At 49.0% G+C, this 71,816-nt stretch overlaps 1 protein-coding gene across 1 annotated transcript; it reads left to right on the top strand.

Annotated features, from left to right (window-relative positions):
* The first annotated feature begins 14,297 nt into the window (after window positions 1–14,297).
* Window positions 14,298–15,752, top strand: TMEM177 (transmembrane protein 177). Its single transcript, XM_040979176.1, has one exon. It carries the CDS (start codon window positions 14,311–14,313, stop codon window positions 15,244–15,246), a length of 936 nt encoding a protein of 311 aa, XP_040835110.1. The 5' UTR covers window positions 14,298–14,310; the 3' UTR covers window positions 15,247–15,752.
* The last annotated feature ends 56,064 nt before the right edge of the window (window positions 15,753–71,816 follow it).

Consider the following 71,816-nt stretch of genomic DNA (forward strand, 5'->3'; position numbering starts at 1 on the left):
TTTGTCTCCCCCAGTACAGAACAGGGGAAACTCAACTTTAGAACCCATTGGATGCATTTGAACACCAGTGCTGCTCCATCTCTATCTGCTTTCCATGGCTCATATTGTAACACAGACTCAGCTCTAAAGATATGAGGTCTATTTGGCTTCATGGTCTGGTCCAAGGTCAAGAGACTACATCTGATAGTGGCCTTTCTATTGGCTAAGCTAATAAGCCTGTCCAGATAACCCACTGACCCATTAATCCCTCCAACCATTCATGACAGCAAATGACTAATCCATCCATGGAGTTAGTCATAATTGCCTCCTACAAGGTCCACCTGTCCCTCCCTCTGAAAGACCCTGATGGGCACAAAATGTCAGCAAGCAGAACAAGTCTACTCAAGTCACAGCAAGTCCCTGCGGCCAGTTGGGCCTCTCACCTGCAGAGACAAGAGGCAGTCCCTGCTTTACAGCAAGCCATGAAGATTTGGTTAGGAAATATGCAAAGTCCAACTGGCAGAAAACAATGGTGCAAAACAAAAAAAAAAAAAAAAAAAGAAAAGAAAGAAAGAAAACAAAGAATCCCTCTGAAAACGCAAGGGTATGAGGCAGGATTTTGTCATTTAAAACTACTTTTACTTTGGAATAGTTTTAAACGGAAGAGCAACTTGCAAAAAGTAATGCAGAGCTCCCATGTATATTTCTCCCAGATTTTCTTAAAATGAAGATCTTCTGGGGAACGATTACAATTTGAAACACATGACTGAACTGGGTACAGGGCTATTGATTCATGCATCTCCTGTGCCTTCACTCTGCAACCATTTCACCAAGGATCTCTAGCGCCTTCCATTGGAGAATGAGGTTGAAAAAGCAAGAGCTGGGGCTGGCATTGTGGCACAGTTGGTTAAGCCACCACTTGGGACTCCAGCATCCCATATCTCAGTGCCAATTTAAGTCCCAGTTGCTTCCAATCCAACTTCCTGCTCATGCACCAGGGGAAGCAAAAGAGAATAACTCAAGTGCTTGGACTGCTGCCACTCTCTTAGGAGATCCAGAAGAAGCTCCTGACTCCTGGCTTCAGCCTGGTCCAGCCCTGGGCATTGCAGTCATTTGGGGAGTGAACCAGAAGATGGAAGCTCTTTCCCTGTGTGTGTCTTCTCTCTCCATAACACAGCTTTTCAAAATTTTTAAAAAAAATGAAAACACGGGAACTGAACAGTGGCTGTATGCCTAAGCCTTGCCAGTAGAGCTAGGAAATACAGGCATGAGTGTTTGTACTGATCCACACATGTACACACATGTGTGTTGTGTCAGTATCCAGGCAGGTGCAGGCACAGACATAAGCATCTATATAAGTCCGAGGCCATGAACTGATCCCAATACTTGGGTTCCATTCCAATGTTCTGGAGTCGATTCTGGCATTCTCTGGCCTTTTCTGTTGTGTAATTTTGTCACCCTTCCACCAGAGATGCTGCTGTCCCCATCTACAGCACATGGGTGGCCTTGCTCAGTCTCAGAGTGGCCATAACGCAGTCTCAGAGCTGTCCACTCACTCCTCTGTGAAAAATGCATGAGTTAGGGGCCTGTGCAGTGATCCAACAGGCTAATCCTTCACCTTGCAGCACCAGCATCCCGTCGGCTGATCCACTTCCTAATTGCTGGAAAAGCAGCAATGGATGGCTCAATTCCTTAGGCCTCTGCACCCATGTAAGAGACCTGGAAGGAACTCCTGGCTCCTGGCTTCGAATCAGCTCAACTCCAACCGTTGTGGTCATTTGGGGAGTGAACCAACCAACTTAAAACACACACACACACACACACACACACACACACACAAGCTAACAGGACTACTGTATTCATCTATTCGACTTGACTTTAACTCTGTAGAATTCAGGGAAAATACCTGCCTAGAGAAGCTGCTTTTTCCTTCCCTCCCCTCCTTTGCACTACTGCCATGTCTACACAGTAACTGTGTGTGTCCCCTTGGGATCCCACCGCATCCCAGCTGAGTTTAATGATATGTTTCTGCCTGGGCTGTCTGGAATATTACTGCTTGCAAGAGCCAAAGTTATGCACAAAGGCTTACTCAAGTAAGTCACATCTCTGCTGCCCCGTCTCCATCCTCCTTATCACACTGTTGGTTCCCCTCTCCCCATAGCTAAGCAGTCTCCTTAGTTTCCAGTTTGCCCCACTCCTGAGTAATTCTCAAGACTCCCTAGAGCTGAGACCCATGCCCCGCCTGCGTTCTCCCTCCACATGCAACTGCCTCTGCCCTACACTACCAGCAGATTCCTGAGCATGGCCCACCTGTTCATGTCCCTCCTCTGCCCCCGTGCCATTGCACCTGCTGTGCCAAGAGATTCTGCCTCCCTGTTTGGTGCCTTCTTAGCTCAGACTTTCTCAAGCTCTGCCAACTTGAACACCACTCAGTCCACATGGCTTTGTTCAGCAGCTGTACCCACCATTATTGAGTCCCTGGCTAACTTGATTATCTGCCCCAGCCCCCTCCCTGACTTCCTGGGTGCCCAGACTAGCAGAATCTCAAAGAACTTTCCTACTCAGGGTTGGTGACATGGCTTTCAGCCTGTTCTCACATCTCTGTATACGTTTATGTCCATTTCTGTTTTCCCACCCATCTACCAAGGCAATTTCTTTCTCTCCCTTCCTCCCATGGGCTGGTCTGAGACTGCCCCAGGGAGGTGATGTCCACTGTGCCCTGGTGCCACCTGGTGGATGCTAGAGGAAAGGTCTCTCCTGACTCCCAGCTTGTAACCCTGGTTCCAGCCAGGAACCAACCAAAATTACACTTGTCTTTGTCATCAGTGTGGTACTTCCTTTTACCCTGCCACCTCTAGAAGGAAAGGAGCAAGGAAAACTCACATGTGTTTTCTTCCACAACAAATCCCACAAAACAAGATTCCTTCAGGGACCAACACTGTGACGCAGTGAGTAAAGTCATTGCCTGTGGCACCAGTTCGAATCCCAGCGGCTCCACTGCCAATCTAGCTCCCTGCTGATGTGCCTGGGCAAAGAAACAGATAATGGTTCGAGTGCCTGGGTCCCTGCCGCCCATGTGGAAGACTCACAAGATGCTTTGGGCTCTTGGTTTTAGACCGGCCCAGCTCTGGCCATTGTGGCCATCTGAACAGTGAACCAGCACATAGAAGCTCTCTACCCTTCCACCACCTTTCTGTGTGTGTGTGTGTGTGTGTGTGTGTCCCCATCTCTGTGTCACTCTGCCTCTCAAATAAATAAATATATATTTTTAGAAAGGACAGATGGAAGGAAGGAAAGAAGGGATGGAGGGAGGGAGTGAGGAGGAAAGGGAGAGAGAAAAAGAAAAGAAAAAGGAAGGAAGGAGGGAAGGATAGAGGGAGGGAAGGAAGGAAGGAAGGAAGGAAGGAAGGAAGGAAGGAAGGAAGAAAGAAAGAAAGAAAGAAAGAAAGAAAGAAAGAAAGAAAGAAAGAAAGAAAGAAAGAAAGAAAGAAAGAAAGAAAGAAATCATCCAAGAAAATCCAAGGATTTCCTCCCTGAACACAAACATTTCAGAGCTTGTGGGGATCCTTTATCAAGGTTTCCCAAGGTTCCTGAAGCTAATCAGTTAAGGACTAACATGGGTTCACCAAGATTTCATGTTAAATGACTGTCAAACAGGACATCAGCTCTCTCCCATCTTGTATTTACTTGTATTATCTTGTCATTTGCTTTTTTTTTTTCTTTTAAAAATCTATTTACTTAAAGGTGGGTTTGCAGAGAGAGAAAGAGAGAGGTCTTGCATCTAGTGGATCACTCCCCAAATGGCTACAATGTTCAGGGCTGATCAGACCAAAGCCAGGAGCCAGGAGCTTCTTCCAGGTCTTCCACATAGGTGCAGAAGTCCCATCACTTGAGCCATCCTCCACTGCTTTCCCAGGTGCATTAGCAGAGAGCTGGATTGGAAGTGGAGCAGCCAGATTCAAACCAATGTTCATATGGGATGTTGGCTTTGTGGGTGGCAGCTTAACCTGTCACACTTCAGGGTTAGCCCCTCATCACTCCCCCTTTAAGGCCAAAGAAAGGTACAACCAGGGAAACTTGGGATGACTAACTACAGGTCCTTCATCTTAGATGTAATGATTAGTCCTTCCCTTTCTAGAAATTTCCACCCTTGAAGCATTTTCTTCATGGTCCTCACAACATTCAGTGACACAGAGGGAAACTGCTGGTGGAGTCCCTCTGATCTCAAATGATTAGGATCAGAGGAGTTTCTGGTGTTTGATTGTCTCCAGTTGTGCACGTTTGGTCAGAAAGAGGTGTCTCAAGGGTGGGACTTCCAAACATGAAATTCCCTTGCGTTTTGTAAATGCCCAATGCCCATACGCTGAAGGGAATCAGATACCGTGTTTGTGATACACTTGGTCTCCCTCACATGAGATTTGGTGTGGAATTTTCCTCTTGGAATGTCACTGGCACACAAAACATGTGAGGGTGGGGGAGCTGGAGCATTTCTGCTTTCTTATCTCCAGATTAGAGATTATCAACCCTTCTCAATTACTCCTGGCACTTAAAAACAGGAAAGCTGAGGCCCAGAAAGGCTCAAGGACGTGCCCAGTTAGCAGAAGAGACAAGCTTGGGCAGAACCCATTTCTCCTGGCACCAGTCCACTCCTCTCTGTACTACATGGAAAGGACCGAAAATGTTAGAATTTATTTTTTATTTGAGCTTTCGGTTTTGGGGGTATCTAAGCAAAAAAAGGTATTACACAACGATATAGTAGACCTAATTATTTAAAATGCATGATATGGAAAAATACCAATGAGCAAGTTTTCTACCTTTGAAAACATCAGATGGCATTGTTTGCCTTCCAGGGCACCTGTCCCATCCCACTTGTTCCTACATCGCCAGCACCCAGCAAGGTGTTTGGCATTGATGCAGGCTCTCAGCAAATGCTTGTTGAATCAGAAAAATGAACGAAACATGAAAATGATGTAGCCGGTGTAGCTCACATTCCAATGGACTTGTAGGCTCGTAGAGTGCATGTGCTGTAAGAAAAGTAAGATTCAAACCTCACTAAGGAATTTAGAACCCAGAGCACAAAAGACACAACGGCATGGGACAGCAACCAGCCCCATCCTGGCTTTGTTCACTGTTTGTCACTTTAACTAAAATATACTGGGGAGGAGTTTCTTGGGAAGCAGAAGGTTGAATTCAGCTCATGGGTGGGAGGTTATAGTTCAGGAGCCGGCGGCCGCAGAGTCTGCTATCTGCCGGTCATGGCAGGTGTACAGACACACTCACATGGTGTGATCCAGGAAGCCAGGAGAGCAGTGAGGCAGAACATGAGCCCAAATAATCTACCTCCACCCCATGTGAGCCGTCCTCACACACACACCGCATTCCCACCCCAATGACCTAAGCCCTTCCCACCAGACCCACCTCCCAAACACTCTCGTTAGATCCAGTCTCCACCCTTACATTAGGACATCAGAGTTTAAACATCTGGGTTAGTTCTAGAGAAACAAGTCCTGGAAGAGTTAGTGGTGAAAACAGGTGTTGGTGGGTTAACTTAGCAAGTTCCTGCAGCTTTCTTAAGTGGAGGTTTTATTTGATTAAGTTAATAGCAGTACGGACTGCACAGGATTACTGTGAGGTTAGCTAAAGCAGGACTGCCAGTGCACTGTACGGAAAGGACATGGTAAATATTAGCTAGTATTGGAACTTCAATGTCAATTGGGATGAGATTCTGTCCCTGCTTACCACCGCATCTTCAGTTACCTTCCATTCTCCGATAGCTAAGCTAGCACCTGGCATGAGAGAGAACTTTCCAGATTGGCAGAGGGAACGAAACACTGAAGAACACCAAGGTCCTTTGGCCAGAACCAACCATCTCCCAGTAATTCACCAAGAGAAAAGGAAGAGGTGCCCAATCCGTGTTCCGCAAGTCTTCTAGAACACATGGGTCCCACGCAGTCTCACAGCTAAAGTCCTCACTTTGCATGCTCTGGGATACCATATGGGTGCCTATTCATGTCCGGCAGCCCCACTTCCCATCCAGCTCCCCGCTTGTGGCCTGGGAAAGCAGTCGAGAACAGCTCAAAGTCTTGGAATCCTGCACCCGTGTGGGAGAGCTAGAAACGAATCGGCACAGCTCCGGCCAGTGCAACTGTTTGGGAAGTGAATCAACGGATAGAAGATCTTCCTCTCTGTCTCTCCTCTCTGTATACCTGACTTTCCAATAAAAATAAAATAAATCTTTAAAAAAAAAAACATGGACCTGCCCCTATGATTGGATAGAAACATCCTAGGAATAGGCATTCATTCCCTACATGTTTCCATGGCAACATGGGAGAGTCAGCCACATGACCCAGCATGCTGTTGGCATTGCTGGACACAGACAGTCTAGGGCAAGATCCTTGCTGGGAGAATTAACATATGTATTGCACATATTCAGCGCTCAAAGAGCTAGGATAGCTCAATGCACCGTGGGAAGGAAAATGATCTGAGAAAACAGGAAATCAGACAGAAAAGCACCTGGCTTTCCCAAGGCAGCCAGCGTGCTCCCCACAGAGCAGCCTGCTTGGCCAAAAACCATGAGAAGGAGCCATGGCCTATAGATGCATGGGATAGCCAGAGTAAAAAATGACTTCTGAACCTATAAATGAGCACTAAGTCTCTCTGTTCTGGCAGAGTTTCAGGAATGGATATTGGGTAAATGTGTAAGGAGTGGGGTTGGCCAGATAGAAGCCCCATGAGTGGGGGAGTGGGGGCAATTGGCCCAGGTTACCCCTGTCTCCCAGTGGTGTCAGAGACTTGGTCTCAGGTCTCTTGGTCCATAACCTACCCCTTTTAGACCCCAGGCCACCTGTCCTTCCCTCACTGGGGAAGAGTTTTGTCATGAAGGTGAGGGAACCTGCTTCTCCTAGGAGGCAGGTGGCAGGAAGTCCCTCTCCCAGGAGCTCTGAGGAAAGGGGTAGCCACTCATACTAGGCAGATGAAGAATGCACAGCAGCGCCCCCTTCCTCATCATGAGCAACTTCCCAGGATGAGAAAACTCCTCACTCCACAGGTATTGGTCAATGGTCTGTCTGCAGAGTAGATTTCCTTCACGAGTCCTCATCTGCAGGAAGTTTGCTAAAATGGTTGTGGAAAGACTTCAGAGGGACAACGCAAACACTAGACCTTGAAGTGTATTCAGAAGGCAGTGAGAAGATGCTTACTGCAGCAACCGACAGTGCCAGCTCATGCACACACATGCACACGGACGCACAAGCTGAGTGGTCCCAGATCCAACTCTAAGTATCTCAACATCCAGGGGGCCTTTGGCCATGTGCTTACGCCCCCTGGTGGTGGAGGTTAGCCTGGATTGGGGCTGAATCTATGACCAGGTCACTCGCCATTGTCCTCAATGCCTGAACTCCAAGTGACCACCCTAGGGTCACCAGTGGTTTTTCTTTTCCCTGTACCTCCCGCCTTCCCGAAGTTCCCTGCAGCCCTTCAGATTGATGCCCTCAGCTCTAGCCATCAGCCTGAGCCAACAATCAGGACTGAGCCTGCAGCTTCCAGCTGGCCACTATGGCTCTTACGTTCCTTACACACCTTTCCCCAGGTTCCATCTCTGCAGGACTTAGCCAGACTTATCTCATCTTGCCTGCTTCACTGCCATCAAGCAAGCTAGATCAGCAGAGAGGTTGACAGAGCAGGTCGTGGACTTGGCTGTCACATTAGGACCTGGGAACAAAGGAATGAGTGACAAAGCAAAACCGTCCCTCCCTCCACTTGCAAGCTAGAGGAGCGACATGTCCAGTCTGTGTAGCGGCACCTGTGAATGAGGCTCAGGATCAAAGACAGACAAGGAGGGTTCAGCACGCTGGCTCGACATGCTGATCCTCAACCCTGTGGCTTGGCATACTGTATGGATGCCAGTTTCTGTCCCAGTTGCTTCACTTTCGATCCAGCTCCCTGTTTATGGCCTGGGAAAGCAGTAGAGGATGACCCAAAATCTTGGGATCCTGCACCTGCATGGGAGACCTGGAAGAAGCTTCCAGCTCCTGGTTTTGGTTTGGCTCAGCTCCAGCTATTGTGTCCACTTGGGGAGTAAACCAGGGGACAAATCTTTCTGTCTCTCCTTCTATCTATAATAATACTTTCTAATAAGAATAAATCTTTTTTTTAAAAAAAAAAAAGATGGCAGGATCTCATGATATCTAAAAAACACACCCTTGCTGACTCTCCCTAAGGAGAACTATAATACCATCACCCACCGCCAGTGTCAAGTAGAATGATATATTTTTAAAAGATTTATTTATTTACATTGGAAAGGCAGATTTACAGAAACTAGGAGAAACAGAAAGATCTTCCATTTGCCGATTCACTCCCCAACTGGCCACAATGGCCAGAGCTAAGCCCATCCAAAACCAGGATCCAGGAGCTTCTTCTGGGTCTCCTACACAGGTGCAGGGTCCCAAGGATTTGGATCATTCTCTGCTGCCTTCCCAGGCCACAAGCAGGGAGCTGGATGGGAAGTGGATCAGCTAGAACTCAAACCGGTGTCCATATGGAATGCTGGTGCTTGCAGGTGGAGGATTAGCCAATTTAGCCATCATGGCAACCCCTACATCGACAAATGTTAAAAAGAAGATGGAAGAGTAAAGAGGAAAAGAAAAAAGAGGAGGAGGAGCTGGGACACAAACCAATGCCTGTATGAGGTGCAAAGGTTTAACCCACTATGCCACAATGCCAGCCTCTCATAGCACATTTCTTAAAAACTTATTTTTATCTAAAAAGCAGGTTTTTTACAGAGAGAGAAGACTCAGAGAGAGGGAGAGAGGTCTTCCATCCACTTATTTATGCCCCAAATAGCTGCGATGGCCAGAGCTGAGCTGATCCAAAATCAGGAGCTAAGAACCTCTTCTTGGTCTCCTATGTAGGTGCAGGGGCCCAAGGTCTTGAGCCATTGTCCACTGCTTTCCCAGGCCAGAGGCAGGGTCCTGGACCCAGAAGCAGAGCAGCCAGGACACAAACCAGTGCCCATATGGGATGCCAGCGCCACAGGATAAGGATTGGAGTGCTACACCACCATGCCAATCCCTCATGTTGCATTTTTTTTGCCCAAATCTCAAATAGGCACTCAACACTGCACAGGAATCCCCCAGTCCCTTATCCTGGCAGAGTATTGTCTCTTCTTGAAATGGAACAATTACACTTCTGCTTTCTTTACCACACTGTCCACTAAGAGCCTCAGGCCAGACCTCATTGAGAACTAAAAAAGAAGAAGAAACCATAGGAAAACCAGCTCATAGTTCTGCAACTCTGGGGACTGCAGCTGCCTCTTCAAAGACAAGCGCTCACAGGCGCTAGCTGCCTTCCCCACAGTGCCCCAGTCTCAGAGTACCACCTTACCTCCACCGCCCTTCTGGGACTCCCCACGCTTTGGCCTCTCTTCCCATCCTTCCCTTCACAGCTTTGTTTTCCCATTCTCCCTCCAACCAAGAGAGCATTCCTACTCACGTTCTCTCTATACACCAGGGGCCCACCATTGCAATGAAAGGAAAATGCATGACCTCTCTCCAGCCCATGAGATCAGGGACCATAGACTCATCTAGTAGTTTAAGCTGCAAGTTAGGCCACCCGTGTTCCACCGTGAAGTGCCTGTGATGTGCACCGCCCCTCCCCTCTGGCCCCTGCCTCCAGCTTCCCTAATACAGATCCTGAGAGTCAGCAGTGATAGCTCAAGTCATGGGGTCCCTGCCACCCATGTGAGGGGCCGGGATTGGGATCTCAGCTCCTTCTTGGGTCCCTCTCCCCGCCACTCCTCACCCCCATCTCAGCCTACTGCTGGCCACTGCAAGGATTTGGAGTGTGAAGCAACAGATGGGCTCGCTCTCTCTCTCTTTCTTGAGTGGAATGCATAATGAAGGGACATGTGAATAACAGAATTGCACACATCCGGAAGTGGCAAGGGTGAGGGTGGGGCTGTCGGGGCTGCCTGGACTCCCAAGCACCCAGTGTGGTATGGCCACATCCTCTTCTTTTTGGGAAGCCCAGCCCCGGAACACCTGCCTGGCCCATGGGGCTCTTGTTTTAATTCTTTGCATGTGTCAGCTTTGCATGATTTTACCATACCCAAGGAATGAAAAGGTAGATTTGTGCTTGTCGCTCAGAGGCTCACAGCCCAGGACTTCGGAGGCCCCGGGGTTCTGGCCTCTGGTGGAGCCTTGTGATGGCCCAACAGGTGCAAAGGGGCAGTCACATAATGGAGCCAGGATGCAGAGAGAAGCTCAGCCAAACTCAGCCTAGCCCACCCAACGTCTCGTGAGAACTGCCTCTGAGGACAAGTCCCCAGAGTTGTTGTTGTTGTTATTACTATTATTATTATTATTATTATTATTATTATTATTATTATTATTATGAAGAACTCTGATTAGCCAACTTATTTTTTTTTTTTATTGGAAAGTCAGATATACAGAGAGGAGGAGAGACAGAGAGGAAGATCTTCATCTGATGATTCACTCCCCAAGTGAGCCGCAACGGTCGATGCTATGCCGATCCGAAGCCAGGATCCAGGAACCTCTTCCGGGTCTTCCACGTGGGTGCAGGGTCCCAAAGCTTTGGGTCGTCCTTGACTGACTTCCCAGGCCACAGGCAGGGAGCTGGATGGGAAGTGGAGCTGCCGGGATTAGAACCGGCGCCCATATGGGATCCCGGGGCGTTCAAGGTGAGAACTTTAGCCGCTTAGGCCACGCTGCCAGGCCTGGCCAACTTATTTTTTTTTTTAAAGATTTATTTTTATTATTTTTTTATTGGAAAGGCGGATATACAGAGAGGAGAGACAGAGAGGAAGATCTTCCGTCCGATGATTCACTCCCCAAGTGAGCGCAACGGCCGATACTATGCCGGGCCCTGGCCAACTTATTTTTTAAAGCACTTTTTTTTTTAGCCAAAAGCATTTCATTATGTAAATTTCCCAACATATGTAAAAGTAGAGGACAAAATAAGAAAGACATTGGGGCCCGGCGCTGTGGCGCAAGTGGTTAAGGTCCTCGCCTTGCACGCCCGGGATCCCATATGGGCGCCGGTTCTAATCCTGGCAGCCCTGCTTCCCATCCAGCTCCCTGCCTGTGGCCCAGAAAAGCAGTCGAGGACGGCCCAAAGCTTTGGGACCCTGCACCCGCGTGGGAGACCCAGAAGAGGCTCCTGGCTTCAGACCGGCATAGCATCGGCCGTTGCGGCTCACTTGGGGAGTGAATCATCGGATGGAAGATCTTCCTCTCTGTCTCTCCTCCTCTCTGTATATCTGCCTTTCCAATAAAAATAAAATCTTAAAAAAAAAAAAAAAGACATTGACACCCCCCCTTCATAGCTCAGTAATAACTAACATTATTTGTTTTGTTTTCTGTTTATCATAATGATTTGAGTAAAATAGTATATTTGCATCATTTCACCTGTGAATACGGCATCATTTACAAGCAAACACCTGAGCGGCCAGAGTGCAGGTCTCAGACCCAGAACAGACCTTGATAATAAAGACCCAGGGCGGTGAAGCACAAACCGTGTCATGTGACCACCGCACTGTGCAACCCGAGGAGGGAGGGGCACAGATGAGCAACCCAGCCTGGAGAAGTCCCCACTGTGAGGGGCGGAGTCAGGATGGCACTTTTGAAGGCAGCAACTGAAAGAAGAGCCCAGGTCAGACCTGCTCTACTGGGGACAAGTAAGGAGAAGTGACCCTCCCTTGGTTACGCAAAGGAGCAACAACACGACCATTTTCCCAGGAGTATCGTGGAGTTCCTCCAGATACAATCCAGAGAGGCAAGCCCTCGCATCTGATTGCTTTCCCAGGTCTGCAGTCCCAGTCTTGCAGTCCCTCCCTCCTCTCTACCTCCTCTCTGCTTCATGCACTGAGTCCGGGATGAGCGCGTCTCAGCCAGGGCAGGGGGCAGACACACAGGGCCCTGTTCTCTCCTACTAATCCTGAGATGAGCCATGTTGACCCTGTGCAGGAAGTTCAGGAGCCACGGGGACCAGCTGCAGATGGAGCATGATCTGGCTGGCCAGTGGTCATCTGTGCCAGGTTAGGAGCCCAGCAGAGAGGGTCACATGGGAGGTCTGGCTGGAGAGCACACGAATTAGGAACACAAACATCTTAGCATTTGCATCTTTGCTGACTTGCCCAAGCAGTGGAGAGAGGGTAAGGAATACAGACATAGAGGAGCCATGCTTAGGGGCTACCTGTCCTCAGAAAGCCAGAGAGCAAGCAGGTACTGGGGAGGCTAAGAGTCAAGACAGAAACACAAAACCAAGAGAGAGCGGGGCCTCTCCATAACATGGGCCTTTATGGGGACTTGCGAGGGGGGGTGGCTATGCAACAACACAACACAGCCTTGCTCAGGTTCTAGGTGACGATAGGCAAGCGTCACAGGTGCGCAGAAAGGACCATGTAGGTGGGGGAGGTGTGCCTCCAGAACTTGTGACCCTGAACTAGCTGACCACAATACTGGAATGCAAGAGAAAGATCACCAACAGGTGGTTAAATTAGCAAAGGGGGCCAGAGGGAGCTCGTGTGGAAGCCGATGTGGTAACAGGAAATACTTAGACAGGAAGAAGATATCCTGCACATAGCAGGTGCAGAGGAGTTGAGTACCTTGCTCAAGCTCCATGACTCAGTTATTTCATCTGTGAAATGGGCATACTGTTTCCCTATCCCCCAGGCATGTTCCTGATCATAAATAGTTCAGACCCTGTGGACCAGATGGTTTCTGTCCTCACCTACTCTACTCGGCTCTTCTAGCGGAAAAGGAAGGGGTTGGGCTGTGTTCCAAAACAATTTTATTGCAAAACCAAGGGCCGAGTTGCCCCCGATGCCCAGTCTACGATGTGTCTCCCGAAGCGACTGGTAAGAAGTGACAGAAGTGATGCCACTCCAGGGACTGGACTGTGCAGCACTAGGGAAGGGCTGGGGGCCGCGGATGTGGTCCTAAGGTCAAGTTCACAGCCCCCTAGGCAGAAAAGAGCGCTCCCCGACCAGCAAGGACTGAGGCCTCACAGTCAGAGAAGGCACCTGCTCCCCTCAGGGCTGCGCCACAGGCCGCTCTGGGGCCCAGGTGGGGTTGCTCTTCTTTCCAGAGTGACCAGAGCGCCAGGCTGCGTGGCTGCGAGGCTCTCCCCGAGGCATCTTCAGCTCCGCGGGACCACCGATTCCACCCGCCCTTCATCCTCCGTGATCCGTCCAAGCCCCGCCCCTCGCCACGCCCAGCAGCTAGCCTTCCACAAGCCCCGCCCCTCAAACCGCCTATCTTGGGCTAGGCCCCGCCCCAGGCCACGCCTCCTGGGCTCCGACCTATAGGTAGCTGAATATCAGGGCTTGGCTCCGCCCTCTTCAGGTCCTGCTTCTGAAGTTCCCGCCCCAAGAGCCGGATCGACGCTCTTCGGCCTAGCCCCGCCCACTTTGGGCCCGTCCCTCAAATCCCCCAGAGCCGGAGGGGTGATGATCTTTGGCTCAGCCCCGCCCCTGCAGGACACGCCTCCTCAGCCCCGACCTATAGGCAGCTGTGCACTAAGGCTTGGCCCCGGCATCTTTAGGCCCCGCCCTCAGTCCCACAGCCCGTTGGCGGAGCTTGGGCCTGGCCCCGCCCCCTTAGGCCCCAGCCCCCGACGTCTCCGCCCCCAAGGCCCGGCCGGCGTGCTTTGCGGCCTTTCCTGCGTGCCCACGTGTGGCGGCGTCCTGGACTGCAGCGGAAGAGCGGGTGAGCAGTCTGAATGGCGGGCGTCCTTAGAGCAGGCCGGGGACGTGGCGGGGAGCCTAGGCAGCCCAGGACAGAAGCCTTGCCCGGCTGCCCCGCTGCTGGAGGCCCGCGGTCCTGGGGGCGGGGGCCGGGCGTTACCGCCATGGCCGGAACACCGCCTTTCTTCCTCATCACGGGACCCCGTGGGTTACGGGGCGGTGACTGTGCACGAAGTTCATGGAATTGTCGGACTCGGAACAAGTATCCAGTAGCAACTGGGGCTTCCTTTAAAATCGCGGCTCGTAGGGCCTCGCCTTGGGGCGGTTAATGGCAGTGGGTCCTTGGTCCTTCGGACTGAGTCCCAGTTCAGCTGTCTGCCGCTGTGGTCAGGCACACGTTCATTCATTCATTCATTCATTCGCTCATCACAGCCGAGCCACCGGCTCCTGCGTAGCCTGTGAGGCACAGGGACACCTGCCAGGCCGAGGTGGGCTGGGATCCGACCTGTTCCTATGTTGTCTGCTTCCCTGAGGACGCACGGGGTCCAGGAGGAGAGGGGTTGAGTCTGGGGGCTGCAGCGTCCGCTGATTTATTTTTTTTTCCTGCTAGGTGGTCTGCAGCCACCCAGATGGCTGGCCCCTTGTGGTGGGCCGCCGCTTTTGTCCAGCGACACAGGACGGGCCTCCTGCTGGGAGCCTGCACAGGCCTGTTTGGGGCTCAAGTCTCCTACCACCTCTTCCCAGACCCGGTGGTCCGCTGGCTCTACCAGTACTGGCCTGGGGATCAGCCGGCTCCACTCTCGCCTGAGCTGCAGAACCTCCTCCAGGAAGTACTGCATGACCTGGGTGTCCCGTCGGGACATCGCTACAAACCTTTCACCACCTTCACCTTCCAGCCCGTCAGCGCTGGCTCCCCAAGACTTCCTGCCGGGGCTGTGCTGGGAATCCCAGCCAGTTTCCTGGGAGTCCCAATGACCGATCCTGACCGTCCTGTGGTGGTCCACGGGCACAGAGTGGACTGGCAGAGCCCAGCGGGGGCCCGGCTAAGGGATGCTCTGACCCTGTCCCACGACGCCCGCAAGTTTGCCTTGGCCCGGGAGGTGATGTACTTGGAGAGCAGCTCAGCTGCCCTGCAGGCTGTACCCGCCCCTGCTTGCCTGGCGGGAACCTGGGCCCTGGGTGTGGGAGTCAAACATGCCCTAGGGCTCTACGGAGGTCCCCTGAATCTTCGAGCTGCCTTCAACTTGGTGGCCGCCGTGGCCGGCTTCGTGGTCTATGCCTTCTCAGCGGACTCTCTCACTCACGCCCTGGAAGGCTGGCTGGACCGCCGTACCGCCTCCCTGTCAGCAGCCTATGCCCGCGGTGGGGTGGAATTCTATGACAAGATCCTATCGGGTAACCTGGCCCTGCGCAGCCTCCTGGGCCGGCGCGGGGAGCAGCTATACACTCCCAGTGGGAATGTGGTCCCCAGACACTGGTTCCGCATTAAGCATTTACCCTACACTGCTCGCCGGGACTCAGTGCTGCAGCTGTGGAGGGGGACGCTGCACCCAGGCCAGTCATGAGTGCTGGCCTTACCCTGCACACTGCCCTGGGCTCTGCACCCACAGGCCCAGGTTAACAGCCCCCTAGGTGGTGTCCCATGAAGCCAAGCTCCACTGGGGAACACAGCAGCCTGTGAACCAGCTCCCAGGACAGAGGCTTGTGTGAGGTCTGGGACACAAACAGGGAGCTGGGCACACCTCTCCGCCCCTGGTGATAGCCACCACTGTGAACTGTCTGGCTTCCCAATGTGCCTGGAGCCTTAATCCCAGTGGTAGAGCTTAATAAAAGGTGCCAGAGGCCATGATGGGACACTGGTGCGTGGGCCTGAGGCTTCTGTAAGGTGGACCTTTAAGGGACTGTGTGAGTCAGAGTCTTGCAGATGTATGTGGGTACAAGGCTGGTGGGCACCAGGAGAGTGCCTGGACCTGACGGGATGTGGGTGAAGAGGCATTCTCAGCAACTGGCTGAGGGAAGAAGAAAAGCAGGCCAGAGATCCTGATACGATCTAGCCCTGGGGCAGGGAGGAGAGAGCAGGGCAGTGGCTGGCTGCTGCTGTCCTTGTCCTGCTTGCTCTGCACCCCCTGGGCATGGTTAGCACCGTGCAGAGCCTGCTGGCACCATGCCCTCAGACCTACACAACCATGAGCCAAATAAACATCTTTCCTCTACATGGTGGCCTGGGCCCAGGCATCCTGTTAGAACAGCAGTAAGCAGACTGATACAAAAAGGTAGAGGGGAGAAAGCTCCTGGCATGTCGGCTTTATGCCAGATCACACACTGTGCCTTGCTCACGGTGCAGCCATGCCTCCAGCAAGTGCAGACAGCCCCAGGAGCAAGGAGGAGATTCCTACCTGACCCTTGCTGGCCCCAGTGCCTCAGGTCCAACCAGTGTTCACAGGACCTGCTCAGCTGGGCTCCCTGGGGCCGCTGCCTCATGCAAAGCCTGACAAGGGCATATAGACTTTAATGTTTTAATTATTTTTTTATTTGAAAGGTAAATTTTACAGACAGGAAAACTGAGAAGATCTTCCATCTGCTGGTTCACTCTGCAAATGGCTATAATAGAGCTGACCCTCTTCTGGGTCTCTCATGTGGGTGCAGAGTCCCAAGGCTTTGGACCATCCTCTACTGTTTTCTCAGGCCATACACAGTGGATCAGAAGTGGAGCAGCCAGGACACAAACCAGCTTCTATGAGGGACCCTGGCACTACAGAACAGAGGATTAGCCTGTGGCACCATCACAGCAGCCCCTATTTTTAATTTTGTAAAAGGCAGACAAGTCAATCCTGTGCTAGCTCACTCCCCCAGATGCTTACCACGTTTAGGGCTGGGGCAGGCCCAAGCTAAAAACTGGAAACAGAAAATGGGGGCTTCCAGCAGAGTGACAGGGACCCAACTACTCAAGTCATCACCTGTTCCCTACGTGCCAGGGTGTGCCAAGGCTAAAACCCAAGCACTCCAGTGTGGGATGCAGTGTCCCATGTGGCATCTTAATTGTTAGATCTAGCACTTCTTTAAAAGATGATTGTTTTCTAAGTTCCAATGTTGGGAGTCGCTATTCAAACACCAGCAATTTCTGTGAGTCTCCAGAGCAGAGGATACAGTTAAAACAGTGCCTGTATCCCTGACCCGTGGGTGCTGTTGTGGGCTGATGATGGTTCAAAAATCCTGCACCTGCAAGTGCCAGCATCCCATATGGGTGCTGGTTCATGTCCTGGCTGCTCCACTCCAATCCAGCTCCCTGCTTATGGCCTGCAAAAACAGTAAAGGCTTAAAGCCTTGGTACCCTGCACTCGTGAGAGACCCAAAAGAGGCTCCTGGCATCAGATGGACTCAGCTGCACCCATTGCAGCCATTTGTTGGAGTGAGCAGCAGATAGATCTTTCTCTTTGTCTCTCCTCTCTGTAAATATGCTATTCCAATAAAGATAAACAGGTAAGAAAGGAAGGAAGGAAGAATGGAGGGATGCCAGGGCCAGTGCTGGGTTTCTTCTGTTTGCAGGTTTCCCAGGTCAAAATGTGTTCTAGCAGTCTAGAAAGCAGCCCAAATGGGCTATGCCATCGCCACATTGTTAGAAGCAGAGATGGATGAATCTTCCATCTGCTGGTTCGCTCCTCCAGTGGCAGCAATGTCCAGCCCTGGGCTAGGCCACATCTAGGAGCTTTATCCTGATTACTCATCTTCTGCCACTTTCCCAGATGTGTGACTCCGCACTGGCCAGTGCTGGATGTGGGCTCTGGCTCTGCCATCTGTGCTTACAATCACTGTCCCATTGAACCAGGTGAGCAAAAGGCAGCAAGGAGGCCGTTTGTGTGTCTTTGGGATGCAGCCAGGACTGGAAGCTCCCAGGAATTCGAATAGGGGTGCTGCTCTGTAAAGCATCACAATCACTGTTACAATTGGGGCCACTCTCAAGTCCATGGGCAACGGCCCCTCCCCCTGTCAGAGCTGAGCTCCCAACCTGACTCGGGCCCAGAGGTGCTGCATCTGCAGAACTTGCTGGAAACTGGCCTCTGGTTTAACAAGGAAAGCACCCACTTGAGGTGTCACAGCACCTGGACTTAGACACTGAGCTCCCTAAGAAGGTACTGGGACAACAGCCTCTGGAGAAAGGCCTCCCCAGCCACACTCAAGGAGACCAGGGCAGTGTCCCAGGCAAGGCGCTGGGCCGGCTAATGGGCCATGGCAAGCGCACAGCATGGTTGCAGTTACACTTGCTCCTGTGCAGCCCAATCAATGGTACTAGAAGAGTTTTTCAAAAGATTTGTGGGAGATGGCATGAAAAGATAAGTTTATTTTGGCACACACAAAATCCATGAATACGAAGGCTCTTCAGAAAGTTCCTAGGAGTGGGGGCAGGGATCTTTGCCTACAGTTAAGATGCTGGTTGAGACCCCCACATACCATATCAGAGGGTCAGGGTTTGGCTCCCGACTCCAGCTCCCCACCAGTGCAGACCCTTCGAGACAGCAGTAATGGCTCAAGTGAGGCCCTGCCACTCACGTGGGAATCCTGGATTGAGCTCCCAGCTTCAGCTTTGACCCAGTCCTAGCCGTTCAAGGTGAGAGCTCTCGGTGTTTTGTCTCTGCCTCTCCAATCCATAAAATTAAGCAAAGATGAAAAGCTCCTGGGAAATGCACGGGAACACGATGCATGTGGTTCACAACTTTTTTACGGGCAGACATCGTGACACAGCAGGTTAAGCTACTGGCTGGGTCACCTGCATCATGTGTCAGAATGCCGGTTCAAGTACCAGCTGCTCCACTTCCAATCCAAGGAGCGGAAGATGGCCCACATACTTGGGCCCCAGCCCACCCGTGGATGAAAACCAGATGGAGTTCCTGGCTCCCGGCTTCAGACTGGCTCAACTTCAGCTGCTGTGGCCATCTGGGGACTGAGCCAACAGATGGAAGAGCTCCCCCTCTCACTGTCTCTCTGCCTTTCAATAAATGAATCTTCAGAGGGCGGGGGATCTTTTTTGTCCCCAAATACTTATCTTCTAATTTTACTTTTCCAAAAACTTTTTTTCCTATTTTTTTTTTAAGACAATGAGAGATCTACCCACTGATTCACTCTCCAATGTGAACCGCAACTGGGACTGAGCCAGGTTGAAGCCCAGAACTTAGTTGCAGTCCCCCCATGAGTGGTAAGAAGCCGATTCTTAAGCCATCATCGACTGCCTCCCAGGGTGCACATTAACCAGAACCTGGATGTGAATGCAAAGCCAGACTCTGATACAGGATGCTAGCACCCAGGCAGTGTGCCATTGCTGTGTGCCCAATGCCATCCTTTAACAAACTTTCCAAAGCCCCCCATGTATTTGTTGGCACCCAGGTTGACTTTCCAAGCCCTCGAATTGGCAAAGGTGTCGAATTGTCCTTGACTTCAACGACAGGTATAAAGACCAAGATCACCTTTCACCACCAGCAGGGCCTGCCTCACTTTTGCAGGTCAGTGAGCTGGCCGATTGCCAGGCTAAACTCAGCGAGTCACGAGGGCCCACTCCGGTTCCAGGTCTTGCGAGCAGCTCTCTGGGTTGAACTCTGAATGTGCTAGATCATTTACTGAAACAGGAAAGGGCTGGAGGCAAGGTCCTGAGAGACCAGAGAATCAATTTGCAGGGGCCTCTCCCAGAAGCATTTGGCCTCCCTTCCACATCACCTGCCTTCTCTGCACCTTGGTTTTCCCACTATGTAAATGACAGTGATGACAAGACTCACCTCCTGGGATGGTTCTGCGGACTCAGTGAGTTCATATGTCAAAAGCACCTTGAACAAGCAAGTGCCCAGCATGGACTTGAAACCTGAGAAAGTCCAACCTCATTTGGATTCATCAGTCATGGCCCAAGGCTCACTTGTCAGGAAGTGACTTGACTCCAAGCCGGCTCAGCATGACCCTTTCTGGACCAGTCTCAGGTGACAGAGATGTGAGTCAGGGTTGGGAGCAGTGCCCAAAATAGCGTTCTTGAATGCCTGGCAGGGCCTTCATAGCGCTGGGACCCCAGTAAGAGACAAGGCCTCATCACTCCAGTCTTGTCCTCAGGACCTACTCCAGTTAGGGTGCCTAGTCGCAACTGGACAGCTGGAGGAGGGTCAGGCTCACTGATTGCTGTGTGCTTGTGCCTGGTTGGGTGAGAGGGGCAGGGGCTTGAGGGCTGCAGGAAGTGTGCACAGGGGCTCCTGGCTTAGAGGTGCCCTGCCCTGACCTGGACCCCCCTGCCAACCCTGGATGCCTGCCACTTCCTCCAGCTCCCAACTCCCATTTGACCTGTTTTGAATCCGGCCCCCAACCCCCCTGCCAGCCAGATGAATGTCAGGAGCCATCTGTTGTCTAAGCAGGTGGCACCGCCAGGAATGCACTTGCATGCACATGCCTCCTTTCTATGCTGCCTCAGTGAGCTCTGCAGTTGAGCAAAGGGGGAGAATTCAGCAGAGCTCAGATCAGCTGAAGGAAGGTGGAACTGACTGCCCAGGAGCAGGGCACGGGACAGAAGCTGAGTGCATCGCAGGAAGCCCAGGGAGCAGAAGTGCCTGGGGCCTGGGGAGGAAGCCAGGGATTCCAGCAACTCAAAATGGTACCAGGTCCACATCACCCAGGTGAGGCCAAGGCCCTTGCCACCCCTACACAGTGGCTTTGCCCCTTGGTTTGTTTTGCTCAGTCTCTTGTATCCATGGTGGTTGCATACTAGATTCCTACAGTAACCTTTAGATCATTATAATGTCATTATAATAGAATTACCATGGTTGGCACGCCCACTCCAACTATGCACCTGACCCGCTGCTCTCATCATGTACCTGAACCTGTCTCCCATCATGCACCTCATCCCCCCAGTACCGTCATGCACCTGACACATGACGCTTCAGAGATTTCCAACAAAAGGGACATGAAAATGGACAGTTAACTCCTGTATTTGTAAACTGCCACTCATTCTCTTCCAATCAAGCTTTTCACACTCATGCCTTGAGTGTGTACTTTTGCTTTACTCAGTCTTGCTTCCTCACTTATCTTTACTTACATCTCTGAATCCTTTCTTGCAGTGATGGGAGGGGGGTGGACAAAAACTTGGCACAGGCCCAGCCAGAGGCATTCCCACCATACCCCCACAACAGAATATCTGTGCAATTCCCTTCCCTGGGGTGGGGATGAGGGGTGCTGTTGTTTTCCGTTATTTCGTTTAATCCCCGTGGAACTCCTGAAGAGAAGGTGGGGAGGGTCCAAGTGGCAAATGGTCATTCAGAATGGTGAAGTCCTTCAACCACGGGCACAGAGGCTGTGGAAGGCAGCTAGGCTGGGGCCATGCCTCCCATGACCAAAGCTTCTTCTCTGTCTGGGCTGTGGCCAGCTGGGTGAGTGAAGAAGCACCCATCTTTAAAGCTGCTGCTATGATGCAGCGGATTCTGTCACCATGTTTAAGTCCTGGGTGCTCTACTTCCCATCCAGCCCCCTGCTAATGCATTTGAGAAAGCAGCGGCAGATGGTCCACGCTCTTGGGCCCCTGAAACAGCATAGGAGACCCTGAAAAGGAGCTATAGCAGCCATATGGGAGCAAATCTACAAATGGAGGATCTTTCCCTGTCTCACCCTCTCCCTCTGTAACTTTGCCTTTAAGATAAATAATCTTAAAAAAAAATCAGGTTCTTCACACAGTTTGTCCAAGGAGACGCAGATGGGAAGGGAAATTAGGTCAGCTTCCACAGAAGGCTCTGAGGCCGCTGGGCACTTGGTGAATGCACACTTCCAGGCTCACCCAAAGCTCCCCAGTTAGCCTAGAGAGCTGCTTGCCGGCACGTCTCTATGCAGCCAGCCGTGCGTGCCCTCACATCTGAGTGTCGCTGCTCTTGGGTGAGCTGGCACCTGGGTCAGTGTCCTCCCAACATCCAGGAGAGGAGCTACAGACCAGGCCCTGGTCATGCCCGAAGCAAGGGTCTCCTTAACCTCTGCCCAGCAGTTTGAGCCACAGAACACACACATGCACGCACACACACTGCACACTGTACATACCATACACCCACACAACCCTCCATAGTATTCACCATTCATGTTTCCCACATATCACATGCCATGCACCACACATATGCACACGTCATACACATATCTATCACACACGAATACACCCCCACATACATATCATATACCATACACACACACCTGCATACCATACAGACAGTGCCCCCTGCTGGGTGACACTGGGTGGTGCATCCTGTGAAAGGCCTTGTATCTTTTGGGATCCCATATGGATGCAAGTTCATATCCTGGCTGCTCAGCAGCCCCATCAGCAGCTCTTCTCCAGGGACCTGAAGGAGGCACCATGGCACTCTCACAGGGAGTAGGTGCCACAATGGCTGTGCCTTTTATTGCACAGGTAGATCAAGCCACTGCCAAGTCCTGTTCCCATCAACTTTCCAGCCCTTGGGAGGGGGCTGTGGTCTCATCACTGCCTGCCCTAATCCATGGGCATGCTCACAGAAGGGCTTTCCTGAGAGGGCCTCAGCGAGCAGAGGTCCATTCCCACCTTCCAGTCTTCCCTTTATCCCTGGCAAGATGGACTCCAGACAGAGGCCCCTAGTAAGGAGGGTGTGGGACAGAACCAAGTAAGAGACAGGTGTCATGGGAGTCAAGCGTGAAGCCCTGTGACCAGTGCTGCAGCTGGGGAGGTGGGAAGAGGTGTATTGGTTAGCATTGTTTTGTGGTCCGCAGTCTACCATGGTCCCACACACTGGGTAGCCCACGCAGAGATTCTACTTTAAAAAAAAAATTATGTATTTTTATTGGAAAGTCAGATATACAGAGAGGAGGAGAGACAGAGAGGAAGATCTTCCATCCGATGATTCATTCCCCAAGTGGCCACAGCGGCTGGTGCTGTGCCAATCTGAAGCCAGGAGCCAGGAACCTCCTCTAGGTCTTCCACATGGGTGCAGGATCCCACTGCTTTGGGCCATCCTCAACTGCTTTCCCAGGCCACAAGCAGGGAGCTGGATGGGAAGTGGAACTGCCAGGATTAGAACCGGCGCACATATGGGATCCTGGGCACATTCAAGGTGAGGACTTTGGCCGCTAGGCCACCATGCTGGGACCAAGAGACTCTACATTTCTATTGCACACTGTTCCCTAGGGCACTGGCCTAGCCACAGCATGCTTCATCAGCAGGTGGTGGGACGCATCCTGCAAAGTATGAGCCAAATCTGCAAAGCCCTGGACCACACAGGCTGGAGCCGCCAGAAACACCTTAAGCATGGTGTTCAAGGATGCCTGTGTCTCTCCCTGCTTTCTCTGCTCACAAAGCAACAGCTCAGCAAAGCTGACAGTCATGGGATATGAACAACAACAGCACCAGGGAAACGCTCGATCTGGATGCTCTTTGCGCCAGGTCTATGGAAAGCTGAAAGCAAGGCACACAGCTTAAAGGGGCTTGTGTTCCCTTTCCCCTGTTCCCACAGCAACCTGATACACACTGCCCCGCCCGCTTCATGCTTCATCTCATCAGCTCCCATGTCAGCCTTGCTCCCAACAGGACTGTGGGTGCCTCCTGGGCAGAACCAGCCCTCCCTCCTTATACCTTGAGTACCTGCTTCTCACAGCTGAGCCTCAGGGCTCAGAAGCTGCTGAGTGGACAAGGATGGGCACCTGAGCTGATGGAACAAGAACCCACAAAGCCTAAGACTTCTGGATCTGACAGCCACCCTATACAAAAGCTTTTCCTTTTAATTAATTTATTTGAAGGGTGGATTTATAAAGAGACAGAGAGAAAGATCTAACATCTGCTGGTTCATTCCCCAAGTGGCCACGATGGCTGGAACTGAGCCAATCTGAAGCCAGGAGCCCAGAGCTTCTTCCAGGTCTCCACACGGGTGCAGGGTCCCAAAGCTTTGGGCCGTCCTCTACTGTGGCTTTCCCAGGCCACAAGCAGGGAGCTGGGTTGCAAGTGGAGCAGCTGGGACTAGGACTAGTACCCATATGGGATGCCAGCATTGGCAGGTAGGGGTTGGCCTGTTGAGCCACAACACTAGCCCAGAAGCTTTTCTTTAAAGAAAAAACTGTTTTTAACTTTGAAAAACAGAGAAATCTCATGGTGTTGCTTCATTTCTAAAATGCCCACCACAGTTAGGGCCAAAACTAGGAGCTAGGAACTCAATCCTAGTCACTCACACTAGGGTGGCAGGGACCCAACTGCTTGAGGCATCACTGCTACTTCCCAGGGTTAGCAAGAGTAGAAAGCTGGAGCCAGGGATCAAAGCCAGACATGCTCAGGGAAGATGTGAACATCCTAATTGCTAGGCTCAGGGCCCAAAAGACCCCTAGAAGACCCTAGAAGCATTGCCTGAATAACTACTATATACAAGTCACACCGGAAATGCTGGGCTGGCAGGGGTTGGTCAGTTTACAAATACCATCATGTATTTTTTTGTTTGTTTCTTTGAAAGGTAGTGACAGAGAGAGCTGCAGAGACAGAGAGCTTCTATCTGCAGGTTCACTCCTCAGATACCCACAATTATTCAGGACAAGGTCAGGCTGCAAGCCAAGAGCCCTGAGCTCCGTGCGGGTGTGTACTTAAGCCATCACCCTCTGGCTTACTGGGTGTGTGAGCAGGAAGCTGGATCAGATGCCGAGGAACAGGGACTGGAGCCAGCACTCCTATATGGGATGGTGACATCGCCACTGGCAGCTCACGCCGCTGCCCCAAATATACACCCCCAACATGTGACTGTTTTCACCTGACAACACCCTACTAAATTGAACTGTGGCTCATTGATCCTGTCCCCACAGCGGGCTTAGAGAGGTTCCATGGGAAGAGCACAGGGGCCGCTCTGTGGTTTGGGCCCTGAGTCTGCTGGCCCCTAGCCATGCGGTCTTGGGAAGCCTCAGTTATCTGACTCTACAAAAGGTGGGGGTGGCTGAAGGCTAGCTCCGCTTACACTCTTGTTGACCAAGAGGTATTCAGAGGCAAGCTGGACCAGGGAGAGGTGCCACAAGGCAGGGCCACCTCATCCCTGTCCAAGAACATCCTGCATGGCCTGACCCAGGGGGAACATGATACATAAATGAATGTATGAGAATATACAGTGAGCTGGCATTGTGGGATAGTAGGTAAAGATGACACTTGCAGCGCCAGCACCTCGTATGGGCACCAGTTCGAGTCCTGGTTGCTCCACTTCCAGTCTAGCTCCCTGCTGAAGTGCACCCTGGGAGGCAGTAGGTGATAGCTCAAGTATTTTTGGAACACAGAGACATAGATGGAATTCCTGGCTCCTGGCTTTAGCCTGGCCCAGCTCTGGGCACTGTAGCATTTTCGGTTTGTGAACCAGCATCTAGAAGATCTCTCTCTCTCTCTCCGTAATTCTGCCCTTCAAATAAAAATAAACAAAACTTGAAAAGCACATACTCTTTAAAAAACAATTCTCTGGGGCCCAGTGTGGTAGCCTAGTGGCTAAAGTCCTTGCCTTGCGTGCCCGGGATTCCATATGGATGCCAGTTTGTGTCCTGGCCACTTCATTTTCCATCCAGCTCCCTGCTTGCTGCCTAGGAAAGCAGTCGAGGATGGCCCAAAGCTTTGGGACCCTGCACCTGTGTGGGAGACCTGGAAGAAGCTCCCGGCTCCTGGCTTCAAATTGGTTCAGTTCTGGCTGTTGCGGCCACTTGGAGAATGAACCAGCAGAGACAGATCTTTCTGTCTCTCCTCCTCTCTGTAATTCTGACTTCCCAATAAAAACAAATAAATCTTTATATAAAAAAAATGTCCCTGCCCTTGCAGTCTAGGGAGGGGTGCAGGCAATAGAAAGGTGTCTGTGATGGTGGTGAGGGCAGCTATGGGAGAAGGGACAGGAAGTGCTGGTTTGCAAGCAGATATTTCCCTACCTAGGGTGGCCAAAGACAACTTGACCTGAGAAGGTGGAAGCCTGGGGAGCAGGAAGGACAAGGTCAATGGGCCTAGGGCAGGTGCTTGTGAGGTTGGAGTCAGGGTGGGGGATTGGAGAGGGGACAGAGAGAGGGCACCGTCCTGAGATGGAAAGACCTAGATTTTTCCTGCCTTCATCTGGAAAGCTTTCTTTCATCGTCGCTTTGTGGTTGAGATGGGTCGTTCCTCTAAGCCAGCCTGTTGGCATTGGAAGCCGTACACCTGATAAAGAAGATTCTACCTTCTAGCCAGCACTGATGGGTCCTGCTTATCTTGGGCTTCCCCAGTCGCAGGGATAGGCCACACAGAATGGGACACTAAACTCAGTACTTCTGAAGGCTCAGAGTCGGCTCACGGGCTTCATTTCAGGAGGCCAGTTCAATGGACTGCCAAGGTGGAGAGCAGGCACTGAGCCTGGAGTCTAGGATGCCCATCTCCCCCATCCAGGGCACAAGTTCATGTCCTGGCTCCAGCTCCTGATCCCAGCTCCCTGCTGAGAGACAGTGGGAGGCTATGGTGCTGACCCGGGTGATGGCAGCCCTCATGGGAGGTCTCCACTGGGTTTGCAGCTGGGCCCCCTCTCTAGCCCTGGCCTTCCCAGGCACTGGAGGAATGATTCAGTCAATGGGAACTTTCACTTCTGCTTGCTCTCTGTCAAACAGATGTTTTCAATTTAAAAACAATAAGAACTAAAGAATATTCTTCCCCACCTCCACCGGCTGCACCTGCTGGTCCCACACCTGGCTTCATCAAGCAGGCTGCCTTTCTCTTTGCCTCCCCCTCTGTCCCGCCTGGGCTGCTGCAAGTCCCCTGAGCTTCTCCCATATCTGTTTTCTGTCTCTCTTTTCCTCCACAAGGGCAGGTGTCTGATCTGCTTCCTTCATTCCTGCAGGAGCACACAGCAGTGAGGGGCGGCAGCAGCACGAGACCCCAAGATGTCCAAAAGGAACAGCAGGATGCGCTGTGGGCTGCCTGCCACTACTGACCCCACGTGCTGATGGAGAAGCCCCCAGGGACATGGAAGTGAAACAAAAAGGGACAGGAGGCAGGGATGAGCAGGAAGTGGGACCCTGCCCCCTAAGAGATTTCACACTGTGGGGCAGATGTGGGGAGAAGGAAGGGTGTGGGAGAAGTGGCAAGGATGATGACTGCAGATGGGATGGTGCTGGGCAAGAGGTTGGCTTCTCATGATGTGTGGCGCAGTTGGGCTACTATGCTTGTTGACAACCAATCATGCATTTCCAAGTAACTGGCAGAGATGATTCTCAAGCTGAAACCATGGTGAGCGCCTGAAGTGATGGATGAGCCAGCTGCCCCGAGCTGATGTGTGCACAGGGAGCCAGTATTGGAAGGTCACACTGGGTTCTGTAAATAGATACAATTACTATGTGTATTGAAAGAGTTATATAGAGAGAGTTACTGTTCCACAGGCACTCATGCCCTGGCTTTTGTTTTCTAAAACTCCTGCTTGACCCTTAGGAGGAGGCATCACAGACCCTTGGGCTTGGATACAAGATCTGGGAGGAAACAGTGGGAGAGCAGAGGTGGCAGAGGTGGGGAGGAGGAGGGGGAAGGAAAGAATGCAGGAAGGAACGTCTGTGGCCCAGGCTGAGCATCCTCACGCTGGGTGAAGGGGACAAGTTGGAGCGGAGGAAGAGAGGCTCCAGGCCCTAGCATGAGGAAGGACCCCACGGGTTGGTGGGGTTTGATAGCATAGGGTGTCAGGCCTGGTTTCCTGTGGCGTCATCCAGCTAGGGCAGGTGGGAGGGAAGCTCAGCAGCTGTCTCCTTGCCCATTCTTAGGGAAAATCTGAGGTCTCTGGGCCATGACCGCCATCACACTGGAGGGTTCCTGCGAGTCCAAACGCCGCAGATACAGGAGTCCCTCCATCAGTCACGGCATGGGGGGAGTACTGTGAGTGTGGCGAGGGAGCCTCATTGGCTGATTGTCAGCAGTGCCCAGAGGGAGGCGATCAAGAGGGCTGGTGGAAGGTATCACCTGCATGGTCACAGTGACGTCCCTCCAGGATGTCATCCCAGAGAAAGGCCAGGGGAGCATTCCCCGAAATGACCGAGTCCAAGTTCCTAACACTCCTGGGTGCGTTCAGAGTTCCAGGTAGAAATGTAGCAATGAGAAGAACATCAGGCCATTTTTCTGGTCCTCCTTCTCCTCACCCCAGTGGGCTGTGAGACGTGCAGGGAGAAGAGGCAGCAATAAAGGGAGGCAGACAGAGTAGCTGCAGGGCGGAGATGCTGCCCTGTGGTATGACAAGGGACCACGAGAGCTGCCAACCCCTGTGGACCCCTCACTCAGGGATTGTGTTTCCCTCATGTTCTTGCCCTGGTACAAGATGAGAGTTCAAAGCATAAGCAGAATGCAACACTGGGAGCAGGATTTGTTTACTGAGAGATAAGAAGAGGGTGAGAGAGGAGGGAAAGAGAGAGAGCCCCCCCCCCCCCAGTGACACATGCAGGGCAGCCGGAAGACATTGACACTAGACTCAAATTTGGAAAGTGTTGGCTGGAGGAGTTCTCTGTGGGAAAAGTGTCAGGCTGACTGAGGGAAAGCAAAGAAGGGACCCCTGATGGATGAACCCAGCTTGTTGTTTTTAAGGGCAGAACATTTTAATTTCTAAGAACAAGGCTGCTGGGGCTGGTGCTGCGGTGTGTATGGCACAGCAGGTGTGGCCCACTTGTGACCTTGGCACCTGCCTCCAAGAGGCCTGCTGTGGTTTCAGCTTTGCAAGCAGATACCTGTTCCAGGACACCCATGGGTCCGGAGTGGCCTGTACCCAACCTGTACGTGTTCCGTGGCTCTCTAATGGGCTCCCCACAGCCTCAGTCTCCTACCACATCACTTGTCCTCTGCCACAGGGTCGTTAGGCTTTCCACGGTGGCCCCTGTGGCTTTGTCTTTGGGTTAGATCCTGACCCTGGCAAACCCTCAGTCACCCATGGTGTAAGTTCAGTCACAAACGGATCTACTGTGGCAAATCCTCAGTCACTCATCACTTAGGTCCAGCTCCGGCTCCCATTCTGCTGCCCTTGCTGCACCTGTTTTTGTGTCTGTGAGAAAGGATCCTAGGCAGCATGATGTTATGGATTTTGGCATCTGAAGAAGAAGGCCAGCTTCTTACCTAAGGAGCATATGAAGCCGCTCACACCATGGTCCCATAGCCACACGTGCTACACAGCTTGCAGCAGTGTGTCGCAGCAGCCAGCCCCCGACTCACAGATTCTTCCCATTGTTCCCCCAGGAGCCTACTGATTGGTAGCAGTCAGGATTCAGAGACATGCCCTGTTTGGACAAAAAGTTTCTTGCATGTCCCTTAATCTTCAATATTCCTCTCACCGGAAGTTGACATACACCACATCTCATACCATACTCACAACACACATGCCTACACACCACATATGCACATCACATTGCATATCACATGATCATATACAACACATGTATGTGTGAACCACATACCACATTACCTATCACACATGCAACATACATGCATATATACCACACACCACACACAATGTACATACATGAATAAATCTACTACGTGTTCTATCATGTGCCACAAACATGCAACAAAGAGATGTACATGGTATACACATCACATACCACACAAACACATCAAAATACAACACACAGGACCCAGCATGGTGGTGTAACGGTTAAAGTCCTCGCCTTGAACACAACAGGATCCCATATGGGTGCCAGTTCTAATCCCAGCAGTTCCACTTCCCATCCAGCTCCCTACTTGTGGCCTGGGAAAACAGCCCAAAGTCTTGGGACCCTGCACCCATGTGGGAGACCCAGAGGAGCTCCTGGCTTCTGGCTACAGATTGGTTCAGCTCCAGCCATTGCAGCCACTTGGGGAGTGAATCATCGGATGGAAATCCTTCCTCTCTGTCTCTGCTCCTCTCTGAATATCTGCCTTTCCAATGAAAATAAATAAATCTTAAAAAAAAAAAACAACACATAAACACTACTTAAATGCACCACTTAACACTACATCATGTACTACACACTACACATACAGTGCACATACCACACTCAAATCACATACATAGCACATATACAACACACACTGCATACATGCTTGCACATGCACACACACCATATGCACGCTTTACACACCCCACATAAACCCTCACACACCACGAAAAACAGGTTACACTTACACAACACACATACACACACACTCGCCTGACAATGCTATATATTCTGAGCCCTAACACAAGGGCTCATGTCCACATCTCATAGAGCTCCTGGGGGGTTCACAGCCTTCTCTACCAGGTACCAACTCCATTCCTTCCTTCTTGGCACCCCTGGAGACTCCAAGTCCAGGAGTCAGAGCACGGGCTTGACTCCTCTGAAGTGTGCTCCATTTGTTTGCTCCCTTCCTGGTACTTAAAATCCATAGCAAGGCGAACACAGAGCCTGCTAGTGGCTTCCAACCCCAAAAGGATCTTAGAGACTAGCTTGGCCCAGCCTTGAGGTTCCTATATTTCATTCATTCACTCATTCATTCATTCATTCCACCTGCCACACATCCTCCATGTCTAGCGCTTGACCAGACTGAAACCAGGAGCCAAGAACTCAATCCAGGCTGTGTGACTTAGGGGTGGCCCAAGTCCTTGAGCCATCCCTGTTGCATCCTAAGGTGTGTGTTAGCAAGGAGCTGGAGTTGGGAGTGGAGCTGAGGTTGGAGCGTAGGCACTACCATCTGGGATGTGGGCATCCCAAGCGCATCATCACTGCTACTGGTCCCTGATTTTTCTTTTTCATGGTTTAAAATGTTTGCCTCCTTTATACACCAGTATCCATGTGGTGGAGAATACTGAGGCTCAGGGAGGGTGAATGATGTGTCTGGAGGACGTACAGCCAAAGTTGGTACCAGAACAGGCATTCGCCATGGGGAGGATATTCTCTGGGCTGTGCAACCCCATCTTTGCTTCATTCTGTGGCTCCTGTACTGTGCTGTGAATATGAATGTGACCCGAAAGGAGGAAACATCAGTGTGCACCACCCCTGTGGCCCCATCAGGACAGAAACACCAGCCCGGGGCCAGAGTGGGATGGTGGGAATCATGGAGAGTGGACTGGGCAGCATTTGATTCTTAGGTACAATGGCTATGCTGAGAATGTTTTGTGCCTGGGGATTGGTGTGGTGGCAAAGCAAGCAAATCCTCTGCCTGTGGCACCATTATCCCATATGGGTATTAGTTCATGTCCTGACTGTTCCACTTCTCATCTAGCTCCTTGCTGATGGCCTGGGAAAGCAGCAAAGGATGGCCCAAGGACTTGGGTCCCCTGCACACCCTTGGGAGACCCAGAAGAAGCTCCTGGCTCCTGGCTTTGAACTGACTCAGCTGCAGCTTCAGCCATTTTGGGAGTGAACCAGCAGATGGAAGATCTCCCTTTGTATCACCTCTATGTAAAACTGCATTTCAAATAAAAATAAATCTTTTAAAAAAAGAAAGTGGAAGAGGAGGAGGTGGTGGAGAAGGAGGAGAAGGATAATAATAATAATAAGAAAATGCTTTATGCCCAGCCATCTCCCCAGAAGGCACACAGTTAAAGGTTTCCTACCAGCTCTAATCCCGTGGGGGAGGAGGAGAAAGCAGGGGAGAGGGGGGGTGACCTCCAAGCACAAGGACTCCAGCCGTCAGAGCCAGCAGAGGCAGAAGACAGGGCCCACAGTCCTTTCCCCATGGGAGGTGCTGCCCACCCAAAACTGCAAAAGCAACCCACAAAACCCACATAAAGGAGAGTTGATGGTCACTCATCCTCTTCTATCCCCACCTTCCCAACTATGTGATGAAGCAGGCTGGCCCTGGTTTGGGACATTGCCAGGGAGAGGGGGAGGGGGAGGAAGGTGCGGGGTAGTCCACGCACTTGGCTTTGAAAAGGCTCCAGACAGCCCTGGGTTGGTGTCTGTGCCCAACCCCTTCCCCAGCTCCCGTGCTAAGGAAGCAGCTTTAGCTCTTGATGAGGAGGACAAGGTCTTCTCACTGGCTGGACAGCTGGGGACAGGCAGTGGGAAAATACACAGGGAGCGGTTGACATGCACACAGTCACTAAGACACAAGAGGGAGTCGCAGCTTCCAGAAACCGCGTGACTCCTACAGGGCACAGAGAGTTGATGGTGTGGCACAAATGGCCAGGTTTTCTCCACCCTTGGGGACCTTCGCGGTATAGCTCCACTTTCATTCTCCCAAAGCAAGCTTCCTCAGCCGACTTGAAACCCACTTTGGTCTTGCCTGGGAAGCCCCCACTGGGTGAATCACCATACCCAGGGCAGCACCGACGAAAACAAGACCTAGGACATGCCAAGTACTAGGCAGCAACAAAGCAAGGACTCTTGATGGCTTTTTCTGCATGACAAAAAAGTCCAGTTCCTTCCCAATGTCAGCAGAACAGACTCCCTGAGAAGCCTAGAGAAGGAGCAACATGCAGGTGCATTAGCCAGAACCCAAATGTTCCAGGACCCTTGGCACCCATAAGCACTGGAGGCCCCAGAGGGGGAGCTTTGCCATGAAGCTCTGGGCCCACAGCCCTGGCCACAAGATTTTAGAGTGCTTTAATTCCTTGGTGAGATAGGGATCCTGGGAAAGGTTTCTTGGGGACTCCCCAACTGGACTGCTGGACTGAGCACCTGACCATAGGGAAAATCACACAAGATGTGTGGTCCAACCTTGCAATACATGTATCAGCACTAGGCCTCCTCAGTTGCCTGGTCAGTGGACAGAGTGCCCATAAGTACACAGGTGACATGACAGCCAGCTCATCTAGGCCAGCAGGGGACATTAACTACCCCTTCAGAGGATGGGAAGCACAACAGGTAGGACAATTCTGCTGGCCAAGCTCTGCAACATGTTCCTGGGTCTTTGGATGCACTAAGGTGGACTTTGTCAATCAACAGACCTTGGAAAGATTTCCTCAACCCTGGAACAATGAAGCCAACAATGTCTCAGGGCTATCAAAAATCACTCAGGTAACATCCTCTGAACACTCTTCGTCCACATCAGGGTCTCTAGGGCATCAACAAAGGACTGTCTCCCATCCCCGGGTGCTGATATGGTTTGACAGCAAGGAGCAGCCCTCTTTCCTTCCTCCATTCTGGACATAGGAGGAAAGAAAAAAAAAGCTTAAACATCTGTCCCACTCACTTGCTCTGACCCTTCCCACCATATCATGGACAAGCATCTCTCAACTACATAAACAATATTAAAAATAAAATGTGTGTGTGTGCGCACACATTCTGGGGACTGAGAAGGAGGGGGAAAAAATGGAGCAGGTGGGCCCAGGGAAGCAGACACCAAGATGTGGTCCCTGAGGCCTTGGCCTTGAGGCACCTGTATTCCTCAGGTGTCTGCTGCTTATCACTAAAGATCCTGCGAGAAGCTGACTTGGGAAGATAAAGGCTTCCTTCCACTCACAGTCTCTTTGGGGCTCACAGCCCCAGGCCACTGCTCCAGCATCTGATGAGGGTACTGGGTGGCACAGCCCATGTTGTGGGATCATCACAGCGAGCTGGGAAGCAGACAGAATGTCTGGGCTACAGGTGGCATCTGTACCTAACCCTCTCTCCAGGCGTCCCTGCAAGGATACTCTCCTGTTGGCCTTCAGGGATGTCATCATCCTATCAAGTCTCTATGCTAACCTGCCGGCCATCAGCATAAATCCATTCACCACACTTCAAATACGTGGGTCTTCTGGGGGACACACAAGTTAGCATCCGTGCTGTAGAAGCACCTCTTCCAAAGCTCGGGATCAGGAGCTTGCTTTGGGCTTCCCTTGTGGGTACAGGGGCCCAAGCTCCTGGGTCCTCCTCTGCTGCTTTCCCAGGCACTAAAGGCAGAGACTTAGCCTGCCACACCACAGAGCCAGCCACTATAGTTCTTCTTGAAATGGCCAATGTATTGACATTCAGTGCCAAGGGACAGTGCATGACTTTACCCTGTGAGCAGCAAGGGGTGCATTGTCCCTACAGAATGAGGTAAATGAAAAAAATAGCAAGGCCACTTGTTCTGGAATGAATGTGGCCTCCTCTGCCCCTCTCAATTCTTGTGTTGAAACTTAGACATTATGCTGATGCTTGGGGATGGGGCCTTTGGGTGGGGTAAGTTTATTTTTAGTCCTATTTTAAGATCTCTTTATTTTTATTTGAAAAGCAGAACGACACAAAGAAGGAGATACCATTGAAAGACAGCTCTTCCAGCCATTGATTCACTCCCAAAAAAGTTGGCAATGGCTAGAGTTGAGCCAGTCCAAAGCCAGAAGAAGCCAAGAGACTCCTCCAGGTCTCCCATGTGGGTGCAGAGTGCTAAGGACTTGGGCCATCCTCTACTGCTTTCCCAGACACATCTATAGGGAGCTGGGTCGGAAAAAAAGCAAGGGGGACATGAACAGGTGCCCATATGGGATGCAGGCACTACAGGCAAGCTTAGCCTACTATGCCACAGTATAGTCCCCCATGGTTATTGTTGTTGTTTTTGACCTTTATATTTCTTTGAAAGGCAGAGAGAGTTTCATGTTTCATTCACCGGTACATTCCCCCAAAGTGCCTATGGCAACTGGGGCTGGATCAGGAGGAAGCCAGAAACGTGGAGCTCAAGCCAGATCTCCCAGAAGGATCCAACTCCCCGAGCAGCTGCCTCCTAAGGGGTACACCTTAGCAGAAACTGGAATAGAAAGCAGAGCAGAGACCCGAACCAAGGCTCCCAGTGTGTGATGTGGGTGTCTCAAGTCGTGTTATCTTAACTGTTGTGACAAACGCCAGCTTTCATGGTTAAGTTTAAGTCTTTGGTGGGGTGGTGCGATGATGCCCTTCAAACAGATGCCAAGGTTGCAGATTCCCCTCCCTCTCATAGCAGGAAGGTAGCCATCTGCAAGCCAGGAAGACAGCCTCCCCAGAAACAGGATCTGCCTGTGCCTTGTCCTTGGGTTTGCAGCCTCCAGCACTCTGAGAAATGTCTCCCTGGCTGAAGCCATCATCTGCAGCGTTCGCTCACAGCAGCCTGAACCGCCAGAGACGTTCCAGGGAGCTTGTTAACACCAGCACGCGCCAGCGATTCCAGTCCAAGTCCTGCAGCCCCTCATCACTGATTGCTGCTTCCTGTTGGGACTGAGGCATGAAAGAGTGTGAGCAGCGTCAGCAGGAAAGGCAGGGTTAGCTGGCTGCATGTGCGATCAGAAGCCAGGGGCTGAATCTTACCGGGATATGTATTGTGAATCATCGCTTACAGGGTCTGAAAACACACACCAGGTAATAACCATGTATCATCTAATTCTATGGAGATATATAAACAAAGCACAAAGACTTTTCTAGATATAATAGGCACTGAATGGTTTTCTCTGTTGGAGGAACTACACAAGGCCCAAACATGTTTCTTTTAACATTTATCTATTATTATTATTGTTATTATTATTTGAAGGCAGATTTACAGAGAGAAGGAGAGACAGAGAGACCTTCCATGTGTTGGTTCACTCCCCAAATAGCCACAACAATTGGAGCTGAGCTGAGCTGAAGCCAGGAGCTCCTTCTGGGTCTCCTACATGCATAAAAGGGCCCAAGAACTTGGGTCATCCTTCCCAGGCCATAATCAGAGAACTGGACCAGAAATGGAGCAGCTGGGATTAGAACTGACATCCACATAGGATGTCAGCACTTGTGAGTAGAGGCTTACCCTACAATGCCATGGCATTGGCTCCACCTATTTCTCAAGCCAGGAGGTTCATTATGGTATAATATAATCATTGTAAGCCACATGGTTCATTATGTTATCATATAATTATTGTAAAACAAATTCCTCACACAGCAGTATTTTATTGAAAAAGCACACATCAGACCTGGCACAGTAACCTAGTGGCTAAAGTCCTCGCCTTGCACATGCCGGGATCCCAGATGAGAGCCGGTTTATATTCCAGTGGTCTCACTTCCCATCCCCATCCAGCTTCCTTCTTGTTGCCTGGGAAAGCAGCAGAGGATAGCCCAAAACCTTGGGATCCTGCACCTGTATGAGAGACCTGGAAGAAGCTCTGGGTTCCTGGTTTCAGATCAGCTCAGCTCCAGCCATCGCGGCCACTTGGGGAGTAAATCAGCAGAGGATTTTCCTCTCTTTCTCTCCTCCTCTCTGTGTAGCTGACTTTCCAATGAAAATAAACAGCTAAAAACAACAACAACAAAAACCCCTCACATCAATTCATCCAGGAGCCTGCTTTCCTGTTCACATGGAGCATGCCTATCACCCAAATAATTTTCCATTTCCTAGAAACTGGCTTCTCACCTTATTTGGAGGCAGAGCCTGGCCCAGTGCCTTCAGGAACAGCAGGTAGTTTGGACTGTCCAGGTGTCCTAGGGGACAGGGCAAGTGATGGGACTGAGCAGGTGTTGTGACTGAGCATGGAGGGCCTGCACATCCCGTTGGAGCATTTTGGTTTTGTGGGAAAAGAGGAATGATTAGGGCAGATCAGAGGCACAGAACACACTGGAGAGGCAGGGAAGGTGGGGTGCTTGGTCGTGGGAGGCAGGTGCAAAAATGGGACCTGGGCAGGAGGACAGATCTCCCCAGCCTGATGTCCCACCTAACCCCATCGCTGGTCTATTGGAGGAGGGTAGCCAGCTCCAACGGAAGATGGCGTTTTCCCCGGGTAAAAATGGAAGCAGCCAACGATTGCTATTTATAAAAATAACTACAAAGGCTCGACAACCCAGAGAGAATGCTGAAAAAGTAAATTGAGGGCTGTTGGGAAAAAGCTCAGTGAGTCTCATCTTCAAAGCATTTCTGAGACATGAGCTCATGTATCCTCCAAGAAACACAGAGAAGAAGGAGGGTGAGAAGGGAGATGGGGAAAGGGGAAAAAGCCCTTCCCCCACCCCAGCCCCAGCAAAAGCAGCAGAGAATGGCTGAGGGGCCATTACAGGTGGGTGCCACTCAGAGGTGTACCCTACAGCCAGCATGGCCAGGGTGTGACAGACACGGGGTGGGGTGGGACTGGAAGATCTTGCGGGCAACTGTGCTGGGTCACCGTGTCCCCCAGGGGGCAGCTGAGATCCAGATGCTCAGACAAGGAAAGGTGGGGGCAAGGGAAGTCTGGGCTGCAGGTCAGAGGTCAGGCCAGCAGCAGGGAAATGGAGGGGATCCCTCTGGGGCACAAGGGCACACAGAGACCCACTGTTAAGCCCTAACCAGAAGGAGAGCAGATAGAATATATGGGTCGTGTAGGGATGAGAAGGCCCCTGAGTTTTCACTGTTGCAAAGCCCATAAACCTAGAGCATGGAACTTCCTACCCCTTGTCCAAAGAGGAAATAGGGATGGGATGCAAACTGATGCTGCACCTGCCTCCTCTGGCAGCCTTCCAGGACTACCCCTGCAAGAGGGGACACGTTTTTGGTCTGGGTTTCCAGCAGCCAGAGCGGACTCTTGACGGCAGTCCGTGTACTGCTTTGTCAGGGGCTTATCACCTGTCAGCTTCTGGGGACCCTGGGCTTCCTTCTGCTTCCCTTGGCTCACTCCAAGACAGCAGCTGGCTGAGCACTCCTGGCAAAGCCCTCCCTTGTGTTGTAGGCCAGGAGCCTAAGAAGCATGGGTTAGTTGAGCAGTAAGGTAGCCCAACTCACAGTGCAGTGCCCCAAGGGTAAAGAAGGGCAAAGACACACTTACAGCAGGTGCATGATGCAGAGTAAGAGAAACATCAAGGAGCACACCTCTCCTGCAGTGACTGCCCAGGGGCACCTCCCAAGCCAGGTCAGACAGGGACTCTTGCATACCACCCCCCACTCTTCAGGGGCCACTCTGATTTGCTGTCCCCAAGTCCCCCCGTGTTCAGCGATGACAATAGCAGTGGGCTGCCTTCCATGAAAGCGGTACCAGACCTGAAATTGTCAATTCAACACCCTGGTCCTGCACGATCATTGCTTGCCGAGGTGGAAGCTGATTTCTTTGCTTTCAACAGAAGGCGTATTTGTATGTGTGTGCATATGCTTGAGGGAAATTTACTGAAAAGATGTGGGTACGAGACCAGCTGGCAGCACTTGGCATGCCAGCATCCTCTCTTAGCAATCTGTCCTCAAGTTCTTGTTCACAATGCTCCGGTTCCTGCCAGGCGAGACGGTGGATGGAAGGACCTCACAGGACCAGATCTATCCTGCCTGGGAAGCTCCCGGACCCCTCCAAGGCCCGGGGGGACCTGGCTGGGGAGAAAGGAAGGCAACGAATCCCTTCCAGGGAAACTTCAGGATCATTCATCCAAGCCAGAGCACGGACTCCATGGTTAGCAGTGAAAAAGCAATCTACAACTTTTCAGGGGTCTCTAGTCCAGTCTCTTCTTCCAGGGCCTTGGTAATTATATCTGCTTAATGGACATCATCCCTAACACCTTGTTATAAGCAACTATTTTATTCAGATTGGACAGTTTCTCTGAATAGATAAAGCATAGTAGTGCTACACAGAGGTGGAGGCAGTGACAGAAGTTTTGAAATGTGAAATTCAAACTTGATAGGACAACAGAGGTAAGGATGTGGTGCTGTGGCATAGCTCATTATGCCCCCATCCTGGCATCACATATGCCTGTCAGTTTGTGTCCTGCCTGCTCCACTTCTGACCCAGCTCCCTGCTTATGACCTGGGAATGCAGCTGAGGATGACCCAGGTTCATGGGCCCCTGCACCCATGTGGGAGACCCAGAGGAAACCCGTGACTTCAGACATGCTCAGCTCTGGCCATTGTGGCCATTTAGGGAGTGAACCAGCAGATAGAAGATACATCTTCCCTTTTTCTTTTTCTCCTCTCTCTGTAACTCCAATTTTCAAATAAATTCATCTTTAATAATAATAATAATAATAATGAAAACCAGGAGAGTCTAAGAGCACATCTTCTTCCTTTGCATCTCTCTCCATTTCTCCTCTTCCTATTTCATCAGTTTATCTTTGTGACAAGAAAGCAGCTTTTTAAATTCCTTTTTAAAATTTTTATTGGAAAACCAGATTTACAGAGAGAAAGGGACACAGAAAGATCTTCCATCTGCTGATCACTCCCCAAGTGGCCACAAAGGCCAGAGCTCAGCTGATCCGAAGCCAGGATCCAGGATCTTCTTCTGGGTATCCCACGGGGGTGCAGGGTCCCAAGGCTTTGGGTCATCCTTGACTGCTTTCCCAGGCCACAAGCAGGAAGCTGGATGGGAAGTAGAGTGGCTAGACAGGAACTGGCACCCATACGAGATCCTGGCATAGGCAAGGTGAGGACTTTAGCCACTAGGTTACTGTGCCTGGCCCTTACTGTTTTTTTTTTTAAAAAGCTCAAGGACAAAGTAAGTTGACTCCCTAGATTAGGGAAGGAAGGAAAGAGGTAGGATGCTTGAGGCAAAAAGCTGACTTCTGCCCACCTGCAGGCATTACCAACTGTGGGGACAGACTAGAGTCTGCTTCTCTGTAAAAAAGAAGATGATCTTGGACTTATCTTAGCGTAGTTAAGCCTCCTCATGTAGTGCCAATGTATCCATAGGGTGCTGGTTTGAGTTCCAGCGATTCCTTTTCCAATTCAGCTTCCTTTTTTGTTTGTTTGTTTCATGATACAGATTTTCCATGAAATTTTTGAAGATTTTCTCAGATGCATGGATGTCAAAATCCATTGTACCAAACTATAGCTATCTTTCTTTGAAAATGCACAGGTGGAGGCCAGTGTGGTGGCTCACAGGCTTAAGCCCGTACTTGTAAGTGCTGGCATTCCACATGGTCACGGGATTGTGTCCTGCCTGCTCCAATTCTAATCCAGCTCTCTGCTGACAGCCTGGGAAGGCAGCAGAAGATGGTTCAAGTTCTTGGGCCCTGTGCTCATGTGGGAGACCCAGAAGAAGCTCTTTGCTCCTAGCTTAGGATCAGCTCAGCTCCAGTGGTTGGGACCATCTGGGGTGTCAATCAGCAGATGGAAAATCTCTCTCTCTCTAATTCTGCCTTTCAAATAAAAAGAATTAAGTGAATCTTAAACAAAAAATAAATCAGTAAAAAGAGATGATCCTGTTCACTTGACATGGGTGTTAAACACAAATGCTTAGTGCCTGAAATAACTGGGGCATAATCATCTGTATCATGTCTGACACACAGTGGGTACGTGGTTAGATGCATAGTGCCTGTCACATGATAGGTACATCACTAAATGCAAAATGTGACACACAGTAGGAACACACATTCTTGCCTTCTTCCTCATAAGGACAGAGGGCAGCACCTTCCTATTGGGTGCCTAGCACATGACCAGCATTTACTAGATTGCCTACGACATGAATGGACACGAGAACATTCCTCCGGCACCCTTGCCTTCTCCCTAATTCTGAGAATTATGCAATGCACCACGTTGCCCGTGCTTGCTTTTGAGGCTAGGAAAATCTCAGTTGGCTAAACTGTGAGTTTCAGCCATCACAACTATTTGGCCCTCACACTCAACACTTTGAACTGGACCTGGGTTTTTCCATTCCTATTTTCTTTGGGCCTGCTTCTCTGCCTCATGTTTTGGTTTTGCTGGCATCGCGTGGCTCTCAGTGTTCTAGCTGTGGGCTGCCTCGGGGGAGGGAGATGGGGCAAAAGCCGAGCAGTAGACAGATCACATCCAAGTTACAAGCTGTACAAAAGGCGCTGGAGACAAGCTAGGCCTTCCTGCTGTTGTGAAAGGGTGGGCTTTCTCCCAGGCTGGAGAGAGGAGCACCCGGTCTTCGTAACAGGCTTCACTCCAAGAGGCCAGGCTCCAAGGGGACACAGTGGCCCCAGGGATGCCCAAGCAAAAAAGGCTTCTTTTAGACTTGAGCCCATGTTACTCAGTTGGCAATGCTAAGCTGACCATTCTCCCTGCTTCCGGTGGTCGGGGAGGGGTGCTTGTGTGTGCGGGCAATGAAAGCTATTCCCTACATGGCTTCCCTTTCAAACACTTACAGCTGGAAGGACCCTAGAGCCAAGTTCTGCCCCTTTCAATGCAAGTTGTCACTCGCACACCAGGATCTGCTGACAGATGGGGACTAGACATCCAATGTAAGAAAAAGTCCTGTCATACCACTCTCTGCTTACCCATCACTAGATGCTCCATTTCACCCCCAAAGAATCTGACTGCTTTTCCTCTCTTCTGCTGTAGCTCAAAGAGAACACCATCACTGAGAGATTAAAGGAAAAGTGACCAAGGGAAATAAAAGAAAGAAATGCAACTTTGGAGCAGGCCTCTCGTGTGTACAGGGAGATCTTCGTAGTGCACAGCATTGGAGAGCCAGAAGGAAACTTTAATTTTCCCTAGAGTGGCCAGCTTTGCTTCATTTGAAAGAGAAAGAGAGAGAGAGTCAGGGGAGACTCTGTCTTCCATCTGCTGGTTCACTCTCCAAAGGCCTGCAGCACCAAGGCTCCACTGTGGTCTCCCACAAGGGTAACAGGAACCCAAATTCCTGGCCCATTGTCTGCTACCTCCTAGGCACACTGAAGGAGCTGGATCCAAAGCAGAGAAGCCAGGACTCCAAGCAGGATGTCTGCATCCCAAGTGGAGGCTTAATGCACTGTACCACTACACTTGACCTGATTTTACAGATTAACAAATAGATGCTCTGGGGGCTGGGAGGGGCCGGGGGGTTGGCTGATGTAATGGCTCAATTGGCTCATCCTCTGCCTGAAAGCACCAGCATTCCAGTTGGGTGCCAGTTTATGTCATGGCTACTCTACTTTCAATCCAGCTCTCTGGGTATACCCTGGGAAAGCAGCAGAGGATGGCCCAAAGCTTTGGAACCCTGTACCCTTGTGGGAGACCCAGAAACAGCTATTGGTTCAGCTCAGCTCCATCCATTGCAACCTTCAGGGAGTGAACCAGAAGGTGAGAAACCTGCCTTTCCAATAAAAATAAGTATTTTTTAAACATGAAATAAATAGGGCTCGGCAAGTAGCCTAGTGCCTGGAATTCTCACTTTGCACATGCCTGAATCCCATATGGGCGCAGGTTCTAATCCCAGTGGCCCCACTTCCCATCCATCCCCCTGCTTGTGGCCTGGGAGGCAGTCGAGGACAGCCCGAAGCCTTGGGACCCTGCACCCGCATGGGAGACCCAGAAGGGGCTCTGGGTGTCTGGCTTCTGATCGGCACAGCTCCGGTTGTTGTGGCCACTTGGGGAATGGATCATCAGATGGGGGATCTTCCTCTCTGTCTCTCCTCCTCTCTGTATGTCTGAATTTCAAATAAAAATAATAAAAATAAATTTTAAAAAAAGAAAGAAATAGGTAGGTGCCCAGAGAGGAAAATGATTCACCCCAGGTCACATTCCTTGCGTCAGGGCAAAGACAGTTCTAGACCTACATCACCTGAACCAAAGACATTCGCTCTTCAGCAGGGTATAATTCCACCACACCACATGCCCTTTCTGCATTGTAGACGACATCACATGAGCCCTGCTCCGCTTGCTAAGCCATTGTAGACCTTGCCATTTAGGAGGGCATGTCAACAAGCCCACAGGAAAACAGAGTGGAAAATAGCATGTGCATTTCCTGCAGGTCCTTCAAAGTTGCCCAGTGTTTATTCACAAACTCTCAGAGGACATGCAATGATTAAACTGCACGATGCCCTTGAAGAAGGGCACACTGCTGACCAGCCTCATTGCCTTCATGTTATTTTTTAAGCCAGGAATCCAACTCACATAATGAAAGGGCCCACATTGTTCCACCAGCATTTCCTAACTCACAGATAAACTGTGCCCTAACAGTGCGGTTGGAATTTGCTATTTCGAACCAGGACGTTTTTGGCTCCATCCCAGTCCTCAACCCCGAGGTTAGGGAGAGGGGGAGGGAAGTCACATGATCAGCATGGGTAGAACCCCAAGTCAGGTCCCCAAAGCTGATTTAACTGATAAGCAATCATAGTAGAGTCCCTGTAACCCTTCCACATACTGTGTCAGTAAAAACATACAGTCTAAATTTGGGGGTGGGAAGAGCCCGAGGCCTCAGTGGGAAGCTGTCCCTCCCAGTTGCCTAGTGGAGGGTACGTCAGGCAAAAGCTAAAAGTCTGTGCAGAATCAAGAACTGAGGATGGGCTCTGGATGAAGATGTAACTGGACACGCTTCTTAACCTCTCCTAGTCTGAAAGACCAAAAAGGGCCAAGGTCAGAAAAGCACCATGTACAAAAAAGTTAATGAAAAAATTTTTTTAGATTAACCCACTGCCTTATTTTTTTTTTAAGATTTATTCATTTTTTTATTACAAAGGCGGATATACAGAGAGGGGAGAGATAGAGAGGAAGATCTTCCGTCTGATGATTCACTCCCCAAGTGACCGCAACGGCTGGTGCTGCGCCGATCCGAAGCCAGGAACCAGGAACTTCTTCCGGGGCTCCCACACAGGTGCAGGGTCCCAAAGCTTTGGGCCATCCTTGACTGCTTTCCCAGGCCACAAGCAGGGAGCTGGATGGGAAGTGGAGCTGCTGGGATTAGAACCGGCACCCAGCACCCATATGGGATCCAGGTGTGGTCAAAGTGAGGACTTTAGCTGCTAGGCCACGGCGCCAGGCCCAGTTAATGAAATTCTAAGATAAACTTTTGATGTATTTGAGAGGCAAAGAAACAAACACATGGACGGAAGAGTATTCAGAGCTGAGCCAGTGTGATGGTTCCATGGCTAAATCTTTACCTTGCAAGGATCCCATATGGGCACCAGTTCGTGTCCCTAGAGCACTGCTTCCTATCTAGCTTCCTGCTTGTGGCCTGGGAAGCAGTGAAAGATGGCTCAAAGCCTTGGGACCCTGCACCACGTGGGAAACCTGCAAGAAGCTCCTGGTTTCGGATCAGCTGAGCTCTGGCCATTGTGGCTATTTGGGGAGTGAACCAGTAAATGGAAGCCCTTTCTCTCTGCCTCTCTTTTTCTCTGTAAATCTCTTTCCGATAAAAATAAATAATTTTTTTTTAAAGAAAAGAAAAAGAAAAACATGTTTGCATCAAAAGTGTATCTGTTAAGTTTTGCATAGGTCAATGAGTTCTCACTGATTGTTGTCACTGCTTGGCAGGAGGGAGGGGGCAGGTGAATGGGTCTAGGGGCTGGGTTGCTCTCTCTGAAGACTGAGAATCTGAGCAGGGTTGGGGAGACAGCTCTTGCCACAGGCGGATGGGCAGGGGACCAAGAGAACTGTGGGTTCCTAGCCTCTGTGCCCTTGGGCAGTAGAACTTGCCAGGGAGCAGCTGTGGCTTCACCCCTGGCTGAGAGTAGGCGGAGGCCACCACAGCCAGTGCCTGCACACTGTGCCAGAAAGGGTTGGATTCTGCAACATACAATTGCCAGCTGTTTCAACCTTCCCATTGCCCTCTGGGATTGCCTCTCCCCATCCCTGGGGACCTCCCTGTCAGCTCCCAGAATGCTCCCAGGCCCTGGCAAGTCCCATTTCAGGGGCTGACATATCCAAGCTGGTGTCATAATCACGCTGCCAGTTTTGCTGGATAGCAAGCTGCTGTCCTCACCTTATGCACTGCATTGCAGAGCCTCTGCCCCCAACTGAGGCTGGATCCACAGGGAGAAGGCATGGGGGAAAGTAGAGCACAGCAGCATGGGGCATCTGACACACAGAATCAGGGGTCTCTCATCCCTCTAGTTCGGGAGTGGTCCCCAGGGGGCCACTGCCACTTGTCTTGAGATGAGAAAGGAAGCTCCAGAATATCATTTGCAGCTGTCCCAGTTTACCTAGAACTCACCGGCTGCTCCCAGCATGCAAGACCTCCAGCACTGTGGCCAAGGTGGTCCCGGGTACAACAGGAGTTGCCTCTGACCTGGAAAGGGGGTGTGCAATGCCCTGCTACACAGTTATCTTAAGACCCCCCCCCCCTTTCCATGGCTCTTCAGCCTGGAGGTACTGGGGGCTGGAGCAAGCAGGCCATGCTTATACTCTCATAGCAAGTGTTGCATAGATGGTCTAATTCGCTCTCCATTATAAGCCCTCGGGCATCTTCTAGATGGTTCTCTTTGGAGCCTTGGCCTAAACAGAGACTTATCCTCAGCCAGGGCCTGCAGACATTTCTGCTTCTGAGCTTAAGAATATCTCAGAAGGACACTCAACATACACCTGGAGAGTTGGGGTACAGTTAGCTAGGTTTTCTGGGGCACTTTCCTTATTTGTGTTATCTTCAGCAGCTTACCTGGCATTTCCACGTCTCAATCTGCTCACACTGTTAAAAAAAAAAATCACAGTGCCTACTAGATACAGTTATTTGAAGTCTTGCAAGTACTAACAAAACACATGGTCTGGAATGTGTTAACTGTGCAACAAATGCTAACTGCAAGCAACATGCTCATAGTAAGCTGGGATTTGTGACATAAAAGCTTTAAAAAGTTGTCAATGTGTTGCGGGCATATTTTTCAATTTCAAAGCAATTTGATGAGTTGTTAGTAGCAAAGACACCAGAGAAAGGACACACATTCCTACAACAGTTGGTAGGAGTGAAACTCTATAGTCTCTCTGGAAGGTTATGTAGCAATAAATTTCAGAAGACTAGAAAAAAAAAAAAAAAACCTCTGGACGCAGCAAGTCCACTTCTAGGAATTTAGCCTTAGGGATATTTAGAGAACTGGCTAAAGAGTAATATGTAAGGCTGTTCACTAAAGTGATCTGAAATAGGAATGGGCTAGAGGCGATCTAAATGGCTTAGCATTGGAAATAGGCTGGATTCTGCATCATTCATGCAATGGAATGCCAGACAACTACTGGAAATGGTGTCCTAGATCTGTATTCATGGGCATGGGAAAATGTTAAACATAGTGCATGTGAGTATTGAGTAAAGATGTAGTTACTTATTGGAAAGGCAGAACTGTAGAAGCGAGGGAGGGAGGGAAAGAGAGAAAGAGAGAGAGAATCTTCTATTTGCTGGTTCACTCCTCAAACAGCTGTAATGGCCTGATCTGTGCTGATCCGAAGCCAGGAGCCAGTAACTTCCTCCAGGTCTCCCACATGGGGCCCAATGACTTGGACCATTTTCCACTGCTTTCCCAGGTGTATTAGCAGGGAGTTGGATCAGAAGTGGGACAGCTGAGACTCGAACTGGCACCCATATGGGATGCCTCACATGCTTTTTCACAGTGGCGGAGCCCCTGTGTTATACATTTTAAAGTAATGTATAGCTTAGGATTTTTTTTTATCATGGGAATTACTATAGTCTAGCTGAGCTCAAAATGTATGTAACATTTTATATCTTCATTTTTTAACATTGTACTTAAACCATTTTGCAGCATATAACAAGGCTTCTAAAAAATTCAATAGTATTAACATCCATCGAGTTGATGTTTCTTCTCAGTACAATGCACTTCATTTTAAAAATGTGGAGGCTAGCCCGGCGCGGTGGCGCAAGTGGTTAAAGGTCCTCGCCTTGCACGCCCAGGATCCCATATGGGTGCCGGTTCTAATCCCGGCAGCCCTGCTTCCCTTCCAGCTCCCTGCCTGTGGCCTGGGATAGCAGTCGAGGACGGCCCAAAGCTTTGGGAACCTGCACCCACGTGGGAGACCCGGAAGAGGCTCCTGGCTTCGGATCGGCATAGTATCGGCCCGTTGCGCTCATTTGGGGAGTGAATCATCGGACGGAAGATCTTCCTCTCTGTCTCTCCTCTCTGTATATCCGCCTTTCCAATGAAAAAATAATAATAAAAAAATAAATCTTTAAAAAAAATGTGGAGGCTAAAGAATAGATTATTAACTTTTTAGTGTGTGACACTCATATTTTTCAGCTTCAAGACTGTTTTGCTCATGTTAGCATTTCAAGCTTCACACAGTGGCCGTATCACAGTCAATCTGAGGTGTGAATGTATGAAAACTTGTCCCAATATTAACATCCCAAAGTCAAACCACTATAATAAAAATGTGTTTATAGAGAGACAAATATTTTAAGACTTGCAATACATATTAGAATCCTTCAACATGTTCATGGGAAATGGAATTAAGAGTTTATTTTGACACAAAACAATTTTGTTTGAAATCCATGCAGTTTTCCATAATATACATTTTTCATAAACTTTTGGAAAACTTTTTATATGCCTTCATTTCAAAGTTTGGGGGCAGGTAAGCAGCAGTATATGACAAGATAGGCAATCAATTGGGATCCCTACCATACCATGTTAGAGCTCTGGTTTGAGTTCTGGCTACTCTGTTTCTGATCTAGCTTCCTGTTAAGGCATGCTTGGAGGCAGCAGATGATGGTTCAGGTGCTTGAGTCCTTGACACCCATGTAGGAGACCCAGATGAAACTCTCCTGGCTCGTTGTCGCAGCCTGGCGCAATCCTTGTCATTGTGGCCATTTGGGGATTGAGGGAGGCTGTCATGGATGTAAGATCTCACATTTTCCCTCCCTACCTCCCTCCATCTCATGCCCCACCTTTTTTTCTCTCACACTCTGCCTTTCTTTTTTTTTTTCTTTCTTTTTTTTTTTAAAGATTTATTTTATTTTTATTGGAAAGGCAGATACATAGAGAGGAGAGACAGAGAGGAAGATCTTCTGTCCGATGATTCACTCCCCAAGTGAGCACAACGGCCGATGCTATGCTGATCCGAAGCCAGGAGCCTCTTCCACATCTCCCACGCGGGTGCAGGGTTTTCCCAGGCCACAGGCAGGGAGCTGGATGGGAAGCGGGGCTGCCGGGATTAGAACCAGTGCTCACATGGGATCCCGGGCGTGCAAGGCGAGGACCTTAACCACTTGCGCCACAGCGCCGGGCCCACACTCTGCCTTTCAAGTATGTGAAAATATATGATTTAATCAAGAAGTCAACTTTTACACCAAAATAAACATCTCTAAATATCTTTTTTATTAGTTTTATTTATCTGTTTATAGGAAAGGTAGACACTTGGGGCAACACCTGCTGCCTCCCACGTGTATTAGCAGGAAGCTGGATCAGAAGCAGAGGTGGGACTCAATCCCAGGCTGTCGCTTAACCACTGTGCCACCAACCCTAGATATATATTTTGATTCCACTCTCTGTGAATTTTTATGCATTTACTTTATTTGAAAGGTAGAGAGGGCCTGGTGCAATGGCCTAGCGGCTAAAGTCCTCGCCTTGAACACCCCGGGATCCCATATGCGCGCCGGTTCTAATCCCAGCAGCTCCACTGCCCATCCAGCTCCCTGCTTGTAGCCTGGGAGAGCAGTCGAGGACAGCCCAAAGCTTTGGGACTCTGCACCTGTGTGGGAGACCCGGAAGAAGTTCCTGGCTCCTGGTTTTGGATCTGCATAGCATCGGCCGTTGCGGTCACTTGGGGAGTGAATCATCAGACGGAAGATCTTCCTCTCTGTCTCTCCTCCTCTCTGTATATCTCACTTTCCAATAAATAAATAAATCTTTTTTAAAGAAAAAAAGGTGGAGAGAGAGAGAAACAGAAGCAGAGACAGACAGAAATGGTCCTTATCTTCTGATTCACTCTTTAAGAGCCCACCACAGCTAGGGACTGGCGAGGTGGAAGCCAGGCTCTCAGAATTCCCTGCATTGCCTCATAGGTATTAGGAACCCAAGTACCTGCTACCTCCCTGCATTACACAAGCAGGAAGCTAGACTCGGGAGTAGAGCTCGGATGTCAACCCAGGTACTCCAAAGCCAGAGAGGACAGTCCAGTGGTGCTCTAACTGCTGCTCCAAATATTCATCTCTTCCACAAACATTTTAGAAATGATTAATTTATTTTCAAGGTATAGTGACAGAGATGGATAGAGAGAGAGAGAGAAATGGAGAGATCTTCCATTTCCAAATGGGGCTGGTCTGGGCTGAAGCCAAGGAGTCAGGAATTCCATCCAGAACTTCCAAGCGGGTGTTAAGGGTCCAAGTACTTGGATCATCATCTGCTGCCCCTCAGTAGATTAGCAGGAATCTGGATCAGCAGTGCCGTAGCCAAGACTCCAACCAGCAATCACTCCGTTAGGGATGCCAGTGCTGCATCACAACACCATGCCCCGTTCCTGAATTTCTTGGGGTACCTTCCTGCCATGTGAGGGACTCATCACAGATTCTCAGTTGGAAAAAAAAAGTGGGTAGATTCACAGAGGTCTTATCATTCCACTTGCAAACGTTAACAAGGCAGCTAGTGTGCATGCCAGAGACAGGGACAGGGCTGAGGGGGAAATCAGCATTGAGAGAAAAAGATGCAAACAGCCAATCAGCCACTCATAACCACTCAGCTGGGCCAGGCAGACAGCAGCCTTATGCACTGTCTTTTATTTATCTATTTATTTGTTCATTTGTTTATTTATTTATTTTGAAATGTTCCTCCATTGACCCGGCCTGGAACAAAAGCAAGGTTCCAAGAACTTATCTAATTGTTTGAGCCACCAGTGCTACTTCCTGGGATCTGGATCAGCGAGAAGCTGTCATTAGAGGCCAGAGGTAGGTGGCAAGCCCAGGCCCTCCAAGATAAGCAAGGGTGTCTTAACGGAAGAGGCTCAATGCCCACTCCACTCACTGTGTTATCAACTTGACCCTAGAGTCTGCTTCTTTTCCAAGCTGGCATGACCTCTTAGCCAGGTGTCTTAGGTCTCTGGAAGTCACCTGAGCTGTAGCTCTGGTCCAGGCAATATTTGAAATGTCAACTTCATTTGAAGTTCAAATGTTTTGTTCTCTGGCTTAGACACTGGAGGTGGTGGCCGTGGTCAACCCCTGCTGCCACACTTCTTGCTCCCTCCCACCCCCTCGCTAGCTGGATGACCAAGGAGGGATGGGGTGCACAGCCAGTGGAAAGGATGAGAATCATAGTTGATCATTTCAGTCATGACTTCATACTGGGGTTCAACAGCTAACTCCTCTTTGGAGATGCTCCTGTGGTTTCCTTAGAAAGACCCCTAGAATTTTCATAGCGATACTCCCAACTTGGGGTTGCCAAACAAAGCACAGAATGCACAACCCAATTTTAAGTTCATATCAGAAATGATTCTTTTTTTAAAAAAATATAAATATGCTCCAAATAATGCATGTGACATGCACAAAAAATTAGGAATCTGAAATTCAAATTTAAATGAATAGATGTCTTGTGTTTGTATACACAAAGTATGGCAACTCTTTTCCAATTACAGTTTCTTTATTATCCATTGGGGTGGAAGTATGCAGGGGCAGCAGTGGCCTTCCAGTGTCTGGGTTTCCACTGCTCATGCCTTCCTGGGCTCTTTTGCCTCTCAAGTGTGTCACTCGGTTAGGATCCCCTTGGGAGGCCCCAGATGATCTCTTTGCCTCCTGACCAGCATCTGGCACCCAGGAAATGTACTCCCCTCCAGCTCACTGCCCTCTGGGCACGGGTAGTCCTGGACCAAGGCTGACCAGACTTCTGAGAACAATCTTCTGATCCCCCTAACCCTCAGAGTGCAAGGAAAGCTGCCACCCATCCCTCCCCTGCATCTTCTCACTTCCTTGATGTCAGAGGTGCCACTTGCTCCCCCTCCACCACTCCAGCAGCCCAGAGCTGCCCGAACTATGCCACCCTTGTAAATTCTCGGGGCTGTGTGAATAAGTGGACTGAGCTTCAATGGGTCTGGGGTAGGACCTGAGAAGCAGCATTCCCCACAGCTCTCAGGGTGGGTGATATGCTCAGATTCACTGCAAGCATAGAGGGGCTCCATCCTCAGGGGAGGGCTTGTCTTGTCCAGCCCTTGGTGAGAGGAGAAGGATATGGTCAAGGGAATAGCCAGTGTGAATGCAGAGGAAGAGTTCAAAGTGCATAAACACTGCCTTCCGAGTTCAGTCTAAGGATCAGAGGTTGGGAAAGGCCAAGCAGACAGGGAAGCGGGGGTGAAGCTCTCCCAGATACCCAGCTACACCTACGAAAGCTGGAACAGGAAAAGCAAGCTGAGTGGGTTCCATTGGTGTCTGAGCTTGTAAAAAAAATTTTTTTTAAGCTTTCCAGTCGAGCCTATATAATTGCATGCCACAAAAGCCAGGTGAGCATTAATTACCTAGTGCCTCTGATAGCTTTGCCACCAAGCTCAAGGGAGGAACACATTCGAACCTGCTTGTGCACCTTGTGCCTGGCTCATGTGACTGTGCCAGCTGATACAGGTGTTGTCTATCACCTGAAAGAGCTGCACTATCTCTGAGGAACAACCAGAGGCTGTTGAACGACCTTGTTCTGTAAGTGAACAGCCTACAGCACTTTCCTTGAAGACTGTCACTTCCTAACACCCAGAGCCCTAGATGCGGGACCTGAGGCAGCGCAAGGGGCCTTGCAGGTGTGATCTCCCAAGGAACTTTGAGATCATTCTGAACCGTGTTGAGTGCGCCCTGCTGCATCACCCAGGAAGACCCCAAGAGGTGAACAAACTTGGCAGCTGTGGCCAGAGGCACAGATGTGCCAACACAAGAAAGGTCAAAGGTTACCACAGGCAAAAGCAGCACTGCTCTGGAACTTGAGGGGCTGTGAAAAGGATTCCTTCTTTTCCTCCTTCCCCCCCCCTCAGTATGCAAAAGGAAACTATACCCTGAGGCTAGGTATCTGCCCCCACAGACCCAGTTGATCCTCATTCTGTTTGACATTTGCTAAACTGGTAGGAATTTATGACAGCAAACCCTCCAACATCCACAACCTGCCTGGCCCCCAGTCTGCTGGAGGACTGTCTGGTGTGGTCCGCTGCAAGCTGGCTTTTCCGAGCTGTCACACCCATTGGTTGAACGCTCCCCAGAAGCAGATGCTATTTTCTGAGAACAATAAGCCTCTTGTGAGCCAGAGAACAGGAAGAAAGAGCCACTTTAGGAGCAGCCATGCGTCTCCCGGGGCATGGTGGTAGATGGCAGGTTGTTCTCTGAATATTTATTTTTCTGCCCCACCCCAGCCACCCTGTGCCTCTCCATCTGGCTCATTTGACTTTCTAAACCTTATAGTCCAGAAGGCCATCTCAACCCTCCCTGTGGGAGAGTCGCGTGGCTGCCTGCTCCTTTGTGGAGTTGCCACCTGCTTCCCAGAAGTCTCTGGATCCACCTGCACCAGACTCATGGGACAATCAGAACTGGAAGGCATTAGGGAGTCAGTGTCACCCAGCCTGTCTTATTTCACAAGGCACAAGGGGAAGAAAAAGGGAACTGAGATAAACCCTCTTCCAGAGCCTGGCCAACAGGATCCCAAGAGATAGCATGACCTTGAAATTGAGAAAGCAAGAAAGGAAAAGTTGAGAGCTCAAGGAAACCGGGCCCAGTGGGCCAAGAGGGCATCCCTGCTGGCTAACAGCCACCAGAGCTGGATTCCCAAGGGGCCTGAGATTCAGGTGCCCCAAGAGTTCAACATCCAGCAAAGGGAAGGCTAGCACTGAGGTTGCAGTTCTGCTCTTTGTGGTGCAGAACTCAGGAGGGGAAGAGGGGGTAAAAGGGATACCGGGACCAGGCAACTATGGTCAACAAAGCTACCCGGACTTGCCACAGAAACCATGACCTTGTACTAAACCGCCAAAACTTTCCATGAATTTTCTAAGCATTTATTCTAAGCTGCTAAAAGCACACACTCTTTCTACACATGCAGATTGTTTTCTAAATGGTAATAGGTGAAACAAATCCGAGAAGGTTATCATGTCTTCCAAGCAAATTCAACTCTGTCCCATCTCTCTGTCTCCATCTAAAACATGCTTCTCTCTAGCCTGTTAATGAGTAGAAACATCAGAGCCTCATCAAGCAGTTGCCTATTTTTTCTATTTCTGGCTGACAAGTGAAGCCTCACCAACATACCCTCATCCCAAAGGCATTGATGCACTTTGTGGAACACCCCCGCCTCTTCCCACTCCATGCCACAATGAAACAGTGCTGGCTGTTCCATCTTGCAAGAGAGGCCTTGCCAATAGATCTTCCAGCCCTCGGCTGCTTTCTGCGGTCCCCATTAGGAGTTGTCCCTACCCTCCGAAAAGATGAGCCTTGGTTACTGAATCCTGGATTGCTGAATCATCAATTCCATTCACAAATACTAGCAGATCATCTCCCCTCTCCTAGGCACCTAGGAGACAGGCTCTATATCTTAGTCCTGACCCCCCTCCTTGGTCTGCTAACATTGCCCCTGCACCTTTGATTCTGTTGCAATCTCCCATCCTGATGCAGGAACATGCCTCTCCCAGCCTCTGGTCCCTTCTTTTTTCCAGGGTCTATTTTTGTTCCTTATCAATTCAGTAAATACAAGCAGAATTCCAGACAAGACATGCAGGTAACAGCCATGGCTGTTGCAGCCCCAGGGTCAGGGACAAGATGGGAATCCTGGCCTGGTCACAATGCACTCAGGGCCTCTGTTCAGACTCACAGGGGTGGCGATGGTACAGACGGTGCTCACCCCGGGTGACCGAGCACAAACACCTGCTCCCCAACTCCACAGGCCCTGGAATACCTCCGCACCCTCCCTCCCCAGTCTTTACGTCCCTAGGAGTGTCTCCTGAAGGCCAGCACAGACTGCCTGTCTTCCCTGAAGTCCACTCCAGAGCACACACCACCCAAGCCCCCAGGCAAGCTAGCTTCTGCTGCTCCCTGGCAATGAATGCCCAAGTGAGACACTCTTTCTCCTTTGTGACATGCCTTTTTCATGCCATGTGTTCAGAGAAAGGGTTCAGCCATCTGTGGTGGACCTGAGCGGAAATGTGAGGAAGTGACCGAGTGTTTATTTATGGCATCCATTGTTAGCTAAGAATACCCAGGTGTTCTAAATAACAGAGGTACTGGGAAAGGAAGAAGGGCTGGGGGTTGGAAGGACGCTGGGCTCAGGGTAAGGACAAGCCCACAGCTTCAGCTGAATGACCTGGGCTCAGTTTTTTGCCTCTAATAGGAAAGGATAGTCATCACAGTGCTTGCTCTGCAGACCTAAAAGGGGTCTGAAGTCCTAAAGAGGGACAGACATGACCTCTTCAAGAAGTTCATGCAAATACATATAATGATAAAACAATGCACAGATTAAAAAAATTTTTTTGCACCTAAAAACCTTAATTTTTCATTGCATGCCCCACCAACTTTTCCAAGCACTCTTGCAAGTTCTCATAGCCCAGCTGCTAGAGGGACAAAAGAATCAGATGTCACTGGCCCATGTCATCAGCTAGGTTGTCCAGCAACTGCTCCAACTGAGTTTCACCAGAGCTATTCTGGGGGTGGCATTTCCTAGGAGTGACTCAGTTTGTGCAATAATTAAAAGAAAAAAAAAGATTCATTTTATTTGAATGGCAGATACAACAGAGAAAGAAGGAGAATCAGAAAAAGATAAATCTTCCATCCACTGGCTCATTCCCCAAATGGCCACAATGGCCAGAGCTGGGCAGATCTGAAGCTAGGAGCCAGGAGATTCTTTAGGGTCTCCCATGTGGGTGCAGGGGCCCCAAGCACTTGGGCCATCCTTTGCTGCTTCCCTAAATACATTAGCAGGGAGCTGGGGCAGAAGTGAAGGAGCTGGGACTTGAACTGGTACCCATTTGGGATGCTGACACAGCAGGCAGAGGCCCAACCTACCACTTCACAGAACCTACTTCCAGGACCCCCAATCTTCTCTCTCAAGGCCTGACCTGAGAAGGCCTCTCCACAGCAACACATGTTCCCCTGAGGATTGATCTCAGAGCTCTCAAAGATGCAAAAACCAAGAAGCATCAAAATGATCAGGCCCCTCCCAGACCTAGAGGGTGAGACATGCCCAGGAAGCCAAACCGCAGGGGAGAGAGGGGAAAGAACAGATGGAACCCTGCGTTTATTACTCAATGCATGTTCCCACCATATCCAACCAGCTACCTCAAGGGTCTCTTTGGATTGAGGACTCAAGACTAGGAGAAGATACTGGAACCATATGTGCAGCAGCTGCCTTTTGAGTTGTGTAAGGAAAATGCAATCAGAAGATCCATTTGGATGGATGCTTGGTCTAATGATTGAGCCGCTGGTTGGGTTGCCCATATCCTACATGGGAGTGCTGAGTTCAAGCTTCCAATTCCAGTTTCCCCTGAGAGAACATCCTAGAAAATAGCTTGAGGTCTGGAGTCCTTGTCACCCATGCAGGAGAGCTGAGCTGACTTCCCAGCTCCTGGGAATGGCCTGACTGAGGCCTGAGTGGTACAGGCCTTTGGAGGAGGAAGCAGTAAATGAGAGTTTGCCCTTGCTCTCTCTCTCTTTCCCCCAACTCTCCCATCCCTTTTCTTCCCCCCTCTCAAATAAATAAATATGATACATTTATTCTGGTGCAAAAAAGATTTTTGAAATCCAGGCATAGTTTTTCTATATAGAATATACATTTCCAGGAATTTCTTGAAGATTTCTCATATATACTAATTTTATATTCTCTTCTAGAAATTGTGCAGCTTTCAATCTTATATTCAGCCATCTGGTACAACTTGAGTTTTTGTGTATGATATCAGATAGGAATCAGCTTTTTTTTCCTTCTTTGTATACGGATATCCAGTTGTGGATGTACTTCTTACTGGAGAGGACCATCAAAACAAGTGAAAGAAAATTTCCTCTGCTCATTGTAGAAACCTAAGCCAAAGGGGAAAAATTCCTCATCCCTCTTTGGAGTTACTTTAACCCTCTAAGTAGACCCAGCCAGAGAACAAGGTCACTTGGGGATTGTTTGAGGTGGCCATCAAGTGGAGGGCCAAGTGGTGGCTTCCTGAATGGTTCCTGAGGCAATCTTTGGCCTCATCTTTGTATGTAACTTGGCAAATTTTTGTGAATTAACCATTGACTTGCACATCTCCTGAGGTTCTCCAGAAATGGTTTCAATGCGCAACCAAATCCCCAGGAGCTAGAAGACAGAATTCCAACACAGGAATCACATGCTGAGAAGTGCAGGTGTTACTCCGTGTATAGTCAGCTCTAGGGCACATAGGCACAAGTATCACTGCAGCATATCCAACTGGACAATGTGTAGGAGAAGATAAGTGATGGGATGGTGGCAGTCATAGAAGGAAGAAAGCCCAAACCGTCAAGGTCAGATTCTGTCCATCTACAGACTTGGAGAAAGCTTTGGAAGGAGATGAGATTTGCAAGTCATGGACATGGCAGTTTAAACAAGAAGCATGCAGCTGGGTGAAGAGATTGTACCACCCATTTACAAAGGATCAGATCTGGTTGTGATTGTGGGGAAAAAAATAGGGAAAAATGCTATGTGGTTTGTGGATGATCAGAGTCATGGAACCCAGAATTTTAAAGCCGAGTCACTTCAAAGTCATTGAACTCACTGGCTTCATAGCACAGATAAGGGGGCAGGTGCCTACTTAGGGCAAAACAGTGATGTCACACGGCAAGACAGTGACAGAGGCAGGACAATAATGATGCTTGACACTTGCTGCACAGGAAGGCATGCCCCCCAAATAGCCAAACAAGTCAAAGAGGGACCCCTCTCTCCCAATGGGATGCTAGACATCAGTTGGGCTAGGAAATCCAATTGTGAACTCACTCCACTCTCGCTGTTTTTGTGAAGTCACAAACTCCTCATAACCACTCACCTGGAGCCAATGTGGTGGCTCAACAAGCTAATCACCCACCTTCAAATGCCAGAATCCCACATGGGCTGTGTCCCAGCTGTTCTACTTCCTATTCAGCTCCTCACTCATATTCTGGAAAAGCAGTGGAGGATAGCCCAAAGCCTTGGGACCCTGTACCTGTGAGGGAGACCCAGAGGAACCTCCTGGTTTCTGGTTTCAGATAAACTCAGCTCCCGCTGTAGTGGCCATTTAGGGAGTGAGCCAGCAGATGAAAGAGCTTTCTTTCTGTCTCTCCTCCTCTCTGCAAATTTACCTTTCTAATTAAAAATAAATAAATATTTGAAAACAAAAGGAGATGACTCAAGAGTGAGAGGTGAAATATTCCTAACTATGGTTTAAAAACAAAAACAAAAAGCACCTGATACCTGGGATGTGTTCCCCTGAGGGATGATCTAGGCTGACCTCACATCCCAAGATCCTCTGGAACACACCAGGGACCTGTATTCCGGTGGGCAAAGAATGTCCTTGAAAGGAGGTACCTCAATGTGGTCTCCAAAGTGTATATTTTTCCTGCAGTTTCTTCCAGGCTTACCTGCAAGGAGCGAGAAACTGCTCCTTGGTTACCATGGTGCTATATCACTGAAAGATGCTGAATACACGCAACTGAAGACCTAACTTCTCTCTTGGGCTTCCTTCCAAGCAAGCAACCACTCTGAGTGCAATTAAAGGAAAAACTCTCCTTCCCCAAAATGCATATTCTTAAGAAGCTTTGAAGTTACAGGATCTACTGATGAGCTTCACCAGCTTTTCCCTATCCATGAAGCATCTTCCTTTCCCAGCAGGTCTTCTCCAAGGGCCTGAGCTACAAACACAGAAAACCTTTCACAGGTGCACCTTGGTCTATGCCTCGGGAAGAATAAGGACACTCAGTGTACAGAGACAGAGAAAGTTTGCCAAGAGTTATTTTGTTGGGGATATGAAAGGCAAATGTGAGCGCTTGCTCACATGTGTGTAAAAAATAAACACAGGATTTAGCAAAACATACAGATAACTTCTGCAAAGAGACATATGATGCTGCCAACAGTGTTTACTCCCAAGGAGTAAGGATTAGGACATGCAGAAGGCAGAGAGAAAGTGGAAGCATTTTGCTTCTAACTTAATGCATTTATGCAGGAGCTGGCGTCATGGTACAGAGGGATAATCCTCTGCCTGTGTTACCTGTATCCCGTATTGGCATCAGTTTTAGTCCCAGTTGCTCCACTTCCAATCCAGCTCTCAGCTTATGGCCTACGAAAGCAGCAGAAGATGGCCCAAGTCCTTAGGCTCCTGCACCCATGTGAGAGGCCTGTGAGAAGCTGCTGGTTCTTGATTTCAGCCAGGCCCAGCTCTAGCCATTGTGGCCATCTAGAGTAAGCCAGTGGATGTCAGACTTTCTCTATCTGTTCTTCCCTCTCTGTAAAATCTGCCTTTCAAATAAAAATTTCAAAACTCTTTAGATTGCAATAATGTAATGCTTGAATTAACAACTTAGAATCCTGTGATCTTTTGTTATCTTTATTATTTAAAAGAGCAAAACTATGGGTCTTGTACTGCAAGTTATCCTGCCACTTGGGACATCCACATCCCAAGTTAGAGTGCTAGTTCAAGTCTTGGCTACTCTGCTTCTGATCCAGCCTCCTGCTAATGTATCTGGGACACAACAAGTGATGGTTCAAATGTTTGGGCTCTTGATACCCGTGTGGGAGACCCGGATGGAGTTCTTCAGCTCCTACTTTGGGCCTGGCCCAGCCCTGTCAGGCTTTTAGAGAATGAACCAGTTGATGGAAGGCTTTTCTCTTTGTCAAATTTTAAAATTTTAAAAAGGAAACATGATTCTTTAAAAGGTATATTTATGTTTCTAATTCTATAAATTTTATTTTTGATAATTTTTACATATTTGATTAGAGTGTGAAGGGTCAAGGGCTAGAGGAAAATGGGTAAGACGATTTTTTTTTAAAGATTTATTTATTTTTATTGAAAAGTGGATATACAGAGAGGAGGAGACAGAGAAGAAGATCTTCTGTCCGATGGTTCATTCCCCAAGTGATCACAACAGCTGGAGCTTAGCCAATCTGAAGCCAGGAGCTTCTACCAGGTCTCCCACATGGATGCAGGGTCCCAAGGCTTTGGGCCGTCCTCCACAGGCCACAAGTAGGGAGCTGGATGGGAAGCAGGGCCGCTGGGATTAGAACCGGTATCCATATGGGATCCTGGGTGTGTAAGGCGAGGACTTTAACCACTATGCTATTGCACCAGCCCCAAGATGATTGCTTTCACATTCTCTTTTTTCTTTCCTGTATCTGGAGGATGGGAACAGATAAAAGGAAAAGCCACACCCAGCCTCCCAACCATCCCAGGATCTCTGATGTGGTGCATGCTCTGATGGTACTGCTCAAGTGGTTTTGATAGTTCAGTAATTCTGTATCATTGCCAATCTTGCCACTTCAATCATGATGAAATCACTTCAGAATCTACTGGCTGACATAATCCACCTTAGAATCTCCTTTTGCCCAGGTAGTCACTGCCAACACTTGACTGGGTGGTTGATTGATTTGTTCTATTCTCCATCTTCTGTTAGAGTACCAGGTGTCCTCTGCAGGTTCAGACAGACTGCCATATCCTCTGTGAGCATCTGGATATGCTGTCCATTGCTCTATCTAAGCCACTGAGGAGGCCCAGCTCTGACACATGCATTCCATGGTCAAACCATGGAAGATGTATTTATTTTCATTGGAAAGGCAGATTTACAAAGAGAAGAGACAGAGAGAAAGATCTCTCCACTGGTTCACTTCCCAAATGGCTGAAATGGCCAGAACTGATCTGATCTGGAGCCAGGAGCCAGTAGTTTCTTCTGGGTCTCCCATTCAAGTGCAGGGTCCCAAGGCTTTGGGCCACCCTGTGCTTCTTTTCAGGCCACAAGCAGGGATGGGAATTAGAGCAGCAGGAACACAAGCTGGTACCCATATGGAATGCTAGCACTTGAAGATGGAAGATTAGTTTGTTGAACCAACACACCAGCCCCCAAGAAAAAAAAATTTTTTTAAATCTAATTTTCAGGGCATTACCTCCAAGATTTGTAGTGGATGGAACCTCAATATTGTCTTGGAAAAAATACAAGTGGTATTTTTTTCTTAAATATTTGTCAATGTGGAAGGCAGAGTTCCAGAGAGTGAGAGAAGAAAGACAGAAAGAAATCACTCTGCTGGCTCACTCACCCAATGCCTGCCAAGGCTGGGCTAGGCAGAAGCCAAGAGTCAGGCACTCAGTCTGGGTCTACCATGTGAGTGGCAGAGACCTATGTACTTGGACCACCATCTACTGCCTCCCAGAATTCACCTTATGAGGAAGCTGGATCGGAAGTGAAGGCACGACTTGAACCCAGGTACCCCAATATGGGTATTTGAAGTAGCAGCTTAACTTGCTGTGCCACAGTGCCTGTCCCAGAAACCTGGGTCTCAGTAGGTTCTCAGGGGATTGGTGTTTTGGTATAGCAGTTTAGCAAATGCTTCTGGGACCAGCATCTTATACCAGAGTGCTAGTTCAAGCCCCTTCCATGTGCAGCCAGAGATGAGGGCTCCAGGGTTGAGCCTCTAAGGCTCCTGATGACACAGGAACTGGGTAGGGAGATGTGTTACCCACCTCATAATAGGAATTACTCTGTCAAGGTAGCTTCCAGAAGGAAAAGGATGCTGGGGAAATTCAGCAGAAGACTTCAGGGGGGTGTTGCACAGAATGGAAGTGGGTTGCCTAGGTGGGTCCCCAGGGATGGACACCTAAGCCTTGCAGAGGAGCCGGAGAGAAAGGGAAGGCAGGCTAGGCCCTCTGGGCCAACCTCAGCAGCTCTGTGTGTCACCAGAGCCGGCCTTGTTGGGATCTCCACCGCCAAGTGAGGGCCTGTAAAGTATGAACCCAAAGGCAATTAGGATATTTGCTATACTTGGAAGCTTCCAGATTGTGTCTAAAAATAATTTGGGGTTTCTTTTCAAAAGCCAGGTTGGAGAGAAACATCTGGAATGAAACAAACCCACGGATGACTTGCACAGACCAAAAGAGGGGGAAAAAAGAACATCCAGTGGGAATTACACTATTTTTCAACCATGCCAGCGAAGACATGAATGAGGAGAGTGACAGGAAATAGGGAGGGAGAGCTTTAAATGACTTTAAGAGAGGGTGGAGACAACCAGAGTGTGGGTTGCTTGGGAGCAGTTGGCTGTCACATTTTGGCAAGAGAGAAGTTTCAATTTAGTGATTTTGAGTCATTCTCAAAGAAGTCATTTCAAAAGGGGACTTTAAATTACACACTTGAGTCAACTCCAAGGAACGTTCCCCAAAAAAGTTCCTTCTTAGGCCTGGTGAACAGTTCATGTCCCGTCGCCACTGGGAAGGTTGCCTTCCCATAGAAAGGGGATTTCTGGCCCACGTTGATTGTCCACATATAATGGATATGGAAGCTCATTTGCAAGGACTCTGGGCTCTGGAATCAGGCAAATTTATTCATCTACACATTAATCACGACTTTGGGGAATTGCCTGAAGTCTTCATAGCTTAGATACTGTCTCCTTAAAGTGGAGACATCCTAGATGACAGAGAAGTTTGGGAATATTCATTGTAAGTGCTTTTCTGGGAAATAAGCAATCAACGAACTTTGGATACAATGATGACTGTTACGGTTACAAGTCAATAGTTTGCTCAAATGAAGTGGGCACTGAAATGAAGTAGGGAGGCTGGGGCGTGCATCATTTCCCGAGTCTCCACACCATGCTCTTCATGACTCAGCACCAGCTTTCTAAGCTAAGGATAAAGCTACCTGAAGGCTGATGCCACCCTTGGGCAATAGCGTTTATTCTGAGACTGAATAGAAACCAGGACTGACACCTTGTCGTCTGCTAGAACACAGTGCAGGGTGAGGACCAGAGGCTGGGAGCAGACTGGCAAGGGCTGGGAAATGGGGCTGCCATGGGCCTTAGTGCAGAGAGGGGCTTGAGGCTTTGGCATGGTGTCTGTGAACTGCTTAGGCTAAGAGTTTGGTACCATCTGGAGAACGCAGTCATCCAGGCAGCCTGCAGGAGACATGCCCTGGTTAACAGGCTGTGGCTGATCTGTGAGGAAACTATTTCATGGACCTGGCAGCCTTGGGCAGCCTGGAGCTATAGAGAGTGATCCAGATTGGGTAGGGTTCCCAGGAGAAGGGAATGGGTAATTGGTAACTTCTACATAGCACCAGCAGTTCCTAGTTTGCCCTAGTGAGGGCATAGGGAGTGCAATGGTTTATGCAAACTTTTAAAAAGTTCATGGAAAGATAGAATTAAAACAGAGATTTGCTTTGGGTACAAAAAGTTTTGAAATTCGAGCAGCTTTTTCTTAACACATTTTCTATGGACTTAAAAGATTTATTTATTTGAAAGAGTGACAGAGAGAAACACAGAGCAAAAGAAGGAGAGAGAGATCTTCCATCCACTGGTTTAAACCCCTGGATGTGTGAGGCTGTAGTCGTAGGAACCAGAAATTCTATCCAGCTCTTCCGCATGGATGACAGCAATTCAAGTACTTGAGCCATCATCTACCGCTTCCTAGGTGTGTAAGTAGAGAACTGGATTGGAAGTGGAGTAGCAGGACTTGAACAGACACTCTGATACCAATGCAGTCATCCCAAAGGGTGGGGCTTAAGCTGCTCTGTCATGATGCCTACCCTTTTTCATGGACCTCTTGAACATTCTTCATATGCAACTGTGTGTCTTCTCTCTTTCCCCTCCCCAGCCTCCCATAGGGCTCCCATCCTAGAAACTTGGTTCTCAGTGTGGTGACATTGGGAAGCAGCAGATGCTGCTGCCATGTAGGTAGGTTATCCAAAAACTGTGAGCTAAACAAACCTCTGTTCTACATGAAGGATCCAGACTTGGGAGTTGTGTGATGGCAACACAAACTGGACTAACACAAGGGTTTGGGAGATTACAAGAACCCACAGGAAAACAGGAGCCAGGCACTGTCATTGATGTGCTAGGTTCTTTGTAAGCCTTATCTGAGTTCTCAGTTGATGGCTGTCCTTGACCCACAGCTGCTCTAGGAAGAAACTGCAGCGCACACTCAAGCCAAGTAATTTGCTCCAGGTCAGTGTCACACTGTTTAATAAGCTAAATGAAGTATGCTGAGGAGTCCCACAAAGCAGGCCCCCTAAAAATTTGTTTTGGAAATCATAGGAAATTTAATTTTTTTCTAAGAATGGAACCAAAGAAATCATCGTTGGAGAGTTCAGAACTTGTCTTATGTTTACGCCCCAAGCAAAATGGGAAGGAAAAGATGGAAGACAGACCTGTTCCTCAGTTTTCTCTCTTTTGGAGGAAGGTGTAGGGCAAAGGAGAGGGGAGAAAGGAAAAGGAGCCTTACCTGGAAGCCCCTACCAGTCTATTCTACCAGCCCCATCATTAGGACCAGCTCACACACACACATATACCCAAGTCTAGCTGCAAGGTTTCCTTCACTCTCCAAGCCACACCTTTACGACCAACGCCACCCTCCCCAGTCTCTCTCTAGGGCTGGCTGGAGGCCCAGGTATGTTTGCATGACCAGTGCATGGTCCAGTCTGGAAGCTCACTTCAAAGTCAGTTCCTTCAGAATTACACTCAGCATCCTTCCTTCCAACCCACTTTGTCTTATTGTATGTTTCCTGGCCTTGGTGAGTGGCCTTCCCACTCCTTTGATCACTTGCTCAGATGCTATGGTTGGAACAGGACTGGCCGCTTCCCCACCACTAACTCATGCTGACATTTCAACCCTGAAGTCTCATGGCAGTGGTTACCACTTAGATGTAATACTTAATCTACGTATGGCACCTGGGTGATGCGCCTCGTAGAAGGTGTTTAGATCCCTGGGGTCCCGCCCTCAGAAGGTATTGATGATGGGTTTGATTACATAAGCAGGAGTGTGCTTTCTGCATCTGTCTCTTTCTTTCTACTCCCAGGCCCTCCATGTGATTTCCCTCAGCATGCATTCCCATCCTCAAATTTCCCCAGCTGCCAAGCCAATGAGACCCTCTGATTTTAAATCGTGAACTGCCAAAACTGTAAGCCTAATAAGCCTTCCTCCTTTCTAAGCAGCTCTCCTTGGTGTTTTAGGTAAAGTAACAGAGAAGCTAGCACACACCAAGAGAAACCAGGGTCCTACCATGCAATGAATGGACCAGATCATATTGTTCCCTGCTTACTTAGTAATCTTAGGCATGTCTACTGTCTTTCTGTGGTCATAGTCTTCACTAGAGTCCAACACTTATTTCAAACGTCTGAACTGAATGCCCCACTTCTATGCTTACCTTGGCCCCTAGTCTGGGTCCCATCACATGGTAATGCTCTTTATAAAAGTTGCAGCAGGCCATTTATATCCTCCTTAAAGACATTCAAGGCTCTTCCCTGCTGCTAACACCTACTTGGCATGCAAGTGCAAAAGCTGCCGCTCTCTCCAGCCTTACTCCCATGCATGTCGACTGCAAAGAGCATGGTCTGATGTCCTCTTACCTCACAGAACTCAAGTTGCTTGCATCTGTGTACTATTATTTGATTTTTTACAGCTCCATGTTAGGAGCCCAATATAAATAGTGATATGGAACATCAGGCTGTTCATGCCCCAAACACTGTATTCCTTGAAGCTTCAAAATTAAAGTTTTCTTAATATGCAAAATGTGAATACAGGAGCTGGAAGGTATAAACTGAGCAATATGCACAATAGGAGGGACAGGCAGCAGCTGCCACATACAGAGCACATCTGAGCCAGGATGTTGGCTAGGCAGTTGGATGTCAGTTCTTCTGACCTTCATAACAAGCCAATGAGGTAGCTACTACTATTTGCATTCTAGAAAGTTTATATGGTTTAATCCAAGATCATACAGTAAGCCCAAGAGAGGAATTTGAATTCTGGCTAACAAACTAAAAACTATGCTTTAAAAATGATTGATTCATTTAAAATGTAGAGTTACACAGAGATGGAACAACAGAGAGAGAGAATCTCCCATCAATTGGTTCACTTCCCAAATGGCCATAATGGCTGGGGCTGTGCCAGGCTGAAGCGAGAGCCAACAGCTTCTTCCAGGATTCCCACGTGAGCACAGAGGCCCACATGGGCCATCTTCTGTTGCTTCCCCCAGGCACATTAGCAGCAAGCTGAATCAGAAGAGGAGCATCTGCGCCTCAAATTGGCACTCAAATGGGATGCCAGTATCACAGGCAGCAGCTAAACTCATTATACCATAACACCAGCCCCCAGTAACTGTACTCTTAATTGCTGTAGGACCCTGCCTTTTCATGTCTGGTGGCCATTTAAACTAACACATCAAGTTTAACTCTGAGCACCAAAAAACAAACAAACAAACAAACATTTGGGGTTCCTACTAAATGGAGTTGGAATTATGAATTATAGTGGAGAGGGCATAAAATCCAAGGACTAACTTGTAGAACGTTAATATCAAGCCACTAGGATATCTATTGTCACACAAGACTATACACAGGGCTACAACCTCCCGAGGTGTCTTTTCTCCAGAACAAAGTGCCGTGATGTCTCTGGCTCTAAAATATCTCAGAGAAATATAATCTGCCATCTATACATCAAGGAGTTTGGGAACTGGCATTGTGGCCCAGCAGGCAGGGCTGGGACCTGTGACACCAGTATGTTCTGGATGTTCCACTTTCCGTCTAGCTCACTATTAATGTGCCTGAGAAAGCAGTAAAAGTGCCTGGGCTCCTGCCACCCACATGGGAGACCTAGATGGAATTCCAGGTTCCTGGCTTCTTTGTGCCCCAGCCCTGGCCATTACAACCATTCGGGGAGTTAAACACGGGTAGTAGAAGATCTCTCTCTCCCTCTCTCCGTATCACTTTGCCTTTTAAATAATTTTTTTTTAAGATAGGAGCTTTGAAACTGCCTAAAACACATTTTCAATCTTTAAAAATTGTTTGGGGCTGGCATTGTGACACAGTGGATTAAAGCTCTGCAATATCAGCATCCCCTGTGAGTGCTAGTTCAAGTTTCAGCTACTCCATTTCAGATCCAGCTCCCTGCTAACGCCCTGGAAAGGCAACAGAAAATGACCCAAGGGCTTGGGTCTCTCCCACTTACATGAGAGATTGGATGGAATTTCCATCTCTTAATTTTAGCTTAGCCCAGCAACAACTCTGGTGATTGACTAGATGAGAGAAGAGAGAGAGAGAGAGAGACATTAAGAGAAAGAGGGAGAGAGAGAATGGAGAGGGAGAGAGAGATTTTTAATTCTCTGATTCATTCCCCAAAATGGCTACAAAGGCCAGAGCTAGGCCCATTTGAAGCCTGGAATGGGAAACTCCATCTGGGTCTCCTACATGAGTGTAAGAGCTCAAGCACTTGGACTGTGTTTTGCTGCTTTCCCAGGCATGTCAGCGGGGAACTAGATTGGAAGCGGTACAGCTGGGACTCAAGCTGGCACTCATCTGCAAGCTGGCATTGCAGGCAATGGCTGAACATGTTATACTGCAACGCTGGCCCCAATAATTGAATAAATCTTAACAACACAGAAAGAGAAAAAAATGTAGACTTTTAAAAATTGCCATTTTATGTTGCCTTCATTTCCTATAAGTTTCAAAGCACTTGTGGGTCACACAGTTGGATAAAACTGACTTGTAACTGAAGCAAAGTGATCTGTACTCAAATTATTTTCCCATTCTTCTTAGATTGGATTGTTGCCAGTGTTCCAACCATCAGAGGCACTCAAGAACACCCTTCAAGGTATGTTGGAGGAGCTGGAGTGTGTGTGCTTTATATCAGGACAAGCAGCTCTCCCCTTGCTAACACTCAGAAATGTTTACACCTTGTAACGACAGGGAAAATAAGAGTCTGGCATATCAGGCCACAGCACCCCCTCCACGCCCCCCTCCACAGCACTGTGGTCTGCAAGCTCCTGTAGCATTGTGCTGTGGTTATCTCTGCAAACCCAGGGGCTGGAATGATGCCTAAACAGACAAGCCCTTAGTCAAAGCAAATACTGGTAGGGTCAGAGGTCCTGGTTAGCCTCTTGCTCCAATCACAGCTCATTCAGAATGGCAGTTGGGGCAGCAGCATTCCTCCAAGGGACAGATATCAGCATCTTTCACTGGAGCATGAGCAGGCTAAATGAAGAAAAGATGGGGGTTGAAAGTATTTAAGAAATAATCAAGTTGTTGGAAGCATTTGCAGCTTCCCCAAATGACTAAGTTGGAGAGCTGTTCTAATTTCAATGCATAGATTCTGGTATGTTTGCAACAGCAACAAAATCCATGTGCCTTATAGTTATCACACTTTATAGTGACACATGCTCCTTCTTCCCTATAAACCACATGCAGATAAGGGTTCCAATTCTTTCCCCTTTTAGTTCATGTTTCTCTTTTCCCATTAAGACTACATCTGTGATTCTGTAAAATCCCTGCTTTATTATCTAAGCATATAAAACATTCATATATAGAAAGATTCTGATATGCATGATAATAATTCCAAATGTTGCAAGCTCAATACAGACCTGGAAATTTTTTCAAATGATTACTACCACATACTTTAGTCAGAATATCTTCTTTCTAAAAGATTATTATTGTTATTGTTATTATTATTAGAAAGGCAGAGTGACAGTGAGAGATTGGGATTTGTCACCTGCTGGTTCACTTACCAATGCAAACAACAGCTAGGGCTGGGTCAAGCTGAAGTCAGAATCCAGGATCTCTATTCAGCTCTGGCTGTGGGGGTCAAGGGTCCAAACTGCTTCCCAGGGTTTGCCAATAGGAAGCCAAATAGGATGTGAGATAGTTAGGAAGTGAAACCAACACTCTGAGTTAGGATGTGGACATCCCAAGCGTTAGCTCAACCTATCGCACCACATCCTCCCCAGGAATATTTTAAAGCATTAAAAGAAAGGAAAAGGAAAGGCAGAGACCCAATGACAACAGTAAGTAAAAGTGGCACCTGAGAAAGAGCCTCCAGGCAGGTACCTCCTCCTCACACCAGCCTCTTTATAGCTGCTTGGTTGAACCCGGAATAGGTGGTCACACAAATCCACTCACGCATCAGACATGACTGAATGGCATAAGGAAGTATTACTTATTACTTACATTGAAAATATGATGTGCCAGGCACCAGCCTAAGTGCATTGCAAAAATTTTTCTTTTCATATTCCCTAACTTTGCAGGTGTCAATAATCTGCTGTAGGGCCCAGTGCAATGGCCTAGCAGCTAAAGTCCTCACCTTGAACACCCTGGGATCCCATATGGGTGTCAGTTCTAATCCCGGCAGCTCCACTTCCCATCCAGCTCCCTGCTTGTGGCCCGGGAAAGCAGTCAAGGACAGCCCAAAGCCTTGGGACCCTGCACCCGCGTGGGAGACCTAGAGGAGGTTCCTGGCTCCTGGTTTCGGATCACACAGCTCCGGACACTGCAGCCATTTGGGGAGTAAATCATCGGATGGAAGATCTTTCTCTCTATCTCTCCTCATCTTTGTATATCTGACTTTGTAATAAAAATAAATAAATCTTTAAAAAAAATGTTGTAGAGATGCAATCACCTGCCTAAGAACATACAACAAATCACTTTTCCATACTTCTAAGACCAATTTCCTTTTACAGAAGCTGAATGCTCAGCTTTGGAAGTTGGCTGCTACCCAAAGACCCATATGTTAAAAACTCAGACCCTAGAACAGCAATTCTTGGAAGGTGGGATTTAGTGGGAGGTCTTTAGATCTTTGGGGATGTACCCTCAGAAGGGAGTTTTCACAGAAGTGTTGTCATGGAAATCTGAGTTGAGCCCCACCCAGTCTCTTTTGCCACGTTTGCCTTGTTCCACCTTCACTCTTTCTTTTGCCATGGGCCCTGCACCAAAACTGAAACCATTTGGACTTTGAACAGGCAAAACTGAGCTGAATAAAAACCTCTCTTTCCTTTCAAGCAGCTTGCCACAGCAGGAACAAAAATGCTGCCAAATGTACAGGGTTTCTGAGTTAGGACCAGAGTCTCGCATTGTTGCTAAAGCCATACGTGTCAGCTGGGGTCAATGCAGGTGCCAGGCATGGGACAGGCACTTAGGAGCTGTCGCTCTCATACATGTGCTGCTCTCTCTGAGGCTGGCAGCTCAGCTGGTCCAGGTGCGAGGGAGGCTTCCAACATGGTAAAGATGGAGTCATAGGGATGTGTGATCCCAAAGATCTTGATGGCCAACAGGAGGAGGGTAGCAGAAGGCAGCCCCCAGCTTCGCACCAGCCCAGCTCTGGCCAACACGGCCATTTGGGGAGGGAACCAGCGCATGGAAGATCTCTCTCTCTCTCTGCCTCTCTTTGTAACTCTAACTTTCAAGTAAAACAAAAAAATCTTAAAAATAAAAGAGATTGGTAGGACTTAGTAAGGAGTTGAGATCCAGGAGGTGCTTCAATAGAATAAATAAGAATAAATTAGCATTACACAAGGGCAACACTTCAGCTGGGTGAATTACACATGCAGACAGGTGCACATAGATGCATAGGATGGTGCTCGCCATGGAAAAATGGAATTCCACCCATAGTTTTTTTTTTTCATAACACACATGTTTTATAGATTTTAAAAAATCTCTCTCCTTCGAATGGATTTCAAACTGTTTTTGCATCAAAAAGCAAATGACCATTTTCCATGAATTTTTGAAGTATTCTTGTACACAGAGTCATAAACATATGCAGACAGATGCATCAGCACGTATGTGGTAGCCAGCCTCTACAATGGCTGCCCCCAATCTTACTTCCACTGGGTGGTTCACTCCTGCAACACACAAGACTGACCTGTACTAACAAGCAGAATATTGGGGGATTGACAGCAACTTTTTTAAAAATAAAGATTTATTACTTATTTTTATTGGCAAGGAAATTTACAGAGAGAAGGACAGAGAGAAGAAGATCTTCCATTCATTGGTTCACAACCTAAATGGCCACAATGACTAGAGCTGAGCCCATTTGAAGCCAGGAGCCAGGAGATTCTTCCAGGTCTCCCACATGTGTCTTGGGCCTTCCTCCACTGTTTTCCCAGGCCACAATCATGGAGCTGGAACTAAGTGGTGCAGTCAGGATATAAACAGGCATCCACAGGGGACACCAGTGCTACAATGCACAGAATTAGCCAGTTGAGCCATCGTAACAGCCCTGGTGAATGACTTTTAAACATTAGGCTGTGAGAAATCACAAGGGCTTCCTCTTGGCCCTCTCTAGGACCCCTGCCTCTAAGGGAAGCCAGCCCTGGTGTTATGAGCATGCTCAAGCAGCATGGAAGAGAGTTTCAAGTGGTGCAAACTGAGGCCTCTGGCTAAGAGCGTACACTCACCAGCCAGTCCACGTGGTGCGACATCTTAGGAACACATCCCCCAGCTCTTGACTCCAGGTGAGAACAATCCTGGTCCATACTTGACTTTAACCTCATATGCCAGAACACCCAGCTGAGCCTCTCTCAGACTCTCAAACCAAACTATGAGACAATAGCTGATTGTTGGTTTGTTGAAGTGAGTGGTTAGCAGCAACAGATAACCAATACAATCTGTGAATGTTTATCCATATATATAATCCATAGTATATACACATATTAGCATTTCATGAAATAATATATATTTATTGTAGAGAGGTTAGCAAATATGAGTCAGTTAAATCAGTACCATTCCATCTCTGCAAAGATAACATGTTTTGGGCATTGTTTCAAGCATAACATGATTATGTGTGTTAACTGATTTAATGCTCATTACAGTATTTAGGAAATAAGCATTACAGCAACCCATATTTTGCTAGGTGAGGAAGCTAAAGCAGAGAGAGTTTAAGGAACTTGCTTAAGCAAATAACAAAGACAGGATCTAATCCCAGGGAATACAAGCCTATCACTGTTAGTATTGTCGAAGTCTGTTTTCTGTGGCCACAAGTCACTTGAGAATTGGGACAGAACAGCAGGTGTGAAGTTCTGCAGGTGGACTGGGAAGGCCAAGAGTGTGGTGCTGGTGTCTGCTTGGTACCTGATGAGGGAACCTTCTCGTTGCTTCATATCACAGCAGAAGACAACAGTTTAAGAAGGAACAAGCTACTAGTTCAGACCTCTCTTCTTCTCATCGAATGTGCGGCCCCACACTCAAGCTCTCATCTAATCCTAATCCCTTCCAAAGGCTCCACTCCCAAATACCATTCACGCATGAACTTGGGGATTTAGATTCCAACACCGGAATATTTTTGAGACACATTCACACCATTACAACAATCTAATAGGATGACAGAATCCATTCTGTTATACTTCCTTCTAGGCCTTTTTCAAAAGTTTTTTTTTTTTAAAGATGTATTTATTTGAAAACCAGAGCAATAGAAAGACCGGCAGACAGAACTTCCATCTTCTTGTTCACTCCCCAATTGGTTGCACAGCCAGGACTGGGCCAGGCCAAAGCCAGGAGCTGGGAGCTTTTTTCTGAGTCTCCCACATGGGTGCAGGAACCCAAACACTTGGGCCATCTTCCCCAGTCTTTTCCAGGCCCATTAGTAGACAGCTGGATCAGAAGCAGAGCAGCCAGGACTTGAACTGGCACCCATATAACCTCACAAGTGATGGGGTTTTGCCTGATATCGCATAACACTGGCCCCTGTGACTTCTTAACAGATTTTCATTTCCAAGAGCAGTTTCAGGTTTTGAGGGGAAACAATGAGCATAAAGCACAGAATTTCCATATATACTCCCTCTCCCTTCCAACCCAAAGTTTGCCCTACTATCAGCATGCAGCATTAGGAACCAGTGTTGTAGCACAATGAGTTAAGCCACTACTTGTGTTACTTACATTCTTTACTAGAGTGCTTGTTTAAATCTTGTTGCTCCAGTTCTGATTCAACTTCCTGTCAATGTGCTTGGAAAGCAGTGAATGATGATTCCATTACTCGGGTCCATGCCTCCCAGGCTTTAATTTGACATAGAATTAATCTTTATGGAGTGAGCCAAACATTATTCATTTTTTAAAAGTATTTATTTATTTTTATTTGAAGGTCAGACTTACAGAGAGAAGGGGAGACAGATCTTCCATCCACTAGTTCACTACTCAATGGGTGCAATGGTTGGAGCTGAGCTTATCCAAAGCTGGGAGCCAGGAGCCAGGAGCTTCCTCCAGGTTTCCCACATAGGTGCAGGGACCCAAGGCTTTGGGCCATCCTCCACTGCTTTCCAAGGCCATAATCAGGGAGCTGGATGGGAAGTGAAGCAGCCAGGACACAAAGCAGCACCCATAGGGGATGCCAGTGCTTGCACACTGAGGATTAACCTGTTGAGCCATCATGCTGGCCCCTGTGTTGCATATTCTTTGAGTTTTGAAAAGTGTTTGGTGGCATGCAACCACCATCAGTCTACAGAAGAGCCTGAATGCTCTAATATTCTGTACTCCACCTACTCATCCCTCCCATGCAAATCATTTGAGAGTAAAGCTCTACTACTTATATTAATTATGCACCATATTCTCAATTAACATTGCATAATAGGCATTTTTCCATGTCAATAAAATTTATAAGCACAATTTTTAATGTTTGAATAACATTCTATGTGGGCCCGGATAAACCATAACTAAATTAACTTAAATAAACCTATTCTCTTGTCAGGCATTGCAATTGTTCTGCCAGGATTTTTGTTTTTTTTAAGTCTTGGGTGGGGACTCTTGCCAACTCAAATCAACACCCTTAATTTAAGAATGCATTTGTCTGAAGATATGTGTCAGCTTCAGCAATTATGTGCAACTGTTATGATTTAAACATCCCTAGCCTGGCTTTGTTAGAAACTTGGAAACTACTAATGCT

The sequence above is a fragment of the Ochotona curzoniae genome, unplaced genomic scaffold, assembly GCF_017591425.1.
Source record: "Ochotona curzoniae isolate NIBS_2020 unplaced genomic scaffold, NIBS_Ocur_1.0 contig_3037, whole genome shotgun sequence".
Classification (NCBI taxonomy): Eukaryota; Metazoa; Chordata; class Mammalia; order Lagomorpha; family Ochotonidae; genus Ochotona; species Ochotona curzoniae.

Coding starts and splice junctions, on each gene's coding strand:
- TMEM177 (XM_040979176.1), top strand. CDS start 14,311: ATGGCTGGCCCCTTGTGGTGGGCCGCCGCTTTTGTCCAGCGACACAGG.